The sequence below is a fragment of the Elaeis guineensis genome, chromosome 7, assembly GCF_000442705.2.
Source record: "Elaeis guineensis isolate ETL-2024a chromosome 7, EG11, whole genome shotgun sequence".
Taxonomy (NCBI): Eukaryota; Viridiplantae; Streptophyta; class Magnoliopsida; order Arecales; family Arecaceae; genus Elaeis; species Elaeis guineensis.
In genome coordinates this window covers 12,403,222-12,475,310 of record NC_025999.2, presented here as the reverse complement: position 1 = coordinate 12,475,310, position 72,089 = coordinate 12,403,222, and the positions used below count along the sequence as shown (strand labels likewise).

Here is a 72,089-nt window from a genome sequence, read left to right as displayed (position 1 = left end):
TCATCACAAAATATTTTATCTTCTAATGAACTCCTGTGTTATGGTGAAGTCCTTAGGACTATTTAGACTCGACAAAGGAGGATTTATCGTTTAGTCCTTAAATCTGTTCGCGACCAAATGATACGTTGTTACCAAGGATAACAACGTTTATCAAGCATAGGTCGTTGTGTGTCATATGGGTTGGTTGTCCTCTTAACCAAGAAATGTGGAGACACTGGTATGGCATACAGGTGAGATGTAATGATACATCTGCACTGAACGTGACCGACTCCGGAGCTATTTCTGCTGTCAAGATTTGCTCCGATGGGATATGGGTATAACTGTCCCTCCGATCTGAGACCACCACGGTGACTTGCAAGCAACTCACTGCACTTAGGCACTGGACTACCTGAATTTCTAATTCAGTGACAGAAGGATGCTGAGTGTAGTCAAGTACTTGACTTGTCGGTGCGTGTGTCAAGAGGAGATTGACCATTCCAGTTCAGGAGCTGTGTACAGTCGTATTTTAATTTAAAAAATTCTTAGCCAGGGTAGTCCTAGTGAGGAGTCACAGGACTGTTTGAGTTGAGCATGATTCGGATGATCTGATCAGGGTTGACAGTTTAACCCTGAGTCGTCCTAAATACAGGGGTCAAAAGGGATGAATTATACAGTAACCATATTCACATAGGTTCTGAGTGTTGCGATTGCGACTATTCGACCTATCCGAACATCGGGTACCATTGCTAGATGGTCACTTCGATTAGTGCAGGAATTGATTCCTGTGCTACCGGCTTAGGTTCAAACCTGTGGGGTCACACACATTAGAGGTTCCTATTTGATCTGATGGCAGATGAAGAGTCCTAATATTCGTGGACTATGAGTCCTACGTATCTGAGACTCTGTGATCGAGAATCATGATTCTCTGATCACGAGTCCCACACATTTTGGGTACCGGGGTCAAGAGTCCCACTGGTTTGGGACTCTTCGATCAAGGTTTCATATCGATGAACTTTGATACCCGATTGCCCATCGAATTTGGACTCAGTATTTATGAGAGGTTTAATTAGTGATTTGATCGCTGATTAACTCAATTTGATTGAGTAATTATTTTTGGATCAAGTCCAATTGAATTGGATTCAGTTGAGTTTGATCCGATTAGGTTAAGAGTTGACCTAATCGTCGAGATGGTTTGGTCCCTGATTTGATCAGGGGTTGGGCTTAGTCAATTCCTGATTTGATTAGGATTTTATTGAGCCTAATTAAGCCTAATTAAGTTGGGTTTAAATTAGTCTAATTGGGCCTAACTTATTTTAATTAAATTGGTTCAATTAGGTTGGTTTAAAATGAGAAACCACTTTGACCCAAACTCCCTGCGCCACCTCACTTCTTCTGCGCCCATTTGAATTCACGAGAAGCAACTTCTCGTGAATTTTCTCCCATGCAGAAGGCTTCCCACGCCCCACTTTTATGCACCATATGGCTGGATAAAGATGGTTGGTTGGCCATTCAAATTCAAAAGAAAGTTTGAATTTGAATGAGCAACCAACTCCATGCGCCACCTCTTATCCTTTTATGTGCCCCATATTATACACGAGAAAGTGTTTCTCGTGTAAACTCTCCACGCACAAAAGAAGCCACGCCCCTTCTCTTCTCACGCCCAAGTGGATGGGGATGAGTTAGTTTGCATTTGAATTCAAATTCGATTTGAATTCAAATGTGCAACCACTTATCTTTATCCTCTCACACGGATAAGACACGTCTTGCGTTGTTTTAAAAAGAGGAGAAAGGTGGGGCGTGCGTATAATCTGATCTGAAAAAAAAAAAAAGAGGGCGTGAGAAAAGTTTCTGCGTATTTTTGAAAAGTTCAAAACATTCCGAGAGGAAAGAAAGAAAGAGAGTGGGCGCAGGGTCTTCTGTGAGCACCTTAAGGTTTCAGCCTGGGGTTTGGGAAGTGAGAAAGTGAGCTACGAGTGTCGTGAGCCCACCAAATTCAAGGGAGAGCATCATCAACCTCTCAAGCATATTTGTTGATGATCCGAAGCATCCGAAGAATCGACAGACATCAATCGAAGGAGTTCGATCAGCATCGACCATCGAAAGGGCTCTACAATGAGCTAGCACTCGTGAGGAGCCGATCAGATCGGAAGCTTCATGTGGACGATCCGCAGAGGCCAGACACGCTGTGTGACTGCATTACGATGATCAGACCCTTCCGACGGTGATCAGATTGTGGCGATCGACTATCCGCACAAAGGTATTGTGTTCTGAACACATAACAGTAAATTGTTTACTGTTCAAATTTGAATTTCAAATTTAAATGCATGCATACTATATATCATATTTAGATCCTAGTGTAGAGTAAACATATGTTAATTAATTAGATTAATTAATAATTTTTACTGTAAAATAATAATTTTGAAAAAATTTTAAAATTACCATTTTACCTCTGCACTCAAATTTCACTTCAGGATATCTCGGGCTTTAGGCTACTTCATATCATCGGTCCATGCAAAATTTCTCTCAATAGAAAGAAAATAAAAAAGCTCTTCCGATGAGAATATATTTCCCACGTTTCATGGAAAAGGAGAACCAATGAAAAGATGAATTTTAGAAATTCCCATGGATGAAATTTAATGCAAAATATAATATAATATAATATAATACTAATCTTTTTGTTAAAATAAATATTATAATATTTATAATATATTAATTTTAGTTTAATATTTATACTAATATATTATTTATATATTAATATAAATATTATATTAATTATAAATTATTATGATTCAATATTATATTATAATATATTAATATTATATTTTTATTGATATAGATATAATATTAATGTTTATATAAAATTTGAAAGTAAAAATATATAGTATTATATATATTAAGGATATAATAAATATTTTACATAATTTTTTTAAAAAAATAAGTGTTCAACTAAATATAAGATACTCTAAAATAAATTACTTTTCTATAACCCATTAAATATATCAAAATTATATTCTCATAGATAAAATCTCAAGAAGAAAAGCTCATTTCGTGAATCAAATGGGTCCTCTACGTAACTCTCTCCTCCTATTAATAAAATCATATTTTTTTTTCCACTACATGATAAAAACATCAACATCTTTTATTAAATGACAAAAGTATCAATATTCCACTCTATTTAAAAAAGAAACTGAAATAGATGTAAAACTCAGTCCAACTGAAATACTCCAGCATAAAAAAAACAAACTATTCCAAATCGAAATAACAAGCAAAGATGAAAACAAACTACATGATAAAAACATCAACATCTTTTATTAAATGACAAAAGTATCAATATTCCACTCTATTTAAAAAAGAAACTGAAATAGATGTAAAACTCAGTCCAACTGAAATACTCCAGCATAAAAAAAACAAACTATTCCAAATCGAAATAACAAGCAAAGATGAATTAGGAATGGAGTCCTGATAAAAATAGGATATGAACCCCCAACACGTGTGAGCCATGGCTCGAGAAGTAGGAACTTAGTAGAATGGTTGTTGAAATAAAAGCTAACACACTTTGGAATCAAACCCTGCCCAATTATCTAAAGTAGCATGGTGCTGTATCATCTAAAAATTGGGTGATAATATCGAGCTCGTTCAAGAAAGAGGAAATACTAGTCCTAGTCATGATTGGCATATGATTCTAAGTAGGGACCTTGCCATGAGTCAATGGTCCCCAAATCATACACCAAATCATATATTTCCACATTGTAAAGAAGGCAGTATCATGACCTTTGGGACTTTACCAAAGATTATGTAGCAGAAATTTGGAAGGTCCATGCGTGCATTTATTCACACCAACAGAAGAAATGCACGGCTAAATAACTACAAGGGAAAAAAATTAGGTTTAGATGAGCAACAAATTGGGAAATACGTGCAAACGAGCCGCAGGGGACAATTACAGATATATCACAAGCGCTAGAAGAGTGCCTTATAGTAAAATTCCAAGATTTTTATTCAAAAATTTTTTATTATAAAATTATAAAGCAAATTTTTAGAAAAAATTTTATCAGAATAAATTTTTTTCTCTTTTTATATATTAAAAAAAAAAAAAAAAGCTCTTATCCTAAATTTGAAAATTTTCCTATCGTTCTGATCAAGTGGAAACATATCCTCCTGAGCAATCATTTTACATAGAATGGAAGAATCCAAAGAAGACTTTCTTTGTCCGCGAAAACCCTACTTTACCTTCTACCATGCATAACTTGACAATTCCAACGTATAAGTTTCTTTCACCATATTCTCAGAAAAACTCAATTACCATCATATAAGTAGCTTTCCGCATATTCTCTTTTGATTCCAGCTGTCATTTTCTATGACTAGATTTTCCTTTTATTTATTTTAACAGATGTTAACTATCCTAATGGTTTTTTTTTTTTTTTTTGGTGTTAATTATCACGCGTACTCTCTTCCCCTTCCCCAGTTGGATTGGGACCCCTTCTCTTTCCTAATTAATTTGGATTAGATTTAAAAAAAAAAAAATGTAAACTCATAAATAGATTAGACTCTTCTAATCAAACAAAATTTGAAAATCTTTTATTTGATATTCTTTTTCACAATGAAACTTGATCTAATTGGAAAGGAGGAAGATTTTCTTCAGTCTGCTCAACTCGATTCACACAAAAATAAAAATAGAAGAAGGAAAAATTTTTCAAAAGTAAGGCCCAAATTTTTTTTTTCTTTTTATTTTTATTCTCTATACTAAAACTGAGGTATATAGTCCTTATTTATAATATGAAGGTTTATTATTACATAATTTAGATAGGATTTTTCTTTTTATCTGCCCATCATTGAACAAGTTGAGTTGGACTTTTCTTCCTAACTTAAATAAAATTAGATCTCTAAAAAAAATATAAAAATATAAAAAAATACTAAAATTTTATAGGAGATAGATCTCGACTTCTATATCAACTTTGTCTCCTATCACTCTATCTAATTCTTCATGAATTAGAAGATAACTTTCGATTAAAATTTTTTTCAAAAAGAAACGTTTTGATTTGATCGGTCCATTTCGAGATCCAAACGATGAAATTTTTACCTATTTTAACCCCTTTTAGGACTCCAAAATTGTAGATCTCGAAAAGATATCTAATTTCAAAAAAAAAAAAGATCATTAAAATTGGATGTCATATAACCAAGATATAGCCTATGGAGGTTTGGCTTGCGAATTGACTTTTTGATATGGTAGATCTTATCTTGAACCTTATCTAACCTTATCCATAGTATCCAAAATAGTCAACATTAAGTTCAATGATCTTCGTAGATCAAGGCTCCCATTACTTAGAGGATTTAGCTCTCACTAAATTATAACCGAAAGTGGAGAAATACTTGCTTCCCCATCTTGTGGTTGAGCCACTTGGCTTTGTTCGAAGATGATTTCTGACCTTAATCTTCTTTGCTCTCAACTCTTAGTAAACACTTGGTTTGCTTCTGTATTTGGATTTTATGGTAAGGATGCTCTTTGTCATCCTTGTTGTCGACGATAACTACAACAACTCCTCAATCTTGATCTTGATTGATCTATTGGTGGAATCGAAGGAAGGGAGCTTAGCCTCTTATGAATAGTATCAATTTCTTATACCATCATCATAAACTTGTTGCATGTATTAACAAGTCGCTTCACCTAAGTAGTAGTTGCAAGATCTATGTTTCCTTGTGTCTTGTAAGAGTTAATCATGAATTCTTTTTCATCCTTGATGAGACGATACTTTCTCTGCCGCTTGTAGAAACATGCATCTCGATCCCAAAGATATGAGCTCTCTAGAATAATCTAGCAAATATCCAAAGAAACCACTTCACAAATTACCTCATTAATACACCTCTTAGTAATGACGAATTTGAAGGTGCATTGCTTGATGATTTTCAATTCGACATCTTTTTGAATCCAATTGAGAGGATAAGGATGTCGCCTCATCTTCTGAGTTAGATTTTCAAAGCAGAGGTTCTTTTGGCTTTCAGGATCTAGATTAGCCTCGATGATATTCTGCTTCACTTGATTCTTCAAACAAAAGAATTCTTCGTATGCCCCTAGATCTACCTCAATTGTTATATTGTGTTTTCTCTCCATCAAGCTCAATTTAGAGTCTGCTTGCTTTAGTTCGAGTAGCTCCTCAACCTCTATAGTATTGGGGACTACCTTTTCTTTCTCATCCTTTGGCTTCTTCTCCTTTGGCTTCAATTTGGGATGAAGCTTCTAACATTTCTTCTTGATGTGTCCGCAAAAGTTGCAGTAATCATAATAATTTTTTTGAGCCATGTTGACATGCTTCTCGCTCTTCTTGTCTTTTTTAGGTTAATTCTTCTCCTTTATCCCAATAGCCTTTATACTATTTTTACTTATTCAACGTACTTCATAAAAACTGCATAATCGTCGATGGAGATTCTCAGAGAGATTACTTGCTTGTGGAACTCGATGGTGTGATTCTAGATAGATTTATCATACTTCTGCCACAAAATCTATCACTTAATCTAACGATTTTTCTTATGCCCGATTGGGTAAAACTACTTCTTGATTAGGCTCCTAAATTTACTCCACGTCAAATCAGAATCGTTATTTTCATGTATAAATTCCATCAAGCATAGCTAGAGAGATTGAGACGAGCAAAAACTAGCTTCTAGATACTAGAGTATCCATAGATAGTAAAGTATATCTCAAATTGATCTAGTCAATTATCTAGCCTTTATGCATCAACAGTCCCATGATATACGATAATTTCAATTTCAGTTTCGACTTTAAATAATTGAAAATAGAGATTTTTTATATCTTTAGATTGCTCGCCCTCCTTACTGGATGGAAAATCTTCTTCTCCAAACATTAAAGACAGCTTCACAATAGTTGTTGGTGCTTGTAGTTATACTGAAGGTATCGCCAATCTGGAAATAATCTCAATGAGTTAGATAATCTTCTCCTTTATTTGTGTGAGATATCCCTTTCATATTATTATCCATCAAGAAAGAACTAGCAGCCATACTCGTCTTTGTTCTTCGATATATTTAAAGCATGGGTAGCCCTTCTCTCGATTATCTGCATTAATTGCTCACATATCTGGACTATGCACCAAAGCCCTCTACAGACGTAGAGGACCGACGATCTAATACCAACTTGATCCGATCGAAAAAAAGAAAGATTTTTTTTAATCCGCTCAACTCGAATCTCATAAAGATAAAAATAGAAGAGGAGAATTTTGAAAATAGGACTCAAGTCCCTTTTCTTTCTTTTTATTTTTATTCTTTACGTTAAAACTGAGGTACATAATCTCTATGTATAATAGTGATGTCACGCTCCAAATCGGGGACATAACACGGCCATGCTACCGAGGGATGGAGCCCACGATAACACGAAGCCAATTCATCATAATCATCTAAAATCCGTCAAATAAAAAGACTCAATTCTATTATTCATCAAATAATCGAACCAATATGGGTTCAGAGCATCTAAATCCAAAAGCAAGTACTAACCCGAATCTCAACATTCATAAATAACTACAAATTCATGATTATAAAATAAATTAAACTTCTGTTGTCAAATTTTTCAGCTTGCTATGCCGATCTTCAAGCTTGGATTCCTTTTACCGATCCTAATCTTATTTCTCTGTTCAAACAAAAAGAAAACAAAAAAAATATGAGCTACACAGCCCAGTAAGTAGAACTTGCACTTCCTTATCGGATCAAGCATAAGTTTTTTTTTTATGATAATATAATATTTAAAAAATAACAGATAATACAAAATAAAGCATTTCATAGAGCATATAACAAAACAAGTTATAAACTCATCATGCATGCATAAATCATGTATATTTCACAATCATGAATCGTAAATCATTTTCATCATGTATTCATGTCATGTTTCAAAATATTGCTCACAGATATTCGTGCTAAGGTCACTATTATATCCGTGACAAGGCCATGTTTCTTAATCGACAGAGTTCTTAATTCTTGTGCCAACTTTATACCCGCTGGCAGGGCCATGTTTCGTGTGGATGCTAGCTCCGAATGTCGACCTTCCCGAAAGAATTCATTCATAGCCATCTGAGAGCCTTTGAAATCATTATATCTTTTTCTTAAAGCATACATATACATAGATGGAAAAATAATGAAATTCATGCTTCATAATCATGCTATTTTCATAAGACATATTCATGAAATCAATGCTCCTAATAAAACATGATTTTTCATATCACATTTGTCGATCCTTATTTTATGAAAAATTATGATTTCATCAATAGCAATTCTTTACATAAAAATATGATCATTTAAAAATAAATAAGGAGCATAAGATCTACTTACCTCGATCGTCCAGGACCTTTTAATCTTCCTTAAAAGAATCAAACAGTCCTATTTAAAATATTAAATCATTAATAAATTTTATATTTTTTAATAAAATTACATAATATAAAGAAATGACCGATTTGATAATCAGTCCAATAAATCTCTCCCTTCGGCTCTAACCTGATTTAAGGTCATAGGTCCCTAAAAGTGAAGAAGATAGCCTAATAAGGGATTCATAGGATTTTTTTTTTTTTTAGAGAGAGAAAGTAGAGAGAAAAAGTCTAATTCTAGAGAGAAAAAGACTTAAGAGAGAGATGAGAAAAACTTTCTCTCACATATATATATATTATTATTTTTCTTTTTTTAATATATTTATATATATTTTTTCTTTTTCTTTTTCTTTTTCTTTTTCTTTTTCTTTTTCTTTTTAGAGAGAGACAATAGAGAGAGAGAAAGAGAGGGAAAAAGAGGAGAGAGAGGAAAATTTTCTCTTTTCTTATTATTATATTTTTCTTTTTTTTTCTTTTTTTTTTCTTTTCCTTTTTCTTTTCTTTTTCCTTTTTCTTTTCTTTTTCTTTTTCCCTTTTTCTTTTCTTTTCTTTTCTTTTCTTCTTCTTCCCGGGCTTTCATTGGGCCGAAACAGAGGACCTTGAGGTCCCCGTGCCTTGATCAGCCGATCACGGCCATCTCATGGCCGGTGGTGGCCGGCGGCAACGGCCGACACTCCCGGGTTCGGAGAGACCAGGGCCGACGGTCGGCGTGACCGTCGGCGCCGGAAAATCATAGGAAAGAGGCGGCGAACAGGGGGTTTTCTTCTCCAACTAAATCCGGCGACACCCGTCGCCGGCCATCATGCTCACCGGCACGGGAAAGAAGGGAGAGAAGAGAGGGAGAGGAGGGAGACCTTACCACAACCTCCGGTGACCCCCACCGGCGAGAAATCGCGGCGAACACGGGTCGAGGAGTCACGGCTTCAAACGGGAAAATCGGAGAAAAACTCCGACGATTGTCGGTGACCGAAGGATCTACACTTAGAGGAGAAGAGGGGGTTCTTATAGAGCTCGTCCTAGGGTCGTTTAATGGCCCTAGGACTCCGATTTTTGATCGGAGACGGGGAAGAGGAAGACTCCGATCGGGAGTCTTCCTCCCTGCTCTGTTTTTTTTTTTTTCCTGGTGGGCTTTGTGGGCTGGTTTTGGGCCCAATTGGGCCGGATTATCACATTCCACCCTCCTTAAAAAAAAATTTCGTCCTCGAAATTTAACATACCTTCATTTTCAAATAAGTATGGATATCTCATCTTCATATCATCTTCAAGCTCCCAAGTGGCCTCTTTCTTTTCATGATTACTCCAATGAATCTTTACATACGGAAAGATATGCCGTCTTAGAACTTGCTCTTTTCGATCAATAATTCGGAGGGAAAAAAAAAATTTTTTTTTCTAGCATCCATTTATTATCAGTAAAATCCTTCCTTATTTCCAACTAACGTATTTCATAATATCTTTTGATTTAAAGAATTAATATTTCTAATCAATTCAGACCACCACGCTTTTGCTGCGCACTCTGATCTCAACTTACCAAATTATCTAAGTCTATCAAAAATAAAAGATATCTTCGTATATTAAATCAATCAGAGATAGATCCAACTTTCAGATTTCATATACAATTAAGGGTAAAATTTAAGGTTTCTTTGTCATTACTATCTCTTAGGCATAGCACATCAAAATTAAATCTTCATCCACCTTCTATGTTTGAACTTATTACATAAACTTCACCACTCCTCAAGAATCTAATATGTCTAGAATTAATTTGAGTTAACCTTCGATTTACCTTACAATCATTTAGACAACTTCCAAACCAACCTTTCTTTGCAAAGAAATTAACATCAAAATCAGCAAAGTTATCATGTCCTTTATCCATATAGGTTTAGCATTCCAATGTCATCAAATATACCTAACATAATATATCAATACCTCCCACTTCATTTTAGGGTCAACACTTCTCGTACTCAGATCAACCTTGCTAATTGAAATCTAAAATATAACTCATCAATTCTATTATAGACATCATATGCCACTTATGCATAAATTTCATCATAATACCTATTGATTCGAAATCAAATTATTGAATCATTACTTTTATATCTATCATGTTCCTCATGATCTTAGCCTCAAGTTCAAATATCATTAAAGTCACAATCTCGAATAATGATAATCTTAAGCTCAAATACTACTTAAGTCATATTCTCTAGTGATCATAACGTAAACTTTATATCATTCTATCACATCCTTAATGATCATAATCTTAAGCTCTGATTTTATCCATTATACTCCACTCGGTCACATCCTATTGATCATATATAAAGTTTTGATATCACTTTATAATCTCAATGATCTTAAATCTAAACTCTGATATTAATCTATCATATCCTAACCATTTATATTATTTATATCATAATCCCCAAAGATTATAACCTAAGCTCTGATACCATAAAATATCACGCCCCAAATCGGGGACATAACACGGCCATGCTACCGAGGGATGGAGCCCACGATAACACGAACCAATTCATCATAATCATCTAAAATCCGTCAAATAAAAAGATTCAATTCTATTATTCATCAAATAATCGAACCAATATGGGTTCAGAGCATCTAAATCCAAAAGCAAGTACTAACCCGAATCTCAACATTCATAAATAACTACAAATTCATGATTATAAAATAAATTAAACTTCTGTTGTCAAATTTTTCAACTTGCTATGCCGATCTTCAAGCTTGGATTCTTTTTACCGATCCTAACCTTATTTCTCTGTTCAAACAAAAAGAAAACAAAAAAAATATGAGCTACACTAGCCCAGTAAGTAGAACTTGCACTTCCTTATCGGATCAAGCATAAGTTTTTTTTTTATGATAATGCAATATTTAGAAAATAACAGATAATACAAAATAAAGCATTTCATAGAGCATATAACAAAATAAGTTATAAACTCATCATGCATGCATAAATCATGTATATTTCACAATCATGAATCGTAAATCATTTTCATCATGTATTCATGTCATGTTTCAAAACATTGCTCACAGATATTCATGCTAAGGTCACTATTATACCCGTGACAAGGCCATGTTTCTTAATTGACAGAGTTCTTAATTCTTGTGCCAACTTTATACCCACTGGCAGGGCCATGTTTTGTGTGGATGCTAGCTCTGGATGTCGACCTTCCCGAAGGGATTCATTCATAGCCATCTGAGAGCCTTTGAAATCATTATATCTTTTTCTTAAAGCATACATATACATAGATGAAAAAACAATGAAATTCATGCTTCATAATCATGCTATTTTCATAAGACATATTCATGAAATCAATGCTCCTAATAAAACATGCTTTTTCATATCACATTTGCCGATCCTTATTTTATGAAAAATTATGATTTCATCAATAATAATTCTTTACATAAAAACATGATCATTTAAAAATAAATAAGGAGCATAAGATCTACTTACCTCGATCGTCCAGGACTTTTTAATCTTCCTTAAAAGAATCAGACAGTCCTATTTAAAATATTAAATCATTAATAAATTTTATATTTTTTAATAAAATTACATAATATAAAGAAATGACCGATTTGATAATCAGTCCAATAAATCTCTCCCTTCGGCTCTAACCTGATTTAAGGTCATAGGTCCCTAAAAGTGAAGAAGATAGCCTAATAAGGGATTCATAGGATTTTTTTTTTTAGAGAGAGAAAGTAGAGAGAGAAAGTAGAGAGAAAAAGTCTAATTCTAGAGAGAGAAAGACTTAAGAAAGAGATGAGAAAAACTTTCTCTCACATATATATATATATTATTATTATTATTATTTTAATATATTTATATATATTTTTTCTTTTTCTTTTTCTTTTTCTTTTTCTTTTTAGAGAGAGACAATAGAGAGAGAGAAAGAGAGGGAAAAAGAGGGGAGAGAGGAAAATTTTCTCTTTTCTTATTATTATATTTTTCTTTTCTTTTCTTTTCTTTTTTTTTCTTTTTCCTTTTTCTTTTCTTTTTCCTTTTTCTTTTCTTTTTCTTTTTCCCTTTTTCTTTTCTTTTCTTTTCTTTTCTTCTTCTTCCCGGGCTTTCATTGGGCCGAAACAGGGGACCTTGAGGTCCCCGTGCCTTGATCGGCCGATCACGGCCATCTCATGGCCGGTGGTGGCCGGCGGCAACGGTCGACACTCCCGGGTTCGGAGAGACCAGGGCCGGCGGTCGGCGTGACCGTCGGCGCCGGAAAATCATAGGAAAGAGGCGGCGAACAGGGGGTTTTCTTCTCCAACTAAATCCGGCGACACCCGTCGCCGGCCATCGTGCTCACCGGCACGGGAAAGAAGGGAGAGAAGAGAGGGAGAGGAGGGAGACCTTACCACAACCTCCGGTGACCCCCACCGGCGAGAAATCGCGGCGAACACGGGTCGAGGAGTCACGGCTTCAAACGGAAAAATCGGAGAAAAACTCCGACGATCGTCGGTGACCGAAGGATCTACACTTAGAGGAGAAGAGGGGGTTCTTATAGAGCTCGTCCTAGGGTCTTTTAATGGCCCTAGGACTCTGATTTTTGATCGGAGACGGGGAAGAGGAAGACTCCGATCGGGAGTCTTCCTCCCTGCTCTGTTTTTTTTTTTTTTTTCCTGGTGGGCTTTGTGGGCTGGTTTTGGGCCCAATTGAGCCGGATTATCACAAGTGAAGTCCATTGTTATACAATTTAAGTCAAATTCTTCTTTTTATCTTCTAAAAATATGTCCATCATTGAGCAAATTTGGTTGGACTCCTCTTCCTAACATCAATAGAACTAGATCTCTAAAAAAGGATAAATATAAAAAATTATGAAAAAATACTAAAATTTTACAGAAGATAAGTTTTATATTTTATATCAACTTTATCTTCTATTGCTCTACCTAATTTTTTGTAGATTGGAAGATAACTCCCAATCAAAGTCTTTCTGAATAGAAAAAATTTTGATTTGACCGGTTCATTTCGAAGCCCAAAAGATGAAATTTTTGTCTGATTTAGCCTCTTAGGAGCTAGCCCAAAGTTCTAGATCTTGAAAAAATACTCAATTTGAAAGAAAAAGAATTCAGACGTTATATGATCAAATTAGGACCTCAGAAAGTTTGGACTGTGATTTGGCTTCCCGATGCAGTCTTGCTCCTATACCTTGTTCAATCCTATCCTTGCTCCTATACCTTGTTCAATCCTATCCGTAACAGCCAAAATGGTCTACATCGAGTTTGGTGATCTTTCTGGATCAAAATTAACTAGCAAAGGCAACAAATGGAAAGAGTATTTAAATGTATAGTGTTTGTATCATGACTTTCTTAACATGAATAAGCATAATTATGAAGATCTAGTGTTGGCACAAAATGTTTCGGATAATAATATCCTGTTGGGGCCATTGTGTGGAGTGATGAATAAGGTTTAGGTTGAGAATGCAAATTCTGTTGCAATTATTTTATGCAAAAATATACTAAGGGTCTATATGGATAATTAGGCTAAAAATTTTATTAAATTTATGGATTGAACTAGTATAACCAACTAAATAATAGAAATATAGGTTGGTATCGAGGAGTAGTTTGGGAGTGGACCAACCTGAATCTTATGGTCAGGCAAAAAAAATCTCTGCTCCCAAACTACTCCTGGATATTTATAAATATAGGCCTAGTGCAACTTGTATATCTATTATCTAGTTGATTGTACTGACTCAATCCAGAAATCTAATGAAATTTTCAACCCTTTCTTAGATTGCCTAGACCATAATGGGTGCAACGGGACCACCGCATACAATGGTGAGCCTACATATATATGACCCAACCGACCCTACAATGTCACGATCCTCATGTACTAGTTGCCCCTTTAATAATTCTTAAGTAATTTTAAGTATATCCATAAATTCACTTACTTTTTGCTTCATGTAATGTTCCTTTTTCTTGTTTCTATAGAGAAACAAACAGGGAGATTCACGGATTGCTCCAGGTCTAGACCAAGGGCTCAAGGAGCTTGAGTCGTACTAGCAAAGATAGACAAATGCATCTGTACCAAAAAAAAAAAGATAGACAAATGCATGCTACCATCTGGGTACATGCACATAAATTTCTGGGCAAGTGGTCGCCCACTCCAACATTCATTCTATAATTACTGCGCAGGGGGATGGTGTCGGCTTTTCAGGCGGGAGAGTGCTAACTTTCTGATGTCTATATGGAAACTTTAAAGCAATCACTGGAAATTGCCTATGAGCTATTTTGCATCAGGATATCACTTTCTTCACCGCATCGTTAGTCAAATAAAATTGTCTCATTAGTTGGATGGTGGATGTAGAGTTCAGAACAAAATTTCTGAACACAACCAAAACTTTTACCAAAAAAAAGAAAACAACACATCAAAGACTAGTACTGTCCAAAAGGGAGTGTGTCATCCATCATGCATACTGTTACTGCTCCATGAAGCTTGTAGAGTTCAGAAGATATTATTCCTGTGAGTGAGATTAAGGGGACTCAAATCTGAGACTTGGAGAGAGATCTTTGGCATTGTATCCTCAATACTGCTGCATGTAGCCATTTCCGATATGCAACTGTAACTTCATATGCAGGCCGCTCTGCCAGCATTCAGCCAGGCCATTAAGATTTGGAGGAAGATTTCTTACCAACAAAAGATGACACAAGCAAAGACAACAAAAGAAACAAATTGCAACCAGCATTCAAAACACTCGAATCATGGACCCTAGTCATGATCCTGAAAAGATTCATGCCACTGACCTCCTCACAACTATCATCAACTGCAACATAAATCAAATAACCAAGCAGAATGTGGTATTAGCAGTTATGATTGTAAAACACTTTTGATTTCTGAAGTTTGGCTTTAACACTACCAAGGACACATTTTCACAAAACATCACTCTCTAAACATAAAAATGCATGCTTCTGCACTTGAAAGCATGCACCACTTTTCTTGATAGATGCAGCACTGCAAATTGCAAGTTAAAGTGACCTGTGACCACTGAGCACATGCAAACCTTTTGGATGGAAATTGGTTGAGATTGTGGATCCACAAACCCTGGATTTTCACGATAATCAAATGCAAACATGTAGATGGTGTTGGTAGGGGTGTCAAAGGACCCAAGCAGCTCGAGCTCCACTTTGGCTTGGCTTGAGATAAGCTCGAATCGAGCTAAATTTGAAGCTGAACAAATCAAGCTTGAACTAGCAAAACAGGCTAGAATTTAATCTCAATACAAGACCATAAGTGACCCAGCTTTATCAAGCTCAACTAGATAAAACGAATATATTCAAATTATATACATTATATATAATACATTTTTAATTAAAGTTTTAATTTGGTATTCTTTTTACTTTGAAACAAACAAATTTTAGTTTAGACCTGAACTAAACTTTGAACCAAAACATGACATCAAGAAGCAAGCTTTCATTTAAACTTGAACCAAGCTTGATTTAATCTCAATTGATTTAACTTGATTTAATATGATCACAATGATCAAATACGCTGATCAATGTTACAGACCTTACTAAATTAAAACCCAAACAAAACCCATACCACTCATAGCAGAGAACCCTGTTACTGTTAAAGTAATTAGCCATTGACATATGAGCAAGACTGGTTGGACTGTCTGTATAAAGAATCACAAAATTAAATTTCAGGTAATGCCCTCTGAAAATGCCTTTGGATACATTTAAATTACAATTTGGGATCATTACTTTGTCCAAAAGAGGGTGCACTTCACCAAGCATTTTCACTACATGGTCTTCTCTGGTCATGTACGAATTTGAACAAAGCAACTTGCTTGGTGCTGCTCATACAAGGCGACAACACGTTGGCAGAGCAACCAGACCAATTCATTTTGTACATGCAGAGAACCTCAACACCAATTTTGAGTCTCATTCTGTCAATCAAATATCTCTTGAGCTTCAATGATGCTGTGTTGACTGGACATCAAGATTTGAAAATGGCAATGAAATATAAGATAAAAGAATAAAAGAGACCCAGGATGGATTTAGGTAAAATAAAACAAGCAAAAGAAAAATGATTTAGCCAAGACTTACTGTTCATCCTTTGTGACCCGGTAATATCTTTCGGCATGCTGGCGTTGACCAATCAGCTGAGCAAATCTCTCATCATGAGTAATTACTATCAACTGAAAATTCTCCTGACCCTTGCGGTCTTCCATTATTCTAACAAAGCAAGAAATATAAAACTCAATTTAATAGCAGATCCAGCTTTTTGTCATTTATGATAAAAGATATGGTAAGGAATTACCTTAAGAGAGCTGCAGCAAGACTTTCTGCATTTGGCCCATCCAAGTTGGTCGTCGGTTCATCCAGTGCTAGGATTCCACAATTCAGACAAAAAGTTTCTGCTAGCGCCAACCGTATTATAAGTGAAGCAAGAACCTGAGCAAAACCCATGTAGAGTTAATACCACAAGGAATACTATTTGACTCAGGCCACAGAATCTTATCCCACAATTAGAGTGCATTCCAATCATAAGTGTGTTTTTTTCTTTTTTTTTTGTTGGGGTTGGGGGGGTGCGCATTGGGGCGTGAAGACAGTACCCATCAAATCAAATCAAAGTACCATTTGAGAAAGAATTCTACAGGCAAGGATGCTATTAAGACCTAATTAACTCTTACCTTCTGACCAGCACTACATCTTCCCCGCATTTCCAGCTCAGCATCGCCAGTCTGCATTAGGACCTGAAGAACATGACATCAGATTCATCAGCAATGTGCTCAAATCATTTGTGGAAAGTTATAATTGTTTTTACTTACTTTGTAGCTGTATGATCGAGTCCCAGCACCCTCAGAATCAGAGTGAATACTTATGTAATCAATATCTTGTCCTCTGTATGTTTGCTGCCATAGTTCCCTGATTATCTTATTTATTTCCTCCATTTTCATAGTATGGAACCGCATTAATGCCCTGAGACAGACCACCGAAGCAGTTAGGCATGTCAGATTACATCAGAAGCACAATTATGGAAGAAGGCAGTGATACTGTGCAATGCTTTGAATATTATTGCTCATGGAGAATCTGTCAGCACATATAATCAAGCTTTACAGAAATCTTAAGAAAACCAGAACAAGCTGTTTGCAACTTACAAATGCACAAAAAAAAAAAAAAGAAAAATAGGAAGAAGTTGAAACCAAGAGTGCCAAATCCTCATATGCTGATTTCAGTGTCTTATGTCTCTACATGAAAATATTATTACAAGATTCAACTGAACGGCACACCTTGACGATGATGAGCAGACTCAAATCTTAATCTAGAACAAAGCAAGAAGCCCCTAATTGCTAATGGAAATGCAATGGAAGTTCATGTATATTTTGATCTCTAAACCATCATGCAAGACAGACTCAACATACTATAAGCATAGAGAACACAAAAAACATTGTTGAGTTCTCACTTATCAAGTGCATTGTAGTAGCGATCCAGATCCTTATTTGCCATTTCAGTTGTCTGCAACAGAATCAATCAGTCAAGGGCATCCAATGGAAGAACCTGAGAAGTTAAAAGCACTGCAAAGTAGTAGATATCTACCTTAAGTTGGACAAGCTGATTGAAGTATCTCTTGTCTATGTCATTGTATTGTGCCTGTTTGAGTTCAAGTTTGTTTTTTGATATATTACTTTGATAAACTGAAAGTGTCCCATGGCATCTATTCAGCTGTAGAAATCACAGGATAAGTCAACACCATCTTTGAAGTGGACTAGTGACAATATAAGAAATTAGTATTACAAACTATGAAATAACAAAGATTTACATGAAAGAAATATTTTCATATAAAAGCAATAGAGGTTTGTAATATGCACCATATTGCCATTATAAAATAAAGTTATGCTATGAAAATAGATCAGAGAAACCAAACACAGATTCTAGTAGGTTCAGGAATTAAGTTACATAAAATGTAGTGCATCAGAGGCTGATGATTAGTTCCACGTTTTTTAGGTTTTCTTTCCTAAAAAATATGAGAATGTCAGACTAGATATATGCCCTTGAAACCATTTTGTAATTTCAGATATATTCTCAAATATATCATGGGTATTTCTACAAAATCATAAACAATAAAGGGTACGTGTCATGTATTGGTCTTGATGTCAAAGAAAAAGTGGCCACATGATCACCCAAATTTTCAGAATATCCAAGCGGCAGGAAGGTTCATCAACTTTTTTTGGTGGTGGAGATGACGGAGACCCACTAGGTGTAAATTCCCCAGGCTCCAATACTCACGGATATGCTACCAAGACTTGAACCCAGCAACTTCTCTTCTTAGAAGCAGGGTGACAACTGCAGTGATACATAGGTCGTTTGTTATGTAAAAATGAATTGCCTTCAGCACTTTACGGGGGTGTTCAGTTGAGAAGAGTGGGGGTCTGGAATCGAAATCGGAATGGATGACTCTCATTCCAACCGCTTGGTTGGGAGGAGTCCCATTCTGATTCCGATTTCAGAATGAAATGGGAATGGCTCAATCTATATAGAACTCAATCCCTACTCTCCTCTATGGATTCAAATTTCCATTCCGATTCCGGTCACGAACCAAACGCTTCGAAGGATTTGGCCATTCCAATTCCAATTTCAAGCCATTCCGATTCTCATTCCCATTCCGATTTCGGTTACGAACCAAACACCCCCTAAATGGAGTAGCAGTGATGAGATTAGGCATCAAAATCATGTAGCTATCATCATATATGGTGACTACATGCTTTCCCAAACCAACAGGTGCACTTACATGAGGTTTGTTCACGCTAAAAGCCTATTTGGGTATTCATGCAGGCAAGGTTTGCCGTTTTGGTATCGGACTGCGTGTCGGTACCATCCTATTACAATGTTGGTATGCCTAGTTCAGAGGCCGGTTTGACATGCGAAGTGTCGATGTACCCCCTATATAGTTGCTACGCAACGATACCAGGCAAACCTTGCATGTGGGAATATCCTGCAGGAATCAAGCTTGTCTGCCTACCCAACCTACAATCTTCTAAGAGCCTACCCAAGTCCCAGCCTAAATCCCAGCTTGTAGGCCTATTGATCAATGGGAAGGAAAAGGATCCATGAAAGAGTTTTTCCCCCTCCCACGGGATTCGGCTGGCAGGTTGTTGGGTTGATATAAGCCATATCTAAATGGGCTGCCCAATCGATGAATCTAAAAGGAAATCTAGCCCAAACCTGCTAGATTTCCTAATCAGGCCTTGAGTTGGAAAAAAAGTGCGACCCAATAAATGAGGCTCTCGCCATTGCAAGTTTGGGAGAGTTGGATTATGCAGCCTTACCTCATGTGCAGAGAGGTTATTTCTATATTTCAAACCCATAACCTCTAGTAGATTAAAATGGAACAACCTTACTATTGCACCAAAGCTCACCCTTTATTTCATACTAAATTGGTCAAAATCGGAAATCCATGCCAACAAACAATTGTTGGAAAAAGAGATGGTAGTTCTAGCTGCACAATATGGCTAACTTGTTTAATTCTGGGTTTATTAATATTCTGTCAAACCTATGTGTCTATAAATAATACCTTGCTTATATTTGAACAGACTAAGTGACTAAATTTAGACATAAGTGAGGGTTTGGATGCTTAACATGAAAGCTTGCAAACAATGTTTGCCCGTTTTTGCATACATTCTAGGCTATAGAGCTTTAACCCAGCCAGTGAGCATTTTTCCTATCATGCAATCTGCTCTTGGAAGTTAATTATAATAATGATACATCTATTTTATATATAATAATAACATCCGTGGTAGCTCTGATTATGAATGCTTGGCCAAAGAGGGTTTATAAAGCTAAGCCCAATAGTTGGAAAAAAGGCATGAAGATTATAGCAATGCTTATGGTTATTTTGTTGACCGGCTTTTCTGTTAGTTGGCTTCATGGCATTAAATGGGGACAATCATGATGTTTCACCATACCAGGTCAAAATAATGCAACAGATGCTGATGAATGAGCTAATGTCACTCTGTATTTCGATACGAAAATTACATTAGAATTCTGATGAGACAATTTTTTATCTGAGCTCATTAATCATGGATGGAAAATACACCAGAAAATCAAACATTTAATTCATAAAGGTAAGTTGTATATGCCAGCTTACAGATTTTATGCTTCTAACCGCTTATGTATATTTGGATATCTTATGCTCAAAAGGAAGGGAATTGAAAGTCCCAACAACATCAACAGCAAGACTAGACAAGCTGCATATTACTATATATAGTCCAAAAGAGATCAATAGTAAACTAGTAGTTTTAAATCTAATATGGAAGCCTCATACAACTACCTAATGTAATCCATGAGCATGCGATCAATTTTCAAATCAAGTCCAAGTGCAGTACAGGAAATTAACAGTCATGAATAGCATTCAATTCCAAGCATCATTAGTATGTTTGCAGTCTCAGAACAAGTTAGCCTTGAGTCTGACAGATAGTTGTTTAACATGAAACACAAGCCTTAACGCATTCAAATTGTAATGATGGGAGAATGAGAAGCTGGATAATAATAGAGTAGTCAGGCAGGATGTATTTGCCATTTGAAATTTTATGCTTTAAACAGTCCGTCTATGATTGAGTATTCTAAGTGGTGGGAATTAGAAGTTCAGACAAAACCATCAGCAAAATAGTAGTTTTACATCAAATACAGAATCAAATCCAACTATCTGATGCCATCCATATGCAATGAATCTGATCAAAAGTTGAATCAAGTGCAGTATTTAAGAAACCAACTCTGATGAATATCTTGCATTCTTAACAGTCTTAGTAGATAGTAGTTTCGGTTCAAGACAAACATCAATGGAATGAAATGCTTGTTCAGCATCCTATGGCCAGTGCATACAGCCCAGTAGTTTTGTATTGCTAATTGCAGAAAGTCGCCAAACCCCTTATGGTCCAATATTCACTTGATTTCTTGTTTGTTTTATGGCCTTGAATCTTTCCAAAGGCCATCAACTAATCTAGGATTGTTAGGCATCCACTGAGACTCAAAATCTTATTAATATGAATGAATGAAGCCTTCTCCTTTTTAAAAACCCTCAGTCTGACTCAAGTATCCTGTTCAAAGAGCCTGATGCGATAACCTTTTTCTATCTTTATGCTTTAGTGTTATTTGTTTTTCTTCTTGTTTATTCTTTGAAATGAAATTTATGTTCCTTCTGGTTTTATTAACAGAAATTATATAGATTGAGTGACCCACATCATTTGGCCAAGTAAATCTTACAACCACTAGTACAAGAAAAATCGTTAACGTATAACGACATCAGCACCATGTTCAAGAAGCTTCAGAAGGCTACATAAAATTAAACAATTCAAGACTTGAAGCATCTTAACTAGAAAGAGACATGAAGCTTGTCAAAGTCATCCATGAGTTACTTTTTATCTGCATTATCTGTCAATTTAAGTCACTTTAGGCCTCAAGTTATGGTTTATTTCATTATTTTGGTGAAGCTATCAGTCTTTATTGTCCTACGACGGCATCTTAAAATTGATGCTTTTGTTAATATATAAAAAAAGGCGCCCCAGTGCATGAGGCTCCTACCATTGTGGGGTTTAAAGGGTTCGATGCATGTAGCCTTACCCATGTGTGCACAGAGACTATTTCTGTGTTTCAAACCTGTGAAACCTAAATCACAATGGAGCAAGCTTACTATTATGCCCAGCAAGGTTTGCTGTACCCATCAGTATTACTGTACTGGTATCTATGCAGCCACCATACCGACATTTGGTACACCTCACAATCTCATACTACACCACATATCAACACTTTAATAGGATGGTATCAATATGGGGTCCGGTAACAAGATGGTAAACCTTGGTGCCAAGGCTCACGAAAATAAATTATAGAGATGATACAGATTATGAAGATAATATGATTATTGCCCACCAAAATAAATTACATGCCATACAATCAACCAGAGCTGGCAAATCTTTGGTCCTCAGTCCTCATCTTTGACAACTACACAACCAATTCACAAACCATGCACTATTCTCTTCTTGGAGGCATATGATGTGTAAATGTAGAGACAGAATTACCTTAGTTGATAAAATCGTCTATCTAGCTTCACATCAATAAGTTTGAGCACCACTAAAGATATTATACTATCCTAGTAGAATATAGTTTTAATATGGATTGAGGTATCACATGACAATGGTGTGCCAGACTGGTGCAGATACGGTACATGACATATCATGCCAGTACCCGGTGCTACTAAGACATTGGCACAATACGTACTGCACTACAATTCCATGCTGATCAGCACCCTAATCCATCAACATTATTGAGTGGGTCAGATGTGGGTGAACTCCCATAAAACCATTATATGGTGTGGTTATTGCATGCTTTTAAGACAATAATAGTTGAAAAGATTAACATATCGCCTTCACAAATGAAAGCAAAGATACAGAATATTTAGAAAAATACAAAAAATGGTGATGACTATGTACCGCAACATAGAAGTATTATTATCAGGGCACAACAAAGAGTATGAGCATAAGCATAATATACAAAGTCTTACTCTCAAGGTTTTAAATCCTAGTTTGGAGACCCCATATTAGTTTGGGGCCAGTTTAGAATAGTGCCATGATAGTGCTAGCGACTCTTTGGAGGTTTTGGTGTCCTGATGACTTGCTAGGGTGCCATTTTTTTTGTTTTTTTAATGAAAGTTTAAAAGGTTTTAGAGTTTGTCATAATTTAGGTTTATATATGTTTTTTGAGCTCATGATTTTGTAAAAGCTACCAATATCGATATTAGCATGAATGCTTTGAAAAATTTGAAAAATCATACCTCATACTCTTCCTCTCTTTTCCTCTATTTCATGTGGGAAGCCAATGTTGAATGGACACAAACACGTGAATCAGATTCAAACATGTATCCACATATCTGACTTGGGGAGAGGGAAAAAATGAAGAAATGGGAATACATGGGATAATAATTTTAATTAAACACCTATTAAATTAAAAGTTGTTGTTTATAAGGTCTTTCAATATACATGTTTCTTAACCTACTCACTTTTAACATCAAGAAAGAGGGCTCTACTCACTATTGGTAGGATCCAACTCTCCAAAAATTTCTAAAATCTGCAAATAAAGAACTTTATAAGTATTCAAGTACCTGTCACATATCCAGTTTGGATACATATCTGAATCCCCTTTTTGGAGTTGTATGCAAGTATCCAAGTAAAACAAGCAAACACAAGAGACAAAGCCTCGGGCTCTTTTTTCACTAAGTTCGAGCTCTAGCCCAATAGGTGGGGCTAACCCCATCACCAACACACTTAACCAATACCAACCGAAGACAAACAAGATGCCTTAGTGCATATGGACCTAGAGTCCCTAGTCATCCCAGGATCCAATCTTCGACTAATTCAATCCAGAGCATATGCTTGGATCTTATGGCCTTTTATTGTAGAGGACCCCGCCACCCCTCTTTCCTCTCCCTCCCTCCCTTCCCACCCCCTGGTCCTCTATTTTCCATTTCTTCCTTCATTCTCCCCTCACTTCTCTTCCGAACTGGATGGCAATGAGGGGTGACAAGCAGTCACAGGAAGCATTGACAGTTGCAACAAGCCAAATATGGCTCACCACTACAAATGTGTGTGGTGGTGGCCAAATCTGGCTCTCCTACAGCAGCGTGGCCAATGGAGAGCCGTTCGATCCCACACTAATAATATTCTTCTGTTCGATGAGGGATCTTGCACAATGGAGCATTATTCAATATTATTTTTCAATACTAGAGGAATAGTATGATTAACCCCATTTGATATTATTTGAATAATGAATAAGAATATTATTAATATTAGTATTTATAATCTACTGAATAAAATAATCATTTTATGATTAGCTTCATAGCATATAAATATTAATATAATATTATTATTAATAAACAAATAAAATTTATATTAACAGTTATATATTATAGTTAAATAATAACAATATTATTAACTATTAATATTATTAATTAGGATTGAATAAAATAATACTGTTTATAATATTTAAACAGCATTAATATTAGTTATTTAACATTATTTATTATTATTAATAAATAATAATATTCTTATTAGTTATTAAGTATTTATATTAAAAACATGACCAATGTTGAGATCAAAGAAAAAGTGTCCCATTTCTCTTAATTGGCCTCTCCACTTTCATGTCTAAAGTCACTTTATTACCTTTCTAGTTATTTTAGATGAAAGTCACTTTTAGGGACTACAGTAACTTCCATCCTACACTTTTTTCAGCCCAAAGCCCAAAACTGGACCAAAGTCACTTTTGGGAAGTGACTTGGTCGACTTGCTACCAACCAAACATGCCCTAACTAGCAAACAAAAGTACTATAACATATTTGGCAAGCCAAATAGTGCTAGCCAAGTCACAAGTGACCTACACTTTACTCTTTAGTGCAGAACTTCCAACTATCTACACATCAAAAGCTCATCAGTGGTTTGTCTCATCCAGTGGCAATATGCTAACTCAATCAGGAAGGCAACTTGCTGACAAAGAAAAATTAAGTGTCCTACAGCCGACCTTATGCAACTCTCACCATTTTACATTCAGGTATTCTAGATATTCTCTCTTCCTCACAATCAGCTCCTTGTTATCAGCTATGGAGTCTCTACATGTGGTGAGTCCTCTACATGCATATCACTGGACGGGAACACTGTTTCTACACGTATGACTCATACAGATCCTCATAGTTTGCTGGGAGAATAGATATTCATTCGACATTCTTCCTCTTTTACTGGGTCAAATATCCCATTGCAAATAGCTTTCTTTATAGTTTGTTTTTGTAAGTAAATTTATGAGGTCCCTTAGTTGTTCAGTCACCCTGTGTCCTCGTTCCTCTGCTTTTTAAGATTTTGCAGTAAGTTTTATCTAGATCTGCATGATGTGCAAAGTGATAAGAGAGTGTTCATAATACAATTTGCCATTTTTGTATTAATAGAGGTTTGCCTCCAAACTAACTTGAAAGCCATAGCCTCGAAGTTACAAGCATTCTTGTCAACTAAGTAAACTTGTACATCCACAGTACATCAATCAGTGCAAATTATGGCTTATGAAACATAAACCAATTGTAGATAACTTAGGATATTTGTTTTCCATTAGGTTAGCAATTAGTCCATCAATATGTTTTTTGGACAGAGAGAAAGCGAAGACCATTAATTGATTCCATTTGAACACAGGACTAAGCAATATCTCTAGAATGTTAATTTGCAAGGAAAGCAATAATCATGAACTAATATGTCATTGTTACCTCCGAAAGAAGCCTCTCCTTTTCTTGCATATGTCTCTTAAGTTCTGCTTCAATGGTGGACATGCTTCCAATAGATAAAACTTTCTCCTCTAGTGACTCAATTTCATGAGTAAGTTCATCTACTTCAGCCTTTGTTTTTCTGTAATTCAAGTTGTCATCAATATTCCTTTTTAATTGATCTTGGTTACGCAATAGCTCTTTACTCTTGTTCAATTCAGCTGAAATCTCCCGTTTCATGCTTTCACATTTCTGCAGTTGAGATTCAGCTAACGAGTGCTTTTCTTGTAAATCCTTCAACCTTTCTACTTTCTTGGAATTTAGATACCTTGCATGATGTTGGAAGAACAAAATTGCAGTTGAAATTAGGGACAAGAATATCATGGACAAAATTTCATCTCCACAAGAAGCTTACTCTTTAATCCGAGTATTGAGTGACAAAAGCATCTCAATTTCTTGTTGAAAGATCCGTTTCTTTTCTGCCTGCTCATCATATTCTAGCTCAAGTTTCAATTTCAAATCTGTGTGCTCTTGCTGTAACTTCTCTTTCTCCTTCAGTAAGGGTACAAGTGCCTCTGCTAAATGCTGGAACGTTCATAGAAATCATATCAATCGAAAGCCTTTAGCCAAATGTTAAGCATACCTTTATGTTAACATATTTCAAAGGAACATAACAAAAAAGGTGTCCCACCCCAATGCATGAGGCTCCCGCCACTGCAAGGTTTGGAGAGGATCATATTGTAGTGTTCCAATAATGGTACCAATTCACATTGTAGGGCTCATAGTACATTGTTCAATACCAAGATCAAGATCAAGACACAATTATTTGTTTTTTTTTTCATTTTTTGATTTTTTTTTAACCTTTTGATGTCAAAAATGAATATTAAGTGATTTTTCATTTTTCTACTGTACCAAGAAATATATTTTATATTTTCATGTTTAAGTGCTTTTTGGTGAGGTGTGATGCTGAAGGCCAATATTGACATCGGAATAGCAGGTTTCAAGAGAGGAGGGCAGGAACAAAAAGTTTCGCTAATTAGTGGCCAGGAAAAAAGGGTTGAGAGAAAGAAAACTCGCTAAGCTGAGCAGAATCCAACAATAAGGAGGCCAACACTAGGTGGAAGGCCACTAATCTCTCTCTCTCTCTCTCTCTCCCCCTCTCCCTCTCCCCCTCTTTCTCAGTCAAAAGACGCTTTGGGGCATGCGTGATTGCCATAAGAAATGGTTTAGGCTCAAATACCAGCCAACCAGCCGCGGCACTACTCTGCACTAGCTGATTCAGATCAGTACATGCAGTGGATACCAGTTTGAGCCGGTTTCCATGTCCAAACCTGGTACCAATACTGGAAACCCATCATAGTAAGGTTATTGTTGCCTACAAAATATTAGTACTTAAGACCTTGGATCAAAAATAAGATACTAGGATGTTTAAGGCTTTCAATTTCATCTCATAGCTATTAGAAGCCCTAAATAATCAAGAAGGAATGAAACAAGTTGGATTTTAAAATGACATAAAATCTGTTTTGTGCACATATTAGATTAAGGCATTATTATGTTGCTAAGAAAGTGTGAGAAAATAAGGTCAAAGGCATGTGAGAAAATAAGGTTAAAGGCAGCCTTTACACTATTTGAAAATGAAATAATTCTCAAACAATAAAAAGAGAATAAATAGCTGAAGTTTCTTCATAAGAATTAAAATTTTCTTCTTCAAAAGGTAGTGAAATTGTGAGAAAACACAAGACATTTTCCCATGAATACAATTTTCCCCAAATTTTTTTAGTCAAACAAACATGAAGAATATTCTTTTCTTCTCTTTTCTATCTTTCCTTCTGTTGATTACTTGATTTACTTTTCCTCTTCTTTCATTGTCCTGGGTACAAACCAAACCAAGCTTCAGAAAAATATATGCATAGGAAGAAAAAAATAAATAAATAAATCAGAAGACAATGAAGTAGAAAAAACAGAAAATTGAGGGAATAAGGGAAGAATTAAGGAATAAGGGGACAAAGGCTGAGCCATCTGCTTCCATCAATCAGAATAACTTAAATTCTCCCTTAAAAAGTTCAAAACAAGTAGAAAACACTTCCTAGAAGGACTCTCATTTCACCTATTATGGCAAGAGGGCTTCAATTAACAGCATTTTGACATGAAAAGTAACTATTAGTCAACCTAAAACTCCATAACATAAACATTGTTATAACTTTGGATTCCTGGCATTAGGTAAATACAATCCTAAGATCATTAAGACCACAAAAGAAATCTAAAAATACAATGCAACCTGAAACTTCAGCTCTTTCCTCTATCAGATTAAACAAAGCGTAACTATTAAAGAGGACTACAGAATTCTTGGCTTCTTTGATGATAATTCAATATTTGAAATGATTATAATGAATTTAATTATAATTATGGTATAATTCAGAGTATGCAGAGGTTAGTTACTTGAAGCAGGAGCATGTGTAGGAGCAGGATACTGGAAGTAAGTTTCAAAAAAAACATTCAGAACAGAGAGCATTTAGGAAGCTTGCTACAGAAGCATCTTTGCCCTCAATTTATTTTTAAGGTGTTGAGGCAGAGGATAAGAGATGTTGGGCAGTCTTCATTAGAGCAATGATGCTGGCAAGCTTGAAGATCATCTAATAGTATTGCAATGATTTAGATATGAAGTGATGGAAAGATTGGTGTATACAGGCAGGAGAACAGCATGAGTGATTAAATTCGTATAGCCAGCTACGTTTTGAATGCAAATACTGCTACATCGTGCATGAGAAGAGCAAGGAAGGTTTGAGTATGAGATCAGCTTTTGGAGTGTTTTCAGATACCTATACATACTGATTATTTATAGACCACAAGTTCAAGATCTGAGTAAAAGCAACACTATGGAAGCTATATGCTATTAGTCAGCAACAACAAGAAATAATAATCACCAATATCCCCTTGTTTTCAGTTGTACAATATCTATTTGAAAAATATTTAATTCCTTTATTGACACACAGCATAAGGTGGTGAGAACTGTGAAGAAATGATATAGCGAGCTTACAATGAAATAGAAATATCTATAATCAGTAATATCAGTGAGTACAATCATAATGCAGTTAAGCATGTAAATCTAGGCACATGTTGACTGAGCTCACTGATCTCACCCTTTCAACATTCTCTCTCTCTCTCTCTCTCTCTCTCTCTCTCTTTCAATATGAAGACAGTTATATAGTTGAGAGTCAATTAGTCCAAATAATAATTATTATTATTATACTAATAGTTAATACATTTGAACAGAAAATTCTCTGAAGATAAGATCCAAACATCAAGAAAAAAAAAAAGGGCAAGACAATAGATATTGAAAGAATTGTCTGATACCTTCCCATCGAAGTCCACTTGAGCTTTTTCCTCAGCTAGAAGAGCTAGATCCTCATCTGCTTTTTTGACTTTATGCAATATACTTGATGCTTTTAACTTCTCCTCCCTAAGAGCATGCCACCGCATCTGCATATTTGATAAATCATCACTTAGAAATCTTTGTTCTTCCCTCAGATTCTCTACCTCACTGTTCAATGAATCCCTGTTTGCAAAAACCAAAAAAAATTTATAAGTAAAAACAGAAAGTACTTGAACAAGAATTTGTTGCAAGTTGCAACAACTTTACTATGAGGATAGTGCCCTCAAATTTGCTAAAGTCAGTTTCGAGATGAAAGGATATGTACGTCAACGGCAATAGGTTTCAGGATATATGAAACTATAATTAGCAGTTATCATATTCAAATTTGTTCAATTATTATCAAGTCCAGACCACATCATTAGGAAACTACCGAACAAAATTATGATATTTTGTGATCTTATATCATTTTCGATAGTAAAGGCCAGGATTTTACACAACTAGGTGTTTCTTAGTCTAGTAAATTCAGGGGAAAAAAAACCCTAAACTCCAGGTTTGTAAAATTTTCCTTCCCTGCACCTTATATTCTTCCTTTTCTTTTTCAACTTTTATACAACCAAATGAAGTCAAAATATTTTAAAAATTAATTTAACGATAAAATAATATTTCAAAAAAATTAAAACCTTCAACTGCTGCCAGGTGATAGCTTTCAAGTTTTGGAGAACAAATTAACTTCATGAGATCGTATACATGATTAACATCTAAATAACTGCCAAGTTATTCTTATAAAGGTTCCTCTACCCATTACCCTAAATCTATAATACAAAGTGAAGAAGGTTTCTTTTAAAGAACATGATTCAGATTATAGCAAACATTAATGAAATCCCAGGTGTAAAATCAAATGATCCTGTCATGAACTATCCTGGTTACTCTTTATTTTTCTTACTTTCTCGAGAAAAGGAGTTAAGTCTTCCTGAAGATATAGTGGTCAATTGGTAGAAGGGTGGAGTAAATTAAAACCAAACACACTTGCCACATGGAAAATCAATTCAATTTTTCCCAAAATAGCCTCATTATTTATCAAGTTTTTTCAAAAAATATGTAATTAGGCTAACAAGTCAGCTAAAAATGCAATACATCTCGTAATAGTGATATATACTGGAAGCAGATGTTTGAGTGGTTTGACATGCATCAAATAATCAAAAATAACATCATGAATAGGAAATTCATGATGCAAATTAAAATGACAAGAAAGTATTAAAGAAATTTAGTAATTAGTATCAAAATGTAAAATTTGTATGTTTCAACCACAAAAAAGCTTTCTCATTCTTAGTCATAAAGATGGTGCTAGCTGTATGAACTTCATTGATTTTCATTATGCTTTTATTAAGTTGGTCATTTTCATCCATATGTGCAAAGGGGCATGAAGCAGCGGTCTACACATAATTAGGCATTAAAAGATGTGCTTGGACCCATTGTGTGTGGTCATACTGGTCTATTGGCGATAAATAATGGTTCCACTGTTCTTATAAATAAAGAGAAGAGAAGATCTGCCAGACTTTATAGGACAAAATCATTCATAGTCCCTTGTAAGTTGTAACTCTTCCTGTTCTGTTCCTTTAGTTTCTAAATCCCACTATTCTTTTTTTTAACAAACTTTTTTTTTATTTCCTTTAGGAGAAATACACCATAAAAATTCAGGCTGTTAACATGTGTCAGATCAATTTCAGCCTTTAAGGCTTTCTGATTCTTGATCCTTGTTAAAGATGTCAAACCAACGACTTTCTTTTTCTTTCTGAGGAAAAAGCCATGACATTCTCATTCTAACATATCAGTGAAGAAAACTCTCATTTCACATGGTATTCAAACATAGTACAAAAAAAGAGTCATCCTAGAAAATTTGATAAAGATAATGTATACCTAACACTACCTCTTCACAAATCTAATGGAGATCAACACGAGTTTAAAACTTATCATCAGCATCGAACTTGAAAGCAAAATTGATGGATTGAGGATGAAGCTATCCAGAGCTCATTGGGAGCTTCCATGGACTCTGAAAACTGAAACTGAAGTTCTTAAGTCTTATTGTTGAGTTATTAAATAGCCCCGAGTAATTTTTAATTATTTTCTTATCATTATCTGTTTTTCATTTAGTCACTTAGGTCTGAGTGCCAGGCAAGCCTTCTTTTAGTTTAATGATACTGGGCTAGCAAGTCATCTCACATGGCACTTGCTTGAGTGGCAACTTAATTGTATTTTAAGATTCTTGTCTCCAAGCCACAGTACTTGGCCATTAATGGTTACTTGGGAATGAAAGGCAGGCTGCAATCAGTTTTAAGGGGTATGTTTGTCATAAGTCACTTCTAGGTTATCTATAAATAGTGGCACCCCCCTGCAAAAAAAGGAAAAAAAAAAAAAAGGGATCATGTAAGGTGGTTGAATGAAATCAGATTTCTCCATGAATATTTCTTTCATACGATGCAAAATGGGTGTGAGGCCCTCCGATGTGATTCCGGGTTTTTATCACTTGTTCCTCTCCACTCCTGTTTCTGTCATCCATTTATATTTTGTTTTAACCTATTTCACCATCTTTGCTACAGAAATTCTAAAAAGCCTAACTACTAAATCCCCAGTCCTATAGCTACCTATTCTACCTCGAATTCTAAACCATTTCTTTCCCTTTTCTACCATCTCAGCCCCTAAACTTTCTCTCCATCCAAATCCCACATAAAACCTAGATTTTAGGGGCTGTTGTGATTCCTCACAGCAGCAAGCCTGTTTAAGCCTTTATTGATTTTTTGGTTCTTCAATACAAGATTGCTAAAAGCTCCCTAAATCGCTAATAAGGAGGTTTTTGTACTCCACTACTGATCGGGTTTGGAGATGCTTCTTACACTTGCAAGGCCTACCAGGGGACAAACAGCCCTCATCTCATAGTTTCCTTCTTGAATAGTATTTATATATTGATTTCTCTATCAGCAGAACAGTGGTTTATTTGCTTAAATAATCTCAATCAGATCTCATCTTTAATCTTTTAAGCATCATTTTATGACATGAAGAATTAAGTTGCATTTCATATTAGAACCTTCAAGTGGAAGGACATTGAAAGTTATTTATTTTCAGTTTTTACTATCTATATTTCATTGTTTCTGCATGGCATCATTTTAAGCAGCACAAAGAGTCTAATCCCTTTTGGTCGTCCTACATCAACATCCTTCTTTCGATGCTGCTAAACCAACATGACGATGAAAAACACTCCTTAATTGTAAAAGGAGAAGTTTCCATAAAATTATAATTCTTGGGTTCTCAAATAAATACCTTCTCTATGTTGAAATTCTCACATCTTAACTTGCACTCAGGGAATTGCCTCTCCCTCAAATACTCATGCTCATTGCATCAGACATCTACTTGTAGCTTGTCTACATAAAATTGGTTTTAAGGATCAAGGTGTTATCCAAAACAAACGTTTAATCATCAATGACTGGCTAAGATCTGAGCATTAACACTTCACGACAATCCAAGTTAAGCTATCTTTGAAACAAGAGATCATAAATGAAAATCTAAAGCCAGCTGCAAGTTAGGGAGAAATTTAACTTGGTTCTGTAGGTTAAGTTCATGCAAGCAAGCAGAAACCTTCCAAGTTTTTCCTAGATTTGAGAAAAGAACTGCATTGATTTAGGAGGCCAAATTGACAATTTCAAAGATTAAAGCTCATCAGAATTATATGCTAAACAATTCAGTTGTTTGCAAATGGCTTGCAAATAAATCATGGAATTTGTGAGATTTGCAACTATGTCAACATTACAAAAAATGTGAAAAAAAAAAAAAAAAACTGCTTCTTTTTTCTTTTTTTTTTTGGGTTGCGGGGGGGGGGGAGTGGCAGATCTACCATTACCAATGTTCGTGGCTGAAGCCTTACCTGATCAAGAATTGATAACAGGTAAGTGGAGGACCCGGTTTTGGCACTTGAGCTACTAAGTCTTTAACAAGGAAGAAGTGAGAGAAGAGTATTTTGTACTTTATGGTTCTCACTGGACAATACTTTCCATCATCTTCTCTGTTCTTAAATTCCCACCATCATCTCCATTCATTCCTCCTTTACCACTACCAAGACTCATTACCTTAAAGTTTAATCATGATACGAAATTATGACAATTGCAGTGAATAAGTATTTATCAAAATTAACTTTTATGCCCCAGAATTCTCTCATACCTCAAAAATAACCCTGGCTTTCTAAAAACTTGCAAGCTTGAGTTTTATCTTAATAAAATGCTGTTCAAAGAATAAATGCCTCCACCACCATCATTTGTCTCACAACACCCACCCATACACACACACAAAAAAAAAGGGGAAAAAACATACATCAACAAATCACTCCTAGCCCTAGGTCAGATTCAGCCAATACTATGATCGTTGTTTTGGATCAGTTCCAGGACAAGCTGAAATTTTGGCATCAGGGTTCAACTTAAGACCATGATAAAGCATGGCCTCTCACGGTCAATCCATTGTAATGAAGACCAAAGAGACAAAGCATGAAGAATGTTGTCATAGGACTCCTAAGATTCTTAGCCCTGTAATTCATAGGAAAGGAAACTATAGTTCCTTGAGGTAATAACAGTGAAGCACAATTCAGATTCCTGTCTTAAAACTTCACACCACAACCTTCCTTTTATCCTAGCTGATTGTTTGTATTCGACCTCCTTTACTTTCTCTCCTTTCCTTAACTAGTTCCTCACTTTATACGTTGTTTTTGAAATGTTGTGGAATGAGAGCTGCACTCTCCTATTTGTAAATGGTCTATAAGCATGATGTGCACAGACACAAACAAAAAAAGAAATGAATCAAACATCATATCAAGCTCTTGGTGAGGTCCTACAATCATTTTTATGTCCAGATCCAGATGCAGATCACAAACCATATCATATGATGATCCATATATACATCTAAGATCTAACAGTAAACTGTCAAATACAGATTTTGGTCAAAACTCAGGTATCCAGAATCCACCCATCACACTCTTCATAGTTAGGAAAAGCATACCAGTACACATTTGATCAAGTGTAAAGAGAATCCACAAAGACAATTATTTTCTGCTCTCATCCGCATATAAAGATAAGCATAAGCATCTTTAGGTTATTAACTAATGTACTGCACAAACATATTGTATCTTGGAAAGGAATGTTTTGTGTAAATGTTAAGAGAGAGTAGGTTATGATACCTCTTGCTCTGCAAAGCATTCAGCTGTAACTGAATTTCCTCAACAGATTTAACACCTTGCCCTCGAGAATCGAGCTTGTACTCCAATTCTTCAATCTGCGGTTTCAAATTATCCATTTCCTGCAAAAGTCTATCAACAGTTTCCACTGGCTGTGCTAAAACTTCCACAGAATCCTTCTCTGCCTTCACATGAGCCAGAACCCCAACAAGCTGCAGTTGAGCACCATAAATAGCTGATATAATAAACAATTATTTGTGGTACATATTTTGATGTTCTATATTAAGAAGCATTATCAACAGACCAATTTAACATGACAAATAAAGATGGCATATAAAATTATAGATCACAAGGTGAACATTGACAAACAGAAAAATATCAGATCATCAGTTCAAAATAATGTGTTTAATATTGTCGAGCAGCTAAACAGGAAAAACAAAAAAAATTGTTCAATGGCTATGATAGCTTAGTTTTACATCGAGGTGGAGGCACGCACTGCAGGCCTGCATCCCAGACTCATCTATCAAAATTGCCATGTTAGAGTGACCCACTGAACCCAGTTTATCCTGTTCTTTTAGGTCCCATGAGACAAACTTTAAAAATGGAAATTTCAGGATTTTTTGTTTTCTAAATGCCCTATTCAAGGTTTGAAATTTCAAGCAACAGAGGTGTGCCTGTCACTTCTTGGCACGGTATTGATTGTACGCCCCCATATCACCACATTTGTTATCAAATGTCTCCATACACGCTACAATATGGTCACAATGAGCACCATACTGTGGTAGACTCATTTTTTCAACCCTCAGGCCTATCCATGCATGTGCGCCACTTAATGTTGGATCTCTAACTCTCGGACTGGCTGAGTTCTCAGTCCAGGCACTCTCTCTCTGTCTATCTATCTATGTGATGGCCTTAGGTGCTCAAAAGGTGAAAATTGTCGCAATCACCTCCCTATTTCTCTCTCTAGGATGTGAGATGGCTTGAGAGACTGAATGCCATCTCTCTCATTTATGTGTGCGTATGCACAGGCCTGAGGTAATAACAGTGAAGCACCATCTCTGGCTTAGGGTCAAAGATAATGAGACTTAGTGCAGTACTGCAAGTTTAATGACATGTTCAGCCACAACTCACAAATTCTATCCCAAGTGTGCAATCATTTTTAATTTTCACAATTTATTCAAAATTATTTAATATTAAAGAAATGGCTAAACTTGAGGTTTAGAAATTCTAGACCTCAAGTTGACAATCTGGAAAGACCCTCTTGGACAAGAGTTCCCCAAAAAGCATCTGCATATGGTTCAAGCTTATAAATTATTAAACCAAATTCAAAATTAAATTAATTAATTACCAAATAAAGGGAATACCATGGCAATTTCTTGGGTTTTAATACTAAAAAATTGATCTGATGATTAAGGCTTTTAGTAGTAACAAAACTGTAGAATATTCAACAACTTGAATGTGTGCTTCTGATATGAGTTCAATAATATGGTTCATGACATGATGTTTTAATAACCTTTTTTGATGTCATTACTCATTAGTTTTGGTTTTTTATCCCAGTATTGAATTTTTCATGTCATCCATGTTGACTGTTCTCTTTATTTTCAATTTCATAGGATTGTTGCCTCACTAAAAGATTTAACACGCTATTTTTATTTGTAGCTGCACCATATAATCTTTATTTCCATTTTGCAGTTGAGACCTATAGGCAATTTTGGAAGTAATTAGGTCAGCTTCCTTCTCATCTTTCTTCTGTAAATTAGAGATTGCATGCATGATTGATCCCCTCCGAATTAATTGAGTAATTAAATGTGAATGCAAGCATCTTCTTTTTTTTCACTCTTTTAACTTCTTTTTATATTCAGTAAATATAGCGACATTTGTCATTTTTATATATATCTGCTATTTGTTATGATGCATGATTTTATAGATTTGGTGTAATGACTTCAGTATAAAGTGATAATTGATGCTTAATAATAGTGTAAATAATTTTCTAAAAAAAGTTAAAAGTCTTTAATGTAGGCATACATATATCACAACAAATTACATAAATAGAGATTTCATTTTAATCCATTAGTCCAATTATAAGAAATTAAATTATGAAAAAATGAACTTGGTAAATTGACATAAACTAATAGGTTTTGATAGTGTAACATTAAGTTCAATAATTATTCATTTAGTAATAATAGTGCCCCAGTGTGAAGTTCCTGGTTCTGTCCATGTATATGTTAGGAAAAAGTATGCAATCATATAATTTGAAAGTTCAGTCATATAATATTCAGTCTTAGGAGACAACTCTACAAGGACAAGTCTGTGAAAGATTTTCTCAGTATCCAAGCAATATACCTTCTAACCGCATGGAGGATCAAAACTATACTTAGAAAAAAGCCAATATCAATGAGCATTCACTCCAGATGGTTTTTCCAAGATTCCATCATGGAATGAAAAACATATATTTCAATTGTAAAGCATGTAGCTCAAACCAATTACATTACAAGATAAAAGTTGCAATTAGGAAAAGAGAAAGAAAACAATGAACATGCCTAGTAACTTCAGTACATCTAGCACTGTGTACTCCAGAGATCTAGAGCACCCTGATTTTCACAACAACATCCATTTGGGACTGGAGAGTGACTTTATGATACTTTGTACGCAGGAACACCTAGAAAGCAGCTTATAACAATAAACAGCACCAAATGATTAAGAAGCCACTCACCTGCTTCTAAATCTGAAGAAAAGCAAGATAAAGAAAGAGATAGAAATATTGATGGTACAAAGTTGATATATAGTTGGACTTCATGGAATAAATTAGTGAAAACAATGAGTAGAGTTTGCTAAGAGGAAGTAACAATAATCATGAATTGGATAACAATTGTGAAAGATAGATATTGGAGCAAGCTGACCCCTTAGATTATTTCAGATACTTAAACATTGACAAGTCAATTTGACCTAACTTGTTATCATGTTTTATAGATAAAAGACTTGATATAGTAGATGTATTTAATGCATAGAAACTAGAAAAACTGAGGATTGGGATAAATGTTACATCATCAAATGCCTGAGTTTTCTGTTTGAGGTCTTCCATTAGTTCTTCCAAACTTTTTTCTGCTAAAGGTATGGTTTCCTTTCCAAGTTTAATATATTCCTCATAAATCATGCGGAGCTTGTCCAACTGCTGGAAATGTGCATCAGCATTTGAAGACTCAATGGCAAGTAATTTCATATGCTCTGCAGAACTTGCACTTTTCACTCTTTGCTGAGATGCAGAAGAGATAAATGCATCAATAAAACTATTGAAAAAACAAATGGCAAGCACAGAAAAGAAAAAACAGGGGCCATGCACAATTAACTCAAGAGGCTTGCCAGATATATCCTGGAAAGAACTGACCTTCTTAACAAACTCATCCTCTTCTTCAGGGGAGAAAGGGCGCTCACAACAAGGACATATATGATGTGCACGTGCAACTCTTTCAAATGGATCAAACATCTGCCTCATTCCATCTGCAATGTTGTATTTGCTGCACCAGTTGTTCCAGTGAAGTGTTCAGCACTTGCATGATAAACTGAAGCAAAAAATTAGCTGCCTTGAATAATAGGTAAGATGTTTAAAAAAAAATGGATCAGAAACCTTTTCTGTACATCTCTTTTCTCCAAAGCCTCTAAAAGAACTTGAGGAAATGATTCAATGTCAGAAGACATCAGTATCAAAGAATGAAATTTGGACTCAAGAAATCTTCTCTTTGCTGCACAAGAGAAAGAACAGTGACATATGCAGTGGTTGCCAGCAAAAACAAGCAAGGGCAAGAATTTTAAACGGCAGCATATAAAATATCAATGCATTAGTCAGCATATACACACATACAACAAATATCAACAAATGATAAATGGAGCAAGAAGCACCAAGAATATATTGTGAACCTAGGGCTTCAATCATACATAGTCTCAATCCCCCAAATCCCAGTGGGACACCATGCGAGACATTAAGATTGGATACCATCTCGAGTGTTGGTACAAGACTATGCTGCCATTGTCCCAGCATCCTAATCAATACGTCTTGGGACATCTCTTGTCACAAGTGTTGGGACGAGATGGGATGGGGCGCAACCACAGCAAATCTCATTCTATGAGAAAACCAAGACAGCCCTATTCCATGGGATTTAAAACCTTGTCACATATATACATTGTGATACCCAAATCCGGCTTAGCCGTTTAACTTAGGCCCAAAGAGGGGGGGAGCCAGCACGTGCGTGCACGTATTGGAAAATACGATGGGAAGGAACTCACTCCTGAAGGAGTTTTCTTCCTTCTCTACTTCTCCAACCGAAGGAATCTCTATTCGACAGGGATTCAAGTTGTTTCTAATCTCTATTCCTTCCATTAACCTCTATTTAAGGGCTCAAGCAATCTTTTGAAATCAATCACCAGCATTTGCTTTTCTTGTTCCCTATTTTTCTCTGGAAACTGTGGATTTGATTCACGATGCTCACCAGAAGACCATCACCAAGGCTTGTCAGGATCATAGTTGAGTAATCTAGTCTCTTTCCTTTTCTTTTCTTGCTTGAGATTCCTTCACTACCTAGGATTTAGCCGGAACAAAGCATTTAAGGAAACCTCTATTTTCCTCTCTCTTCCCTACTTCTCTCTCTAGATTCTCTCTCTACTTTTTCTCTTTACGAATTTCTCCCTCTAGATTGTCTCTCTCCATCGTGCCTATTGTCTTCCTCCATTGTGTTTACATCTTGGGATTGGTGAATTTAGAGGATCCATCTTCTAGGGTTTCTTAGAATAATCCTAGCCAATTTTATTTTGGGAAATCTCATTAGTGAGGCACCCTTAATTTCCAATTCAATCCTATGTGGGTTCCAATTTGGAGTTTTTTTTTTATTAGTTACAAATTAAAATTAATGCACGAATATATATTTTTGAATAATAGGTTCTAAAGGACCCTCTCATGATTTATTAAGTTTGTCCGCTCATTATTTTTGTAGAAGTAAGTAATAAACCATCTTTTCGAGATATTTTTATAATTTATTTTAAAAAAAAATAATTAGTCTTTGATTTATGTGAGATTTATGAAACTATATTTGAACAAAAAGTGATTTGCAAATATTGACATTTTTGAAAAATTATGATTTATTGATTTGTTACAAAATATGCATATGTTGACCAGAATTATCACACATATGTTATCTTGCAAAAGTATTTTTGTGTGCATCGAATTTGAGTTCTCGGCTTATGTTTCTCTGAACCCTGCCAATGGAGGTTATGCATTGGTTCTCTGGATCCTACCAATGAAGGTTATGCATTGATTTTCCGAATCCTACCAATAGGGGTTATATATTGGTTCTTTGGATACTGCCAATAGGGATTATGTATTGGCACTTTGATTATGATTAAGCTCATTATTTCTGTTATGAGCCTGTCATAGGATATAAATATAGTCATAGTTAAAGATTGTTGAATTACATGTTATTTGATTCGAATCGGATTTATGACTATATATGCATATAAATATTTGAAAGTATTTGATTTACATAATTTAGCATGGAATATGTTCTAATGCTTATTTGTGACAATTATTTTTGAACATTAAATCTTATGATAATATCTAAAATGTCTAGTTAAAGATATTCATTACTTACTGAGCTATCGAGCTCATCAACTCTTTATTTTTAGATTCTGATACTTAGTTACAGATGTGGGTGTTACTTGGGATTGAGACTGGAAGCGAGATTTGGCATTATCAATATTGTTGAACTTAGATTTATTATTGTTATGTTAAATTTTTAGTGAAGATTTATTTGATGTAAGGCTTTTAAGTTTGGATATCCTTTGGATTGGTTAACAAATTGAATGTCGACTTTTAATGATTTAAATTAATTCCACTGTGATACATTGATATCTATTTAGAATGCCTTGATGCTTGTGGAGAGAATTTTTCATGAGTATGCAGTGGTTGCCATGACCGGATGACCCTTGGCTCATGATCTCGGATCAGAGGCATGACATACATACATCAAACCTCTCTAAGTAGACATTAAACTTAAAGATTGAATTACTAACATGGAAACAAATAATTTAAAATAGATAATACTGGCAGGTTATGAGGTACATGAGAAAACATTGAGCAAGGCAAGTAGACTTAAATTCATCTCAAGATTTTAAATTCTATGGGATGAAGGTATCCCGATTTCTCCATGGAATGAGATGCCCCACTGTCCAATCTCATCTCAATAGTAGCCCCACTCATTCATCCAATAGATATCCACTATCTCTCTCTCCTTTTTCTTTCCTTTCTTTATTTCTTTTTTCTTTTTTTATTTCTTTCCTTCTTTTCTTTCTTTTTTTCTATCTTCCTTTCTTTCCTTTCCTTCTCTTTCTTTTCTTATCCCTTTCTTTTTTTCATTTTTCTTCTGCTTTCATCATTTCTTTTTCTTAATCTTTCCTTCCTTTCCTTCTTTTCTCTTTCTTTTTCTCTCCCCACGTGGATGGGTTTCGAAGACCCGAACTCATCCCAATCCCCTTTTTTCATAGGAATGGGACAAGACGGCCAGGAAGCCCCCCATCCCACTAAGGCATAAAGTCTTAATTCATCTTGTGAAAGGTTATCAAAATTAAAAGCAATAATTTTCAAATAGAGACGTGATCATGGTTCATCGAATCAGCCCGAACCGGATAGTTCAGGACATGCCGAACCGTATCGACGGCTAACTGATGCAGTTCATGCGTGCGATTCGGAATGCCGGCAAAAACGAAGCAAGGGAGAAAGAAAGAGAGGAAGAGAGAAAGGAGGGGAGGGAAAGAGAGGGGAAGGCCGGCGGTGGTCCGTCAAGGCCGTTGGATGTCCGCCAAGACTCCAGGTCTTGGTGGTCCTCCACAAGAGACTAAGAAGAGATTAAGGAGAAGAGAGGGGAGAGGAGAGGGGAAGGCGGCAGGGAGGCAGCCAAAGGACCGTAGGGGGGAGGGATTTGGGCTGCTCGATGGCCCTCCAACGGCCTCCGTAGCCCTCCGACGGCCTCCACAACCCTCCAATAGCCACCGCAGGCGTCTCCAGTAGCCATCCGTTCCTTTCCTCCCTCTGCCTCCCTCCCCCTCTCTTTTTCTCTCTTGTCCTCCCCAATTCAGCCCTCGTTTCCATGTTGGTTCTAGTCCAGTACGGAGGCATACCGGTTTATACTACCGGCCGACCGGCACGGGATCCAGTTACGAGTCAGAGATCCTTGGACGTGATGACATGCATAATAGCAACAATGAAAAGTATTGCCATCCAGCTTGTAAATTTTCTTGCTGCATTGTACCCATACCAATGACTTATAGCAATGCTCTTTCAACAAGGTTGCGGGATCATGGTTCCCAGGAAATATAGCCCAAGGTTACCTACAAATAAATAAATGGAAGTTTACTAAATCTGACTTTTGTTTTTTTGACCCTTCAACACCATGCAAACACCTCTTGCTAAGTGTCCTTAGGTATCTGCTACAAATAACCAAAACAAATACTAATTGTTCTCACTTTGGTAACTTGCTGCAACTTCTTTGCATCATCAAATGTACTCATATTCATAAAAAACATTATTTGTCTTGACCAAGGTCTACAAAACTAGTATCAAGAACCATACCAATATAGTACTGTCGATACAATATGATTTATGTCTATATCGAGACAGGCTCTCAAAACTTTTTTCAAACTCCTAACCTTGGTACCACCCAAAATCAGACAGTACGGGTCGGTAATGGGTAGTAGAAGGCAGCTCAACTCGATTTCAACAGGTAAGGAACAATTAAGCTAATCTACTGAATCAAATCTTGACACCATATTATACCATACGATTGATACAGGACAATACAAGTAGATACAACAAAACGTGGTCTTGACATTTGCACTTCCACTTGAGTTTTGAAGGAATGTTGTCATCACATAACACAGGAGCACCTCTCCAGAACACCCTAGTTTTCTTCTTTATGAAGACACATTGGAGTATTGGACTAATCTCAATGTTTCAATGCCATCAACTTTGACCAAAGCCTTGTTTTCAATTTTATACTCTCTAAACGGGTGTTCCATATAAGATGTTTTGATTCTACTAATTTTTTTTAAGTTTCTATCTCCTGATGTTTTCCTGCAAAATGCTCCAATATCCAACCTTGTTGTGATCTTACCAATTGGCATTACATAAATCAAAAGTACAATATGGAATCTTTAGCACAAGTATGTCTAGTGTATATCCAAAAAGTGCTATAGGTCAATCTTGTAAATCCATAACAAACATAACCTTCAATTCCTGACCACAGATGTGGAATTTAGACACAGTTTTCTTGATCCTCGTACAGCGAGTAAATATCACATTATGACATTCACCAAACTAACCATTTTTCTGGATGAAGCAAACTCCAAGTTTGATCTTGATACTTGGTATTATATAGCCCAACTATTTTCTACAGAGTATTGCCATTTTTTATAATCATTGTTCCATGAACTATTCCTGCAAGTTTGTAGCATGGCTAACATGTTTAACTTCACTAAGGTTGGTTCGTATCTCGCATTTCGTATTGTAAATTAGCATCAAATATTTTCCAATCATATAGTATCTTATTATCAAAATCTCATGAAATAAATAGGCTTGCAAACCTAAACTGCTTTGTTATGACTCAAATAACTTATTTAGTCCCTTAACCAACAGGCCTTACCCATTCATAACTTTTGGCTTTAAGAGTCAAGATACTAGGTCTCAACTAACATATAACCCTTCATGAGTTGGTGTTAAATTTCTAAACTTTAGAAAGTGAAGGGCTTGCAATGAAACATAAAGAAACTAATTGAACTGAAACATGCACCACACTGAAAACATAGCTTAAGCTCATGTTATGCATTTGAGATCCTTTAGACTTGGAAAGAGATTAGACCAACAAGTGAAGGCAAGGTTTCATATAAGAAACTTCTTTCACCTTACAGGAACAAGTTTATAGGCCAAAGAGCCCAATCAAAAAAATCATCCATGTCATCATGGATTCAAAAATCACCAAAACAGGATGGTACGATACAACCAATACTGCACCATTCCAGCATGAAACTGGCTCCGATACAGGTGTTAAGATGCTAAGACAACCATACCATCAAGGACTCAAGTCTCGACAAAGCTTCCTACAACACATCAGGATGGGGTACCATCTCAAATGTCAGGACAAAACCATCCCACCATTATCTCACATTCCGATCGGCATGTATTGGGACATCCGCTATCCCAAGTATCTGGACAAGGCGAGTTGGCAATATATCCTATTTCACGGGAAGACTAAGACAATCCCATCCTACGAGATTTAAAACATTGATATCGATACATACTGGCTGTACCAGTCTATACCAATCCATACAAGTGCGAACTTGCAATACCATACTAACCTTACCTATCGGTAGTGATAGGTTTTCAACTTTTTGGAAGCTATCAACTTCAATACGGCCGATACCAATACCGTATCAATCTTGAAACATTTCTATGGAAAAACAATTTAGGATTCGATTCCCATATTTACACCCTTGTCATTATTTTCACTCAACATACAGTTCAACACTAGCATCTCAGACTTTGGGTTCTCTTTTTTTTTTTTAATTTTATTTTTTTTAATTTACCATAGTCACAGGATTGAAAGATATCAATGATGCATCTTCCCTAGGACCAGCATTCACCGAACCGTCCCAAATTGGATGGTTCTGACCATGCCAAACCCCGTCAACAGGATATCAGTCTGGTTCCAGCGTACAAAATGGCATAGCAACCATCTCAGAGGGAAGAAAAAGAAAGAGAGGAAGAGAGAGAGAGGGAGAGACGAGAGGGAGAGGAAGAGAGGCCATTGAAGGCCATCCAAACTCTTGCCAAGCTCGGTAAGGGCAGAGAGAGGGAAGGAGAGAGAAGAGAAGATGCTTATTGGGTCATCGGAGGCTCTCAAGGCCTCCGGATGGACAGCGATACTACCGCGACCTCTCCGACGGCCGACGAGCCAGTGCTGAAGGCAACCAAGGGAAACCGAGGTCGGAAGAGGGCCTCAACCCTCCTCCAGTTCCAAACAGGGGTTCACCCATGTTTTTTTTTTTTTTGCCTTTTATCGAGCGAACCAAAGGCGAACCCCTTGTTTCGAACTAGAGGAGGGTGGAGGCCCTCCTTCGACCTTAGCTGCCCTCGGCACTGGCTAGCTGCCATCGGAGAGGTCATGACAACGTCGCCGTCTATCCGGAGGCCTCCGAGGGCTTCCGATGATCTGATAAGCATCTCCCTCTCTCTCCTTCCCTTCCTCCACCCTTCCGAGCTTAGCAAGAGCTTGGATGGCCTCCGGCATCTTTCTCTCCCCCTCTCTCTCGTCTCCCTTTCCTCTTCTTTGCTCTGTCGGTTCGGCCAAACACAAACCGATATGGATCCATACCGAACCGTACCGTCGGTCGGTCGGCACAGGATCAAATTCGATTCTGTGGTCCTTACCTAGAACTATCGATTATGAATCCATTCCTCAATTGCGATACTAATTTAATAACTATTGGAATTTGTCCTTCCTATTTTTCTTTGGTACCATCATTCACTCTTAAAACACCTCAAGGCATACATTCAGTGTTCTCCATCTCTAAGGCATAAATTATAAGTGAAAGAGATAAACAAAAAAAAAATTCCTACCAAAGTTCTTTTGAAAATTTTTGTGCTTGCAATACAGAAATTGAACAATGAAAAAATGTTAGTCAGTCAGATTTGTAGAATTTTTTTGGCATTCATGTGACCAATTTCATATAAAGATCAGTATAAACCAATAGTTTAACTTGCTTTTTTGCCTCAAGATCAGGCTTAGTGTAACTAAAAATTGCAACCAGCTTCAGAGATTATTCCTAGTGGTTAACCAGCCCCATGAAATTAAATAATTAACCCAAAAATAAGCCATGGCGAAATTAAATGGAAGAAAAACTTTATCTGATTTGTGAATATGCATGTAAAATATGGATACTACAATTCCATTATTGTGGAAAAAAATATCGGGGATAAACAAATAAAGACATGGTAAGGCTTTGCATATAATGAGATATATCTGGAAGGCTAAGCCAACTTTTGATGAAGAAAAACAAAAACTTTTATTACTAAAGCAATGCACTAGTTGTTGATGCATCCGAGTCTTCAATCAAGTGAGCTGAGAGCCATTCCTCAGTCTCATTTGTCCAAATATAATCCAAATACATATAATATGGGATGTTTAACAAAGTCTTATAACATCACAGGATCTATAATTCTGAACATCTCAGTCCTAATAACATGTAAAAAACAAAGCTTCTCACAAAAGAGAATTATTTCACACCCACGTATTATTATTCGTACCCAGGACACAATTGAAATTTCCAATATGCAAGCAACAAGATTGTTATGAAATAAAAACCACATAACTACTCTACCAAATGAAAGACTACAAAGTATTTCGTGATTAGGATAAAAAATCTTAAAAGAGATGCTGGGAAGAAGAAAATTAGAATTTTTCACAAAATCATATAATAAACCAACCTAAACAAAAAGGATAACCTAATGCCAAAGCTTAAAATGAAAAAAGAAAACATTAAATATGCAGTTTACCATCCATATCTTTTTGAAGCTTGGACAGGTGGCTTTTAGTATCTTGTATCTTCATCTGTACCAATTTCACATCTTTTTCTGCTTCAAGAGTTTTGGAGTTCAGGTCATCATACTCTTTCTTTAGAGACCTGAACTAGCAAGTATGAAGACCTCGCATAGTTAATGTGATGCAATACACATATGTCTAAGATATACTGGCAAAGTAATAGAAAGATATGTACAAGTAAAATTTCATTATACAATACTGACTAGACAAAAAGGTAATATATATAAATACATGAAATATAGACATAAAGGAATTGATGCAGCAGATTGATTTGGGTTCACATCTCAGTTCTGGCACAAGACGAGCATGCACTGAAGCACAAATTTTTATCCAATCACTCATAATTTCATCAGTTTGAAGATCTCAGGAGTCCATGTTTTCAGAAGAGTTTTAGCAATGTTCATTATATCTCTAACTCTTTATTACAATTAACTCGACTGTCTGTGTAGTAAGCACTATTTATGGGTTTCATTAACAATAATGTACAACTGTTCATCATCATCAACATACTGTAGCAGTAACTTATTAAGGAAATTGTGTTTTTTAGGTTTCTCCTCCTATGTTTTAATTGATGGCCAGGATTTGTTTTTACGTCACGGATCAAGGTTTAACAGTTAGGGTTTTGAGACTATATAAAGGTTGCAATCATTTTTGTTGAGGGATGGTATTGAGATGATTGACAGAAAGAAGAAATTGAACGTTTTGGATGTTTTCCCACTTTATATTTTTCTTTTTCTTTAATTTCCTTCATCTAATTCTTCTAAGTTCTATCATCTTCTATATTATACTCTCCATCCCATTATTATGTCTTTCTGCTATTTATTTTCTGCAGTTGTTAACTGAACTTTAATCTGACTATATTTGCATCTGTTTAATCCCTTAAAATCAAAATTTTACGTGAAAGAATAATGCCCTACAAGCCAATCGCATATGTGATGCGATCGGATGTTTTTATATTTTATCTTCCTAACTCATGTAATTTGGCATTAATTATTAATAAAATCAGACATTTTGTTTCATTATATGCTGCATCTTAATATTTGTTTAAGATTATAATGAAGTCCATAGATTAGGACAATGGTTTTAAGGCCATGATGAGATCATACCAGTGAGACCTAAAATCTTAATAGCCTTAATCTAAAATATTCTCCGTCGTAGGATCATTGAGTCGGAGATCAATGATATCGGTAAGACTGGCACATCCTATGTATGCTCGATATAGAGGATAGTTGATCTCACAAACACTTATGTGGTGACACTAATATGAGGATATGGGTGCTTATTAGAGAATGAGTTCACTGAATTGACCAAACAAAAGAATATCTGATAGAGCCTTATATGCATGTCAGCTAATTGTTCTCTAGTGGAAGCAGTGCAAGTGATTCCTAGACCTAAGATCATCATAGTACCTTGTGTATATAAATCTATATTTTGGTTCATTCCCTAACTTGTCTCTCTGAGCCTTGTGTGGGATGTTCTGGACATAGTGCAATATACATGAAAGTTGTGAGTGGTCAACAAAGAATTGATCACTTCTTATAAAGGGAGAGAACATCCTATGTGATCTTATAAGTTGATGATTTAAAAAGCCTTTGACCAAAGCATGATGATAGTTAGAAAGAATTTCTAATATATCATCAACTGAATCATCATCTTCTGATCGAGATACATATAAATAAGTGTTTGGGCTTGACATGATTTCATGCCCATAGCTTGTCTGGAAAGTTATATAATCGAATGATTGAATTGCATGGTAACTTACCACTGAAGGATATTTTTGATATTTTCATCAAATTTCATATCTTTCGGATAGTCATGACATATTACTAGACATCAATCTTGACTTGTGGACTTGCAAGAATTAAAAGAGTTTAATTCAAAAATTAATTAAAAAAAATTCTGATTAATTGATGCATTTGGACTGACATAATCTAATCGGATTAGTTTTGGTCATGAGCCTGAGTCCACTGCTGGCTAGATATAGAACCCAATGGATCACACACTTTGAAATTTGATCATGATCTAATCTAATTAGATTTATTGAAAATCCTATGGATTTAATTAACTTGCTAGTACATGGATTAACCCAAGTTCCCAATTAGGTTTAGTTCTAAGGTGTTTGAGCTAATTCTAATCGTGATGTCTTGATCTGATTAGATTAGGTTCAAACCTATAGACTTATAAGCATCTTAACCTTATCACATGAAAGAGTTTCATGTGATCTTGACTTCCTCCATGCCACCACATCATTCTCCACGCCATTTTAAACCTCACGCCTACATTTATGTGCATCCAGAAGGAGTCTTTCTGGAGCACTCCTTAGTTTTCCACGCCTAAACATTTATCTCGCACGCCATCTGATAGCATTTTGGTTTTTGGGTGCAGAGGAAGAGTCCTTCTGCCATTTAAACACCTTCCTAACTACTTTCCATCGAAGAATTAATTTTGTGGAAACCAAAGATGTAGCGCCAAGGAAGGTGTTTAGCATCCCTTGGTTTGCTATAAAAAGGGGGCGCTACTATGGGATGTGGCATGCATTCCTTAAGAGGATTAGGTGTGAGATTGAGGGGAGAAAAGAAGGAAAAAAAATCTGAAAAAGATGAAAAAAAAAAAGGAGAGAAAAATAGAAAGAGAAAAAACAAGAGAGAAGGAAAGGCAAGAGTTTGCTAATCCTAGGGTTCAAATCATCCAAGAGTTGGATATCTGAATCAAATCTAGGTAGTGAAATCTTTGGTGAAATCTCTTTAGAAAAGATTTCTGGTGTGGTTCTAGTGGAGGTTTGAAGGCAATCAAGCTATGGTCCTAATTATTCTTAAAAAGAAAAATTGGCAGTGTACTTTTGAAGTAGGCTAAAGCACTACATCAAGTTGGGAAGGATTTTAATTGATCCTGTGTGGATCACCGTTGGAGGACATCCACGTGGGTGTCTTGTGGAGATCATGCTTACACCGGATCATCATCTTCGAGAAGGTATATTTTCTATCTAAAATGTATGCTTGTTTTATTTGATTGAAATCTACAAGATAATCCTAAGATTTAAGTTTCGATTGATTTGTTTTAAGTGTTAAAACTTGTTTAAAAATTTTTGAAAATCATATTCCGCTGCACAACTGAAACCCAACATTACGTCCTGACCGCACGAGGGGCGTTCCAACCGTCCCCTCCTGTTCTTATGAAAAAATGAGACCAAAATGAAATCAGGACTCTGAAACCCATCCATACAAATAAAGAAGAAAAAAGAAGAAAGAAAGAAAGGAAGATGAAAAAAGTGAAAAGTGAACGACAAAAAGAAGAAGAAAATGAAAGAAAGAAGGGAAGGGAGAAGAAAAACAAAAAAGAAAGGGAGAAGAAAAAGAAAGGAAGGAAAGAAGGAAGAAGGAAAGACAAAGAAGAAACAAAAGGAAAAAAGAAAGAAAAGAAGAGATGACAAAAAGAAAGAAAAAAAGGAAAGAAAAGAAGATAGAAGAAAAAGAAAAAATAAATAAATAAATAAAAATAAGAGAGAGAGGAGGATATCTATCGGGATGTATGATTGGGACAGCTATCAGTAGGGCTGAGCAAATAATCAAAATCCGAAGAAACCCACCCAATCCGACCAAATAAACATCGATTTCGGTCGGTTGAAAGACATAAATCGGGTTGGAGTTTGTAAAAAATCGATTATTTACAGTCGGATTCGGCTCCTATACTTTTAACCAGTATGAAACCGAACCTAACAGATGCAGTATTTCACAAACTCACTTTCATTTTGGGATGGCATCATTTAGACTTCAATACTTCATTCTAAAAAACATCCTATCATCCATTTGGATTCATGGGAATATTAATGTTGAATTGTTGATAGAAGCACAGTAATTTGAGACAATTCTCAAGTGAAAACTTTCAAATATAGTTGCTTTCAGATGAGTAAATCTTCTCTTTTTCTGTTTTGTTTTATATAGATTCAAAAATAAGTCCAAAATTTATAACTTATAAGATTTAGGTCTTTTTTTGCATTAAATTGACAAAAAAAAAGTAAATAAGCTTAAGTGGACCAACATTGAATTTAAAATCAATATTGGGTCAACATTAAAACCCAAACCGACACTATACATGGGGCACTGGGCCATGCCTAGCACAACCCAGCCCAAGCCCTTGGCCCGTTTACCCCGAACCCCGACCTGGCACAGCCCTAGGCTCGGAGTCTGGCGGGCCATGCCAGGCATGGCCCGTGGCCTGTCAAGCCCGAGGGCTTGATGGACAGCCCTTTTTAAAAAAAAAAAAAAAAAACAGCCCAAACGGGTTGTGCTAGGCACGGCCCGTTTGGCGCGGTTGCAGGTCGTGCCTGGCACGACCCGTTTAATGCCGTTACAACCCCGGCCCGACCCGTAACGGCTAAATTCTCTTTTTGGGGAGGGTTAATAATGGCTATTTTAGGGTTTTTTACCATTTTAACCCCCCCAACAGCCATAAAACGGCTAATTTGAGGGATATTTTGAAAAAATGAAAATATTGAATTCCTATAAATACCCCCCTCCTCTTTCATTTTCACCACACCAAATCAACTCTCCTCTCCTTCTCTATTATTACTCCTTTTTTCTAACAATATTTAACAAGTGTTCAATATTTAGCAATTAGCAATTAACAAGTGTTCAAGTGCCATACAAGAGGAGGATTAGTCCATCTATTGGAGCCTTCGAGGTCTTTGTTGAGATTCTGAGTGAGGAGCACAAAAGGAAGCTCAAAAGTCTCTGCCTACTACCTACCTCTACTCAATTTTTTTGTTTGGTAAATTTTTTTTTATTTGCATAACTCATATTTAGATATGGCATCTTTTGATGAGAGTCATTTTGGCATTCCTTCGATTTCAAAAAAAGAAGAAACTACTATTCCTGCTCCTTCTGAAACCAATACTGAAAGTCAAAACTCCGCCTCTTCTTCCCGTAAAAGGACTAGTCCTGCATGGAATAACTTTGAAAGAGTTATGATAGATGGAGTTTTAAAAGCAAAATGTAAAAAATGTGCCGAATTGTATAGTTGTACTAGTAGTGGGGGAACTGACCATTTGAAGAAACATCAAGAAAGCCATATTATGAGTGATGCTCATCTTCAAAGCACCTTTAATATACAAGAGGGATAGTCTTGTAGGTAGTTTTGCGTATAATTATGAAAATCAAAGGAAAGCATTAATCAAATGAATAGTTAAAAATGAATTATCTTTTAGCTTACGTGAGTCTTTTAATTTTGAAGAGTATGTTCAGTTAGCCCTACAATCCGCTTACAAAAAAATTAATAGACGTACATTTAGAATAGTAGCTATGACTAATTTTTTAGCAATGAAATAAAGTTTAATTGGAACTCTCTCTGCCCTAAATTCAAAAATATTATTAACTTCTGATATTTAGACAGCATCTGTTGGTAGTTATTATTTTATTGCTGTTACTGCTCATTATATTGATAATGATTGACTATTAAATAATCATCTGTTTTCTCATTCATTGTACATAGAAGACATACACATGCTTCTTCAAGTTCATCTTCATCTTTAAGTAGTGAACTTAAATTTTATTTACGAAATGATCTTCAATCTACATATGATGAAAATCAAATAGAAAATCTTGATGTGTTAATATGGTGAAAATATTAAAAGTCAATATCCTATAATATCCGTCATTGCACGTGATATCTTAGCTGTGTCAATGTCCACAGTAGCATCGGAATCTGCTTTTAATGTAGGTCGACTAGTTTTGGACAAAAAGAGTAGGATGACCGACGAAACAATTCAGATGCTGCTCTGCTTCAAAAATTAGTTGGATACCAAAATGAGACTTCAAAATAAAGACAAACATAATACAACATCCAATGACGACGACGACACAAACACTACTGACGATCTGTAAGATTTTTAATTATTAATTTCTCATATTTGTAACTTTTTAGATTTATCTTTTAATTATTAAGGTGAGTCACCTCAATTTTTTCTCTCTTCCTCATTGTATTTGGAGGTCAGGCCTAGCCCCCCTCCCTCCTTTGTACCATTTTGATTGTTATTAATAAACCGATAGAGGTCAACGTCAAACCCCCCACCATTACAAGGTGGTTTTTTGTTTTTACTAAAAAAATCTCACATCTATTTTTAATTTTACTCCTTTAACTCTATTATAATTTATAAAAAACATATTTTTTTTAAAATTCAAAAAAAAGGGCTGGGCCAGCATGCAGGCCGTGCCGAGCCATGCCTAGCCCAGGCCCTTATGGGCCGTGTCGAGCCTGGGCCGTGGGCTGCAAACCCTTAGCCCAGGCCGACCCCTTCTAAGGGGCCGTGCCTGGCACGACCCGTTACTGTAGCTAATGGGCAGTGTCTAGCACAACCCGTTTCGTGCCAGACCGGGCCGTGTAATGGGCGGTCCAGCCAATTGCCCATGTCTAACCGACACAACCCATCCAAACCCACTACAAACCGTTCATTTTGGTTTCAAATGGTTTACACATGATAAACAATTGGCAGCGAGTTGAATTTTTACCAATCCAATTGGGTTCGGTCAGATAAAATTTTTCTCTCAACCCAAACGAACCTGACCCATGCTCAACCCTAGCTATCGAGATGGGACGGGATAGTAGGACATCCCGTTCCATGGAGATACCGGGATACCTCCATCTCACAGGATTTAAAATCTTGCTTAAGATCACTAGAAATCTTTCCATCCATATTAAACCTAAAAGAAAAAAGAAACTTCAAAAGATTCATGCCTATTCATAAAAACCTACAACTCTTCCTTTCAAAACCCTAACCCTTCAGTTCAGGGTCCACCATCACACATAAGCAGCTTTGACCCCTAGCAATCTACAGCGGGCACTGGCACAAACTTGCCTACATAAACTGAAATACACATGTTCATGCACGATGTCCACTTGCAACATATACCACCTCTGAGTGTAGAGGCCCCTTACTGACCAAGGATAAGATAACCAAGTTAGGTGATTTGAAGTTTGAACCCAATTACAACTTTGCTTAACTAAATAATAAATTCATATTAAGATTACAAACCTAACATTTTCATTAATCTCAAAATTTACAGATACTTGAACCTCGATAAGAGACAATTCTAGGACCACATAAATCTAACCCGATCAGAATTCTATCCCCAAAATATTGCCAAAACAATTATCTGAGTACCTAATCGACTATGATAATGCGAAAGAATAAAAACTCCTATTTGACTCGAACAATCAGCCAAGACAACACTTATCAACAAGACAAGACTATAAGAAAAAAATCTTAAATACCAATATCCAACCTTATGCCATTTTTCAATCAAAATGGTATGGTACAGTACCTGATAATGCATATCAAAACTGAAATATCAAAAAGAATAAAAAACTGTTGAGACCTATCTCTATGGCCCATTGATATGCACCAATGTGGCCAGTACATACGAGTACAGACTAGTTCAACATCCTGGCGCCTGTCCGGTGCCAGTTTCACATTAGAATGGTATGGTGTGGTAGTACCAATGGTACAATCCCATTTCAAGTTTTCAACAGTTGCTAACTACATGTATAGGATGCCTACACAGAAAATCAGACTTAAAGATTGAATTTTTCTTAACAAGGACTATTTTTCGGTACAAGGACAGTTTGATTTATAGCAATAGTGTGAAATACTAAGGTTGATGGAATGACTTCAAGTAAATCTCATTTTCCTCGAACAAGGAAGCATATAATAAATTTCTTCTAATTTTGGAATATAAACATGGAGGACATACTAAGATCATCCAGCAAGCAGAGCAACATTATAAGTTAAGATACTTTCGCATGCAACAAAAATACAAGAAGAGGGAAAAAGAGGATATGGCACAACCCTAAGGCATGAGCAATCTCCTTCTTGAGATCCTTATTAGAAGGAACCCTCCCTTTTAGCACAGCTCTAATTCTGTCCTTGTATTCATCCATTCTGAAAGTAAAAACAAACTTCACTTTCCAAACAATTTCTAGGTGTGAAAACAGAAAATAAAAGGTTATATAAAATATGTAACTTTCAAAAATTGCCAAACTAATTAATAGAAGAAAAAATTTACATTTTCTTCTCTTTCCTCTTGCAGCTTTCCATTTCTTCTTTTTTCAAATCCAATTTGACTCTATCCTCAGAATCACTAGCTAAGACATCTTTCTCACGATAAAGAGCTTTAATTCTTTGCTCCAAGCTAAATATTTCAGTTCGTTTCTGGCTTATGGTTGACTCATAATCTCTTTCTCCTAGTGCAAGTGTCTTCCTCTCAACCTCGACTTGCTATTGATGAAGTAAATGCGCTGGACATATTAGCATAATCCATAACCCGAACAAAAAGTAATTGTATGGAAGAGTACAAGTAAACACCAGGTTTTTCTCCCGCTCATCTATATGAGACAGATTAAGGCTTGACAGTTCATGTTCTGCAAGATCTCGCTCATTCTCTTTCTCTTTCATGCGCTTTACAATCCCTGCCTGAAAAGTACTAACAGAACAGTCATATTTGACAATTGATAGAGGAATGTAATCAGAGAGGCAACTGTGACGCCAATACTTCATTACAGACCTTAGACGCAATCTTAGCCTGCTTCTGACCTTCAATTTCACTGCAACGAGAATTTAATGCAACATAATGCTCCCATAGAAGCTTGAGTTCCATATCATTCGATTTCTGTAGAAGCAAAAAAAGTACTAGTGTTAGTTCACTGAGATTTACAAAGATTATACTCAGTCAGCAATTTTTATACAAAAAAAAAAACTAATTAAAATTTAATATATTGAGTGCACTATATTTCTTAGTGGTCTATTCTGTACTTCAGAAAGTCCAGATGAAAAAGTTTCCAGGCCAACATGGCAGAACAAAACAACCTGCTCTTACTTCCTAGACCCTAGTTCTTAATAATTATCACGATTGAGGGCTAGCTTATGAAACTATATTGCTGCCCCTATTGTGTGCCCACGAGATGCACCACCAAAGCAGAAATTATGTATACGATCATGTGTAGAGCATATTGAGAGTTAAAGCAAGAACCTGTGAACTACAACTGTAAGCAAAAGACATAGCCATATGTGTAGATCATTAGATGCAGCATCTTTACATGAGGTGCTATATCAGTAACTTGTCAACCTACTTTTTTGCACTAACACATCATGTCCTGTCAACAAGATTTAATTGGAGTATTACAAAATACAGATAACTATGAGACCGCGGGGACAATGACTTCTTTGCTTGGGATCCACAAGGTTGGCTGTTAAAAGTCTAAATTTGAATTAGAGATCTAATCAGATGGCCCAGACCAGTGGCAAGACATAAAATGATTTCAAAGAGTTATTAATCATGTTATGTAATGTCTATAAATTTTGTTTCCAATAGATAGTTTGCATGGAAGTATTTTGTCAACATATGACTCCAATGACAAGCATCAGCAACAGTTATGGGTTAGATCACAAGTTCTAATGGTCTGATCACAATCTAAAACTCCAATGACAAGCGTCAGCTACAGTTATGTGTTACATAATGGATAGCGAGGCAAATATCACTGTTGTAACCATCAAGATTCAGGCCTCCTCCCAACTAATTCATTCAGCTCCCGGATCTTGGCAATCAATTAATTATGACCACCATCTACTACAAACACTTACAATTTCTCCTAAGTTCTGTCCATGTTGAGTAAGGTCTTCCCTCCTTAGATCACTCCAGTGCAAATTTGCTCAACTCACTTACCATGGCCTCCTTAGATCTTCATTTTACATGCCCATATTCTCCTTAATCGATGCACCTCCTATACCTTCTCACATCAACTTATGCATACTAATTGTCCCGAAAATTTCTTAAAACATTCATACTCTCGCCATATTTATCTTGTTTGATTGAACCCTTGTTGTTGACAAACATTCCAGACTATAAAAGATAACATGCCCTATCAACATATTACAATATTTTACACAAAATCACACCACAGATACAATATATGGATGGATGGATGGATGGATGGATACACATGTACATATGTTATAAGAAGGCAATTATGCTATGGTACCTCTTGTCCATCTATTGAACTTCTACTTCCACAATATTTGCATTTCATGTGTTATATTATCGTTAAAATGGCTTGTAAGTTTCTAACCTTTAAAAGCTTTTTTCTGTCTTAATTTTGTTCTCCTCTCATCAATCTACAGCATATATTTGCAAATAACATGCACAATGGCGCATCCTCCTATAGATCAGCAATAACTTTTAGGTGATTAGTGCAAAGATATTGACTTAGTAATGACACCAATGCCTAAAAAGTCAAAAGGCACAGGTGTTAAAACTAAGGATTGAAGGACTACATGACATGTCCATGTTTTAGATACTGGCAATATCCTTCTAGCTAAGTACTAACCTATCATGCTGACACCCAGGACAAAGTTATAGAAAGATACACAATTCGTACAAAGATTAGCAAATGGGATATCACAGTTTTATTCATTCTTTTAGATAAAGACAAACATTGATTATTACATATTAGTGTATATATATATTTGAAGTTTAAGCAATAGTATTCAATTAATTTATAAAAATCTAGCATCATAAATCATGCTAAAAGTACATGTAGACCTTAGTTTAACATCTGCTTGCACATTTCAATATTATGTCATATGGATTAACAATTGTACGGCCATTTTGCATATTAACACCAACAAGCTCAAAATTCATAACAGGAAGGCATGTGATTATTTCTTTGCATGCGGACAACATATTTTAAATGTTCTAGAAATATTTCGACACTATAAAAAGCTCGTTTACTGTTTGTACCATGGGAAGCTTATATTATTATAGGATATATTAGCCACCTTAATTTCTAATCTTTGTTCCCATGTAAAAGATCATATATTGTTTCTACCATGATCAATTTGTAAAGCAGACTTCAAATCTTCATAAAAAGAAGGAAAATGTATAGGAAAGGTTTGCAAACCATCAAGAATAGAAAAAAGGGAATGGTTATATCAGGTTTAAGTAACAAAAAGTAAATTAGCAGATCATGGCTCAACATATTGGCTTGTATTGCTGTGTAGTGTATACCAATTACCAAAGCAATGTGTCCATAAGAATCAATATGTACAGATATATGTCAATACATACATTATAGGAATGCACCCCTCTACCATGCTGGTGACTTGCTCATGCAGTATATATCATAAATACAGGACAGCAGAAATGGGAACTTTGAATCTCATATCAAAATATCAAGGAGATCCTGTGTGAGCCTCAAAACCTAAATTGCTAGCCACGTGCATTTTTTCTAAAAATTCAAATCTAAGAAAAATGAGAAAATAAACAAAGGATGTGGGTTTTATGTTTGACTTGATTGCAAGATTTTTTAAAAGCTTGGACATTCCACATCTGAATGTGAATAAAATCATGATAGTTACAAAGCCATATCTCACCGTACTTAAATTTTGCCCATGCCTAACTTTATATCCTTCAATTTGTTGTGGAAATACTGAAAACCTATAGACCATGCCTCCCATATAACTTCAGTATAATATGTGTATCTCACAAGCCTCTTTATGTGCTAAACAACACATTATAAGTTTCATCCTTCATGTATGAGCATAAAGACCTTTTTTCTAGAGCCCTGCCTCAAATATAAGCCTGTCTAAACAATGGCTTAGAATTCGTGTATGCACATTGTGATTGGAAATTCCATGGTCTCACCATATTAACACCTTACTGAATAGCCCACAAGTCCTTAGACAATTTCATTGTAATGGCTATGCATGTTCCCAACGCCAAGAAAACTACCTCTAGATAAATTTTTATATGCTCCATCCATGCTGATAAAGACCATCTATAACTTATTTACACTTCGGGTGATCCTTCAATCAATAACTTAAACTGCAGAATTTGCCTGTAATGTTAACCTTCTCAAACTCTTTTTTTACCTCCCTTATTCAAAAGGCAGGTGCCTATGCCACTTTGGTGGTCACCCAGGAAGCATAGATATTGGTACGCAGTACAGGTACTCTATGATACGAATACGCTAATATGGCAAAAATTGAAAAAACCACAATACGGATACAGCTAGATATTTTATATTTTTATTAATATTTAAATATATATAATATTTCAATATTAATAAAAATATATGAAAAAACTGAATCACATATATAATATTTGAATATTAATAAAATTAAGTTCTCAAATCTCAACTAAATTTATAAGTATCATCATAAAAAACAAACAAACACTTGCAATTAACGAAAAAAAAAGCTAGCAGTCTAAATAAATAGAAGAAATTAAAATAATAAATCTTGATAATCAAATGATAATAGTTTCAGCTGCTTCGTTCTCTGCATCGTCAGTAAAAAGCTTCTTCTCCACATCTGATTCATCAAGGGACAAACTTGCAATCTCAAGAATGTAGAGATAGGAGTACCGATGCCGCATTGGAAACGTACCCGCATAGAAAATGTATCCGATGCTGGTACACGCCTGAAATAAAAGAACTGATGCTTCACAGGTGGTCACTTGGTCTTAGATGTGTCAATTGTCACCCTCCTTGGAGTTTAACCATTAAGTTACCACAAAAGCCCAAAAGTGACAGGGAAAGGGTCAACAAAGTATATTGGGTTTAACACCCCTTCTCATGTGTGGCCTAGACTATGCACATGGAGGGATAACAAGTATAAGCCAGAAGCAGAATCACAAATAATCAGAGATAACTAAGTAAATAACCAAATTGGAGGGAATTTGAACTCATGGACTCCAACAAAACTAAGATTTGATCCCATGCTAACTTAACCAATTGAACCCAAAAGCTTAATTTGCTAATTTAGGGGTCAACAATGTATATTAGGCCTTAAAACTAACAGCCTAGGTGGATTCTAAATGCAAGTTGGTTGAATTAAGCAACATGCTTAGGCCTAGGAACCCCCAGCCAATTGATTTTGAACTTCAAACCATATCTTTGCGTGTCTAGTATTAGGTAAGGTGGTTCAAGCTATTCAGCATGTCAAGACATGGGATTGTAGCCACTTCAACTGCTCGATGTTCCTCAAACACCTTAGTTATAATTTAATAGTATCATTAGTTATTAATTAGTTTGTTTCCAACTGTATACAGCATTTAGCAATGGTGTTTTCATTTTTTCTCCTTTAAATCTTCATAACTATTTCTAAGTTTCTTAATTTATCTTTAACAAGATCAATATATTAATTATGTTCTTTATTGCATTACCTTTCCACAAAAATCCGCAGTCTTCGTTAAAAATTGGAGTATAGCCAATACATATAAGGAGAAAAGAGGCTCTTTTCTTTCCTCTTTTTTAATTTTCAATAGATATGACCTATAAATAAGCTGAGACTGATAGATGTAAAAGAAAAAACATGCTAGTTAGTAAAAGTCAAAAATATATTGCACTCTGCATTAAATAAGGCAGCTATGGGTATCACGGTTCCAAAATAAATTATTTTGACATATATAGGCCAAAAAGAACATCATATCAGTTTCACAGGCAGGCAAAGGTATAACTTGTCATTTGAAATTCATTTGCCCAGATCATAACTTATCAAGTTGAACATAAACATAGATAATGGTGAGAAAAGAAATGCAAAACAAAAGCTTACAAAATAGCACATTCAGTCTACACATCCTTACAAACAAAAACAAGTAAATCATAATGACATAAAGATATTTTTGTAATGAATTTTCAAAGAAAGAAAATTTAATTTTCAACCTTCTAAGGTATTAATCACACAGAAATAAGAAATCTTATGTAATATAAAGATAAAATAAAAAGAAAATAAATTTCATAGCATGAGATTGCATGCACCTTCTTATCCTGTAGGTCCTTTTCAAGATCAAACAACCTTGTCTTTATTCTATTTGAGAGGTTGAAAGCCACCTCGTTGCTGAAAGGGGCATCAGGAAGAGATCCAAGATTATGCTTTGTAAAAATACTTTGGATGGTTGAATCACGCTCCTGCCTTACGGCCATGTGAGCCTGGAACATAAATATTAATATCATAGCCCACAGTATGAGCTAGGCATCAAATAGGAAAGGTCGAATAGAATTCGGGCAACTTTACATCAGCTTCAGCTTGAAGTTTCCCAATCTCACGTGTAGAATCATTGATTGTCTGTGAGAGCAAGGAACTTTTGGTCTCTTCATCATTCATCTCTCTCTCTAATTTACTAATTTTAGTCTCTAATATTGCAATCCTTTCTTCAAATTTTGTTTGCCATTCTTTCAATTCCTCATCAGTATCTAAATCAGAAAAGAAAAAAGAATGCTAACAATCAAGAAATTTTAAAAGACAATTGGGTTGCATACATTTGCACAGGCATGATGCACCAAGAGCTACACTTGAAAAAGATACCCACATGCATACACTACTAAAATGTGTAGTACATCTTAACAAATGTAGAATCAACAATGTAGCAAGAAGTCCTAATAACAACCATCAACTCTGGCATGTAATGCACATATCTGGATACAAAAGCCTAACTTGCCTATATGTTCAATTTGTAAATCATATCATTGTAAGCAGATTGACCTTCATTTTCCTCAGCAAGAGCAGCATACTGTGTCTGCTGAAGCTTAAATAAAGTGCTTCTTGCAGTAGTAGTGGTTGAAATCTGATCCTGAAGCTTCCGCGATTCCTTCAGAGTAGTTTCTGTATGCAGGATCTTACCCTCCACACCTTGGATATCCCTCTCCAGCTCCTTTATTTGAGTTTTCAAGAACTCAGCTTTCTCTTGATCTTGAGCAATATTATCACGAAGCTATATCAAAAACAATTTCATGTTACTGATTTGGTATTCATGGATTAACTATCAAAGTTATCAGAGAAAAATATGTCATCATATTGAACTCTCATCTCCCCATCATAAAATCCAGGTTCAACGTATAGCATGGATATCGCACAGTTATAACAATATTAATGTCAAAACCATACATCAAGAATATATAAGAACGCACAGCTTTATGATGGCTTCTCAACGTTCTTACTGCCAAGTATGGTACTATGATTGAAACAAGATAGCACATCCTCCCATTTCGCTGGTAGCATAAATTCTATATGTGGAATAGAATCAGGTGCAAAGTTGTTGCTAAAGATATTATCGCATCCTTATCCATCTCGTGGCAGCTACTTTAAATTTGAACCGAAAAGCTAGTGCTGATTCTAGAACAGTGTATGTACAGGTCTTGCAAAACTATACCTATCCTGGCCTAGCCATAGTTTGATATACTGAATATAGCTCATCAAACTCAAACTCAGCCAAGACCCATTGGGTAGTCAGGCTACATCTGGTCCAAAAATATGACCAAAAAATCATTATTAGGGCCATATTCACATTATACTGGAGCTAGAACTAACCAGACCCACTGACTCTCAAGTTGGACATTAAGCTAAAAATCATAACAAGATTGGCAGAAAGTGATCTTGCTGTCATTTTCTTTACACAAAGGAAACTAACCAGGACCTAGGTCATAAAAATCAAGTATGGCATAAAAGCCAACTTAAAATGGGTGGCAATGTGTGAGGTGGGGTTGGGTTTATGTCAGCACTGGTAGTTGGACAAAATCACTTTCTTTAAATATGAAATTCCAATACGCTCTAGATCATCTCTTAAGTTGAAACAAACAACTGAGATATCAAATGCCAGTGCCATACTGGCACATGCCCAGAATGATACATACCATGCAAGCTAGTCCTTGGCATGCTTGGCATGCACTGACACTGCATAATGCCAAGCACTGGCACAGGACAGATGCCATGCTAACTGCTAAGCATAGCCAGCTGGCATTTTAGTACAGAATCTTTTAACCAATAACGGCAACAAGCAACTTGAAGGTAGATACTCACTTCTCCTGGCAAAATGACCCAAAGAATTCCCCTTAAAAGGGCATTGTAGATCTGTTCATTCAGACAACACAAGCCAGATTGCTTTTCATTTTCAAATAACACCACAACTGTTCAAGGATATCCAAATGATTCCCACAAGGATAATGGCCTAAAAGAATATAAGCCATCCTATGATCAATCATTATTGTTCATCTCCAAACTACCAGTACATATGATGCAATTATTTCAGCAAAAGGAAACATCCAGTCAGGGATTTGACAATAGTCACAAACTTATTTGCCTTACTATTTAACAAAAGAATTATATCCTTGGTAAGGTGTGCAAATGGTAGAGATAAAATGCTTCAACCAATCCAATAACCAAAAAAAGGAATTGGAAGAAATCACATGGAGCCTGAATATTGAAGGATTGCAGAATTAATGGAAGATAAGCTCGACTCAGAAAGAAGCTCGGTTCAGAGCTCACACTGACCAAACTTGAATAGCTTCGGTTAGGCATGGCTCTAGCTCAAGCTGAGTTTGATCAGACCCGTCACATGGTGAGTTGAGCCTGAGCAGCCAACTACTAAGGTCAGCTCAGCTTTTTTTGCACCCCTACCTAGGACCAGAATAGGCACGATGCATGGTACTTTAATCCTTGCTTCATCTCATGGTGGCACTTCAAGAATTGTTGCCAAAGGTTACCTCTCTGCAAGCCAGATCATCGACAACTCTAAGCAAAAAGTCATATTTATTGCATAAAGACCTCCAATAACAAAGTCACCTATCTCTTGTATATTTGCAAGTGAGCTCCACATTCACCAAAAGGACTAGATGGTAGCTCCTCTACCTTCATTAATAAGATGCTGTCAGAAATTTTTTATGTGGCTAAATCTGCTCTAAATATCTCAAATGTTATGAAATAGTCCTTGACATTTTAAAATATTTTCATTCTAAGTTGTCAGATTTAACAGGTTAGTGTATAAGGAGATGGTACAAATTTAAGGCACAAATATGAACTTTCTACTTTACTATCTATGTGACACCTTTATTTTGATCGATTAAAAATGTCTGAGCGACTTTAATTAGAAGTATTCTCCTAAGTGTGCATAAACATTATATTTTATCTTTGTTGTTTCATCATGTCAAGATAGTTTACATAAACAATTTGATTTCAGAATGGTAATTGACATCCTAAGGACTCCTACATTAGCCTTACATACAGAATTGTAACTTACGTAAGTAAACTTCTCTCAAATACGTTTTCTTGTTTGACTTCATGAATTAAAAGAGGGATTATTTATATTATATATTCAACCAAACAAACATATTGGTTCAAGCAGTTTAAGCCAAAATGAGCACCTTTTCAATTCAATGACCATCTGAATCTAGTACCACGGGATTGACAGTCATCAGTCTTGACTTACTTCATCATCCCACTTAGTAAAAACTAAAAGCAAATATTCAGATCATATAATTTACGAGAATTACAAGGTAAACTCCAGCATCTAACTGCATGTAATAACATATAAATATAACACTCTGAACATGAAACATGCAACTGAGCTGAAAATGCTACTTAATAGCATCAGTGAGGAAGTATTAGTCTACAACAAAAAACATGTCAAATCAATAAAGTAAGATGCAGTGATATGTGAAAAAGGTTAAGATCTTCAATAGAACCTTATAGGCAGCATCTTTTAGAGTTTGAAGATTCTCTAGCTTCAGCTTGTAAGTCTTTATTTCCTGTGCTTGATCCTTGTGCAGTTTTTTGATGGCTTCTAAAGCTTTCGTGTAGCTATGAAGGGAGCAAACACATACTGAAAGTTAGATACATCCAGTGACTGAATGATACAAGGTTATCAAGGGAACAGAACTGCAACTAACGAGCATCGTTCGATGGTCAAATATTACTCAAAAGTGAACAGATTTTTCAAGTAGTTGCAAGTTTTTCAAACAAATGATTTATACAAATACAGATTACTGCCATAATATATTGCAATTCAAGGTCAATGTAGTCAAAGAATTATCTGCATTTTAGTAGTACAATAATTTCCTTTGGCTCATCCTCAGATGAGATACTAAGGTAGCCTTCAAAATTGTGAATGTCAGACTCTTGGTACAGTCTTTATGTTCTAACAGTGCATAGACATAATTGAATCCTGTCTATTGAAGAATTTTGCCAGATATAATACAATTATCATTATGAAGTTAAGAAAGCATTGTGAACATAGAGGCAAATTGCTACTATTGAGTAAAGAATGCTACTATTGAGTAAAGAATACAGGCAGCATGCACACTAAGGATTGAGAATAAAGAATCCTCTAGCAAAGCTTGCCACTTTTCTGCCCTCAAATTTATGGATCAAAAGTATGATGGGATTTGGCATTAGGAAACAGCATGGGTCTGATCCCTGTAATATTAACAACAGAATAACCAATATAATATTTTTTTATCTATCAATCAAAATTATACAACAAAGTTTCAGCAATATTATTCTAATAATATCAGTGAATAAAAGGCACAAACAAGACAAACAATCTAAGAAAAAATAACCCCATCCATGAAAAGATTGTTGGATATTAATTATCAAGCCCAAGCAAGAGTAAGAACTTCAATGACCAGGAGCAATGCCTTAAAAGATCCAATCTTCTCTACGATTTTAAAAGGATGCCAATTTCTTTATTAAGATATCATTCAAAATCTACCATAGTATAGATCTGGTCACTACAATGAGTTGTTATAGATGAATGTGCATTTACAAAATAAGCTCTACAACTCTATAGCTGCCAACACCATATTCCATGGTGGATGAGTTTGTCAAATTATTACTGTGATTGCTTAAAACAATTTGTGGAGACTGGCATAACCTAGTGCTCTCTAGTCTGGAATGCATTGACCAGAGTAATGGCAACTTTACCGGGTATGCAACGTGACAAATATGAACTATTCATCATCAAATCATTTTTCATAATAGCCACTCAATTTCCCTTAAATTTATAGGTTTTGATTTTATCTTTTGTTTTAGTTGCCGTAGTTCTAACTAAGGAGGTCACGTCCTTCTTAAAGTGAGGGTAGTGGTCATACTTTGACTTAAACTATGAGCAATCCTCTCCTTACATGACGTGTATGGCCATTATATTGGTTGTATTCCTAAGAAATTATATGAACTTGCAAAGGATGTATAGATGCCCAATTACTGTGTTCGTGTGATATTTCCCACATCGGCCAGAATTGGATGAGAAGGGGAGCCCATTTAGACATATGTTATGTGGTGCAGTAACATATCTGCATATGCAGAGACTATTATGCAGCCATATATACCATGTGTGAATAATGCCCCTGGCAAACAGTGTGAAATAAAGTGCAAGCTTGCAGAACATATATGCATTGCCACAAAATGTGTAAGCCAAACTTTCTCAAACCTCTAGACATGAGCACCAAGTGTTCTTAAAGGCCTTTGCTGGGACACACCAAGTGAAGTGAACCATAAGCAAGCTAGTCCTGAACCGTGACTAGAAGAACCTTCTATAGTGTGAAAAACACATATTAGTGATGACATCATGCAATGGGAGTACCTAGAGAAGAAAAGAGTTAAATAAAAATGGACTGGGATTATAAGAACCATAGACAGTACATCCCATTCTACTTGCTAAATGAGAAGTGAGTATTCTAAGTATTAATTATTAATAAAAATATCATAAAGAATTTATAATTAATTATGCAATGAGAAAAAAGAAATTGAATACATGATCAAAAATTGTCACCATAATGAGCTGACAGATATCAATTATCACCATGTCACATATTTCATGAATCTGAATTCTCATAACATGACATGTTGATAACATTAAAATTTAGGAGGGCAGAGTAGGACTTGAGACGAGAAAAACCAATCTCAAACCAAGACATGGAGAGTGCAGGCCATATCTGTACTTTCCCTTAGCAAGCCTCATCTCAAACTTCAGCGACAAAGGCATGATAAGTGATGCAGGAACAATGGGTTTGTTGATTTGGCCGTTTAGGATTACAGACATGCTAAAATAGGGAAGAACTTTTTTAAAAAAGTATATATAGAAGTTTATGTACAACAGGGACTGATGTTACAAGCTGCTGAATTTTTTATGAAAGAATTTTAGTTCATATTAAAGTACAACAGCAAGTGGTTTCGAAACAGAAATTTCAATTCCAGATGATCAAAAAGGGGTAAATATACAAAATTAAAGTAAAATTTCGGACAGTTCTTGGAAGTGTTTTAGTGGCAAGCAACCAGCTAGTGAACAAAGATAACCACCATCATCAAGACTTCACAATCATCACAGTTGCTTCCTCATTGAGTAGTCACCATGCCAGGAACATCATCATTTTCATGGAAAGAAAACAAGAAACCTCATTAAAATGTTGCCCTCTATGACTAAATAGTCAATATATCCATGACCATATAAGTTTCATTTGTCAATTCTCGACTTGGAACAATTTAGAATTTAGATATTGTTCAAAACATTCATTTAACTCCAGATCGAATGTTATGTGCATTCAATTGGATTCACTGAACAAAACTGCATCAGAAATAAAATATTTTGGATACTTGGAAGAATTGAATCTGGTTACCATAGAAGCAAGCCATGGTTAGGGATCTAAGGAGGTAGATACACAACAAGGACTTAGTGTGAGCAGTCATGAAAATAATTTATGTGAGGTGCAGAGATTCCATAAGCACATTTATCCAAAAAAAAGCAATGCCCATCCACAACGACAGATAAAGAAACATGCATTTAAATAGAAACGCCAGTTCCCAGAGCAATTGAATATTAGAAAATAAACAGAAAACGGTAGCAGCATATTGACATCTCATTTCTTTTCCATCAAATCTTAACTCCCAATTCATTTCAGTAACATGTTCAGGACAGGTAAACAATACCGAGTGGCAGAGAAGATGTCATCAAATTTCTTTTTAAGTGTTGAAGAATCCTGCAGTGGCCAATTGGAGTCATCCTGGTGGACAAATATGACATTCTCCAAGATGGCCTTCGACACGCCCATCAGAGCTGGGATTTCCCTATCCATGTCCGCACACCTGTAGCTGAGGCAGACCTTCTGCACTCAACCACCACAATCATCAGAACTCTATACCCAAAAAAGCTTCTATGCTCGCAAAACACAACATAAACTATAGAAGGAGAAGAGAGAAGGGTGAACCTCTCCAGTGTGGGGGTTGATGGTCTGGAGGACGCTCTCGATGGCCTTGAACTCCATCTTGGAGGCCTTCTGGGTGAGCTGGAAGGATCGAATGCACACAACATCCTTCCCAGCAGCCGTCTTGAACCGAAGTTTGATCTGCCCTTTGGTCTCCGTCTCCCCCGCCACCTTCCGACCAAAAAGCACCCCCCCACCCCCCCAACAAAAAGATGATAAAGTGAGCCAAAACCATCACCCCAAACGATTAAAGATGCGATTTTTTCTTGATAGGGAGAGGATCAGGATGCGAACCTTGGGGTCGTGGATGAAGCTGTGACCGGAGCGGGAGTTGGGGGGAAGCTCGCCGGTGCAGGAGAGCTTCAGGCATTCGATGATGGTCTGCAAAGAGAGAGAGAAAGAGAGACGGTGATGAGAATCTAGGATTGATTGAAGGCCAAATGTGGAGATATTACAATATATATATATATATATATAGAGAGAGAGAGAGAGAGAGAGAGAGAGAGAGAGAGAGAGAGAGAGGAGAATACGGTTTTGCCGGCGCCGTTGGGGCCGACGATGAGGGTGAGAGGCCTGAAAAAGGTGATGACGTTCTTGTTCTCCGGATCGAAGCTCCGGATGCCTTTGATCAGCATCTTGTCCACCGTGCTCATCTTCTTCTTCTCGCCTCGCTTCGCTTGCTTCGCAAGTCTCGCCCTCCCTATCCTTGGGGTTTGGAATTGGAAGGTTTTACTCGAGGGAGTGGGGAAATGGCGGGTGATGGGGTTTTAGAGAGTCTGGTTCGGTCCGGTTCGTGGTGGGTCAGAGCCGGACCGGGTCTGCTCGATGCTGCGGATCTACAGTGAGATTGAGAGAGTTGGTTTTTTAGTTTGCTGGTTCTTTTGAATTTTTTTTTCAATTAGTGTTAATTTCAACTTATTTATAGGAATAGAGTTTTTTAAAAAAATATTATTTTAAATGATAATTCTAAGGGTAAAAACACCATCCTAAATGACTGTGGCATGTTTAGTACCAACTCAGCCAATATGACTGTCCACATTGGAATATTTTTTTATAAAAATAAGATAAAAATATTATTTTGAAATAAAAATGTCTTTCAGAATAGTGCTTATATAAACACTTTTTAGGATGGCAATTCTAAAAACACCATACCAAATGATGCTTTTAAAAGTGTCATTCTGGATGGCGTTTTTAGAAACGTCATTCTGGATGGTGTTCTATAAGAATCATTCAAAATGATATTTTTAAAAGTACCATTTTAAATGATATTTTTTAATTAAAATTTTCACAAGCTGATCCAATTCCACAAGATTCTAGTTATTTTAAAAGTGGTCGTATATGCTTAGACCTCCTCTATTTAACTATCATAACAATTGCACTAAAAAGAATATTAGTATCTTTATCTCTTTTCTAAATACTTTTTCAATTTTATCGTTATTATTTTTATATTATATTATTATAGATAATTTGATATGCAATTGACTTTATCCCACATTAAAAGTGACCATAAAATATCATTAACTCTAACAATTATTTATCATAAAGCTTGAGATAAAACTTATGTGCCTTGCTCAAAATATTGATATGACCATAAACTTACTTCAATATGTTATTGTAAGCATGATAAGATTACTAATGCCTATAGATACTACTTGGTTTAGTGATTCAAATCAAATATAAAATTTCACTATGCCCTTTATAACCATATGCTGAAGACTTTGATAAAATTTTGATGAAATTTTAGCAGCATCTCTCCTGTAAATAAGACAACCAAAACCACAGCAAAATGCCTATTATGGCACATCCATATTTTTTTCCAAACTCGAATAAACCTATTCAATATTCATAAGATATACAAACTGGCAATCAAACTACCTCAACTAGGTAGCAAGCATAGGAGAATATAAATATATACAATAAAGCTAGTTAATTATATAAACTAGTGTACTCAAATAACTGACTAAACTAAACTATCATAATACAACCTATGTATCACAAGGCTGTGGTTCCCCCTTTGGTCACTTTGACCTTCTTTGAAAGGTCATCAAAGGATGTTGGAAGTCTCTTTGAATCACTTGCGATACACCCTCTCCTACGTCAATAGTAGGGTCTATCATATCAATGTGAGTGTAAGCTAAACCTCACCCCCGATCTCTGTGCATAGGTGGCCTACCCTCTATCATAGCAAAAGTGGCATCTAGCTTTAGATCATCATGATGCTCATGTATATGCGACAATATGTGATCCGGTGCTATCGATGAAGATGCCAAAGATGGATCAAGCTAGCCCAATAATGGAGCATTGTCCATCTGTTCAATAAAAGATGGCATCGATGATGATGAATGATCCCAATCGCTTGCATCATACTGCATCTCAGGGATATATGGGAAGCCCTCATGCTGCATCTCTGAAAAATACAGTGATGCTAGTGGAACATATGATGATGCCATAGATGACCCCATATGATAAATCAAGATGTGGTCAGCTTGCCCAATATCTTGATATATATATCTAATAGTTGTTGAGATTTCATGATTTCATGCATGAAAAAATTTTGAAACAAATACGCAGCAAAAATTTTAAAAATTTAGATTAAATCTAATTTAATCTAAGCATGTATAAGATCAAATCTTAAAATCATAAAACAAGATCGACATATGTGAGATAGGATTCAGATTCAAAAATTAAATAAAGAAAAATAAATAGAGAATATCTAATTTTCATACCTTGACGTGGGTCGATCTACACTGTGAACTGATGATCGTAGATGTCTTCCGAAAATCTTTTGAAACTGCACAAGTGTCTGACCTCTACGGATATCTACACGAGACTTCAATCTGATAAAACTTCTTAATCTCACTGGAGTGCTAACTTTTTTGCAGAGATCACATTTTGATGGTTAAAAAATCTTCTTTTCTCTCAAAATACTCTTAAAGAAGAAGAAGAGAATAGGAGAATGATGATCTCTACGCTAGAGATCATGAGAAGAATACTTTATTCTCTTTTTTTTCTAAAATTCATGCACCAAATCTCTACGCTAGAGATGTAAGAACATATGTCCAACTCTTGGACAAAGAGGAGAGAAAAATCCATATCCAAACTAGGACAAAAGAGAGAGAGAAGAGACCCTAACAACCAACCTTTGGTTATTGATAAGAAAGAAGAGATATGAACCAAACATACCTCACGCCATGGACCTACATGCCGCGCCCTCTCTCCTTGAATATTTCACGCACACTCCTCTGGTTTTTTTTTTGCATCTCAAACTAATCACATCAGCCCCTTTCTAACGCCCCATATGATGTCACATTTAAATGGGAGAAGAGATAGGATTTAGGTAGAAGATAAGAGTCCAAACTTCCTTGGACTCTAAAATTTTTGATGTCGCCCACCATTTCTTCTTTTGCACCCACATATCTCACGGAGAAAAAGGGGTTTAAGTGAACTTCTTACATGCAACAAAGATCTCACATCTTGGAGAATAAGTAGGCGTGAAAACAAGTGGGCGTGGGACTCCTTATGGCACATGGAGAGAGAGAGAGTTCTAATACTTTTGGACTCCTCTTTAGGTGGCTGATTTAAATCGATTAAAACTCTAACCAATTCTAATCATATTAGGAATTGATTAGATCAAAATAGATTGAAATCCTAATCTGATTAGGAGCCCAAACTATTTAGATTAAAACCTAATCCAATTAGGAATTAGAAGTCACTTAATTAGAGGAGGAGTCCTAATCCTTTTGGACTCTTTCTTGATGCTTGAGTCAAACTCAATTTATTTTCAATTTAATTAAGATTTAGTGCACCCATGAAGAAGAGAATTCCTAGTCCAAATAAGAACCCAAACAATCTTTAATAGATCTTAATCTAACCAAGTCAAACCCAAATCCTAATCAGATAATGAATTATTCTTCCATACAATTAGGTTATCTCATAACTCAATTAGGCTTGATCAAATCAAACACATGCTAAATCAAATTAAATTTAATTTAATTAGACTTGATGTAAGCTACATTATTCAATTAAATTGAGTCAATTAACAATCCAATTGCTAATTAATCCTCCTATAACTCACTAACTCTTTAGCGAGTTACTTAGTTACAACTTTTACATTAGATTAATCATCAATCAAATTGATAATTAAATTCTATCACGACTCATAATCGTAATTCAACCATCTGATCAGTCAAAAGCCTCTTTGTGTGTGACCTCATAGGTTATATTCTGTCTGATAGTGAGATATATTGTGATTTCTATTATAGTATTATCAAAACTCTTTTCAATATATTAGAACCATTCCAACTCTGTCCATCAAAGATCATCGATCATCGAGATGATGCTCGTGGGTCTCATAATCCATCAGTAACATCTAACAATATGTAGTGACAATCCAGTAGAAAAAAAGATGATGAATCTCTAAAAGCAGCTAATGTATGATACAGTCTCTCTATCGTAAGTCCTGATCAGATGGCAGATTATGGATGAATCATCAAACCTCATCATCGATCATATGATAGATTCAATTAGCTCGAATCTACGTATGATTCTCATGAAAATTTTTTTTTATTAATCACACTACTATAGTCATAGACTTAAGAACTCAGCTTCTTAAATTCCATAGGACTCCTTTCTGCTGCTAGGATCGATAGATTCTATCAAAGTGCACACTCTACTCCTACAGTGAATCAACTGTCGCCAACATCCACTACAAAGACTCAATGAGTCAATGTTTATGTAGTCAAACTCTAGCAGTCTCACTGCGAGCAACTGTAACACCGCAGGTCAAAGGACCAGTCATATTACTACAGCATCGAGAAAGTCACTAACGAGGGAGCTGACATCTATGTGACTTCTTATGTTGGTCACGCTCAGTGCTAGTTATTCTCTAACAACCATCTGTACTCTCACTCCAGTGTCACTGCAGTACAAACTCGAGACTCATCTATCCGAATGAAGCGATCCGTGCACTGGTCTATCTGAATCAATCATCATTTTCATGATGATCCTATGACCAGGAGTAATTTAGAAATTAACCATCAATGATATATGTCTCAAATTTTCAACTCTTTAAGAATATATATCATCATCTTGTTAATCCCTTGGATTATTCATTGACATATAAAATATGAATGATAATATAAGTACCCATTAAGTACAAAAATATATCCTACTAACATGATATACGTCAGACAAGATTAGTTTTTAAGGCATACATCCAACAATCTTTTACTTGCACTAAAGCCAATTTGCCATATACCAAGCTTCATCTTCTCAAGACAGGCTTTAG

General features: G+C 35.8%; 1 protein-coding gene across 4 annotated transcripts; it reads right to left on the bottom strand.

The window, feature by feature from the left end:
- Positions 1 to 15,762: 15,762 nt before the first annotated feature.
- On the bottom strand, positions 15,763 to 67,527 carry LOC105049145 (DNA repair protein RAD50). 4 transcript variants are annotated; one of them, XM_010928713.4, is made up of 27 exons: positions 67,333 to 67,527; positions 67,097 to 67,183; positions 66,806 to 66,973; positions 66,528 to 66,703; positions 63,290 to 63,404; positions 60,315 to 60,543; positions 59,847 to 60,025; positions 59,591 to 59,761; positions 54,340 to 54,444; positions 54,141 to 54,248; positions 53,842 to 54,053; positions 53,625 to 53,717; positions 45,739 to 45,866; positions 37,771 to 37,885; positions 37,531 to 37,660; positions 37,189 to 37,398; positions 34,149 to 34,357; positions 28,915 to 29,116; positions 25,976 to 26,145; positions 25,564 to 25,888; positions 17,871 to 17,996; positions 17,737 to 17,789; positions 17,102 to 17,252; positions 16,964 to 17,026; positions 16,591 to 16,724; positions 16,377 to 16,505; positions 15,763 to 16,259 (listed from the first exon to the last, which is right to left on the bottom strand). In XM_010928713.4, the coding sequence occupies exons 1-27, from the start codon at positions 67,453 to 67,455 to the stop codon at positions 16,220 to 16,222; spliced, it is 3,951 nt and encodes a 1,316-aa protein (XP_010927015.1). In that variant the 5' UTR covers positions 67,456 to 67,527; the 3' UTR covers positions 15,763 to 16,219. The 4 variants fall into 4 exon arrangements, with proteins under 4 accessions (XP_010927015.1, XP_073116824.1, XP_019707581.1 ...); XM_073260723.1 differs by lacking the exons at positions 25,564 to 25,888; positions 25,976 to 26,145; XM_019852022.3 differs by lacking the exons at positions 63,290 to 63,404; positions 66,528 to 66,703; positions 66,806 to 66,973; positions 67,097 to 67,183; positions 67,333 to 67,527 and adding an exon at positions 62,094 to 62,326.
- Positions 67,528 to 72,089: the final 4,562 nt, after the last annotated feature.

What these genes read in the sequence shown, in the direction of transcription:
- LOC105049145 (XM_010928713.4), bottom strand. Translation starts at nt 67,455, where the DNA reads ATGAGCACGGTGGACAAGATGCTGATCAAAGGCATCCGGAGCTTCGAT. An exon ending in GCTTCAAAAAGATATGGATG is followed by an intron (nt 37,886 to 45,738) that starts GTAAACTGCATA and finishes TCTCTTGTGCAG; the next exon opens with CAAAGAGAAGATTTCTTGAG. An exon ending in CTTGCTGCAGCTCTCTTAAG is followed by an intron (nt 16,506 to 16,590) that starts GTAATTCCTTAC and finishes TTGCTTTGTTAG; the next exon opens with AATAATGGAAGACCGCAAGG.